The sequence below is a fragment of the Tachyglossus aculeatus genome, chromosome 18 (assembly GCF_015852505.1).
Source record: "Tachyglossus aculeatus isolate mTacAcu1 chromosome 18, mTacAcu1.pri, whole genome shotgun sequence".
NCBI classification, from domain to species: domain Eukaryota; kingdom Metazoa; phylum Chordata; class Mammalia; order Monotremata; family Tachyglossidae; genus Tachyglossus; species Tachyglossus aculeatus.
The window spans coordinates 22210705-22282793 of record NC_052083.1 but is presented as its reverse complement, the minus strand read 5'-3'; the positions used below and the strand labels follow the sequence as shown (position 1 = coordinate 22282793).

The 72089-nt window shown below is 47.0% G+C and overlaps 2 pseudogenes; one reads left to right on the top strand and one right to left on the bottom strand.

Annotated features, from left to right (window-relative positions):
- The first annotated feature begins 9363 nt into the window (after window positions 1-9363).
- LOC119940053 lies at window positions 9364-10281 on the top strand (annotated as a pseudogene).
- A 31622-nt stretch (window positions 10282-41903) lies between these two features.
- Window positions 41904-57775, bottom strand: LOC119940052 (annotated as a pseudogene).
- Window positions 57776-72089: the final 14314 nt, after the last annotated feature.

The window sequence follows — 72089 nt, the reverse complement described above, 5'->3', positions numbered from 1 at the left end:
AACCCATGACCTCTGACTCCAAAGCCCGGGCTCTTTCCACTGAGCCATGCTGCATCTAGACTGTGAGCCCGTTGTTGAGTAGGGACCATCTCTACATGTTGCCAACTTGTAGTTCCAAAGCGCTTAGTACAGTGCTCTGGACACAATAAGCACTCAATAAATACGACTGAATGAATGAATGAGGTGAGTTCCCAGCACCTCACCCTCCAATCTACCCAGGCCCTGCTGTCCCACAGTGGCCAATTCCAAGGAAACTGGAAGCAGAATGGTCAAGTAGAAACAACTCGGTCCTGGGAGTCAGAGGACCTGGTTTCGAATCCCATCTCCAACACCTGTCTACTTTGTGACCTTGGGCAAGTAATTCCACATCGCTTTGCCTCATCTACAAAATGGGGTTTCAATACCTCTTCTCCCTCCTACATTTGTACATATCTTTAAATAATGAATTAGTTATTTATTCATGTTGTCTGCCTCCCCCTCTAGACTATAAAATCATTATAGGCAGGGAACATGTCTGTTAATCGTGTCATATTGGACTTTCCCAAGCTCTTAGTATAATGTTCTGTGAGCCCCATTTGGGGCAGAGATGATGTCTAACGTGATTAGCTCATATCTGCACCAGCACTTAGAACAGCATTTGAACACATGGAAAATGCTTAACAAATACCATAATAATAATTATCATTATTATCATTTCTTGTACATATTTCTCCTCCTACCTTCCCTCTCTTTGTTTAATCTCTTTCCTTTCTCTTCTTGTGAGGTGTTATACATCTGTTTCTTCTTCTCCACTTCCCTCTCCTCTGCCCTTGTTTTCTTACATCTCTTTGGGGCTTTCTCGCACTCTCTTCATCTCGTCTTTAGTTTTTGTCTTCTTCATCATAATTTTCTCTCCCTCTCTTCCAAATCTCTTTTTCTGGCCTTGTTACAATTTACTTTATTTGTTTTCTACTGTTTTATCTCTTTTCTTTCTCTCCCTCTACGCTTCTCTATATTTCTATTAATTCCACCAGTTCAATCTTATTTACTCTATCTCTTCTCAATCAACCTTCACTTTGCTCTCATTTCTTCTTTTTCAATCCCTTTACCACCAAAGTCCATTCCTAGAACCCAGGTAACTGTGACTCCCAGACTCGATTCCTTCCACTAGGCCATGCTTCTTCTTTAAAATTCTTACTTTCTGCCTCCACTAGTCTGTCCTTCACATGTCTTCTCAAGCAGGACAGGAATCTTGCCTACCAGCTCTATTTTACTGTAATAATAATAATGATAGTATTTGTTAAGCACTTACTATGTGCCAAGTACTGTTCTAAGCGCTGGAGGAGATAGAAGGTAATCAGGTTGTCCCAGGTGGGGCTTACAGTCTTAATCTCCATTTTACAGATGAGGTAACTAAGGCACAGAGAAGTTAAGTGACTTGCCCAGAGTCACACAGCTGACAAGTGGCAGAGTCGGGATTAGAACCCATGACCTCTGCCTCCCACGCCCGTGCTCTTTCCACTAAGCCACACAGCTACTCTAACAAGCATTTAGTACAGTGCTCTGCCCATAGGAAGTGCACAGTAAGTACCATTGATTTATAAGCTCTACTTCATTGTGGGCAGGGAACATGTCTCCCAACACTGTTGTGTTGTTCTCTCCCCACGTGGGACAACCTGATTACCTTGTATCCCCCCAGAGCTTAGAACAGTGCTTTACACATAGTAAGCACATTATTATTATTATTATTATTATTATTATGAACTTCCTGTCGACGTGTTTTCCCTCATTCTCCCCCTTGGTGCTGATCCACAATGATCCCCATTTCCCCCGGTCCCAGTGCGTCTTTTAGATGATGAGATATTTCCATCCTTCAGTGGATCACAAGGATCAACATATCCCCTCCCAAACTCCTTCTCTCCCCAGGCTACCCCAGGAAGATTCAAGTCAATGGACATGAGCAGAAGTCAATGGAAACTCAATCTCTTTTTTTGTTCATTATGGGCAGGGAATATATGTACCAACTCTGTTTGTATTGTACTCTCCCTAATGATAATACTAATGATGATGGTATTTGTTAAGCACTTACTGTGTGTCAAACACTGTTCTAAGAACTTAAGTGGAAACAAAGTAATCAGGTTAACCCACTTGGGTCTCACGGTCTTCATCCCTATTTTACAGATGAGGTAACTGAGGCACAGAGAAGTCAAGTGACTTGCCCAAAGTCACACAGCTGACAAGTGGCAGAGCTAGGATTAGAACCCATGACTTCTGACTCCCAAGTCAGTGCTCTTTCCACTCTGCACACTTTGTGTTCAATAAATGTTATTCATTGATTGGTGTTTTCCTTAAGTGCTTATTACAGTGCTCTGCACACGGTTGGTAGCAGTAAATACCGTAGATTCACTGAATGCTAACTGATTAAATCCTGGTCTTAAGTGAGGCTGGAATTTCTGGAAAAAAGACTGGGGGTGATATTATTGTTATGGTATTGGTTAAAAACTGTACTAATGAGTTAGGAGGTAGCTCACTGTGGGCAGGGAATGCTTCTGTCAACTCTGTTTTATTGTACACACCCCATCAATCAATCAATCTACATATTTATTCGGCACTTATTGTGTTCAGTGCTCTGCACTAAGAACTTGGGAGAATACAATATAACAGAGTTGGTAGATATGCTCCCTGACCACAACAAGCTTCCAGTCTAGAGGGGGAGACAAGCATCAATATAAATAAATAAATTATAGATATGTAACTAAGTGTTGTGAGCTCTGCATATAGGAAGCAGTAAATAAATACCATTGATGATGAGGTAGATAACTTCTAAGATACCACCAAATAGGATGCTTTTCAGAAAAAAACATTGTATTATTGCTATGTCTATGGTTAGCCATTGTTATTTCACTCTGAAGCTCTCCATATTAATGATTGTGACAATGTGTGTGTGTGTGTGTGTGTGTGTGCGTGCGCGCACGCGCGCGCGCGTGTGTGTGTGTGTGTGTGTGTGTGTGTATGATACTTCATTAGCTGGCAGGCAGAAGCTGGGTCTTCAAAATACTTCTCAGGAGGGCTGCTTTAATTTTCAGGACCTGGTACAAGGAACTTTATCTTCACTCTTTCAACAGGGAATTGCTTCAGATACTACCTGTTCCATTAAAACAAGTTGTTGGGGAGAAGTGACATGCCAGGAAAAGAGAAACTCGGATAAGAGATTGGAGTTGACCCTTACTGATTCCTGCGTTTGCAGGCTCTCCTCTGGAGAAGCAGCATGGCGTAGTGAATAGAGAACAGGCCTGGCACTCAGAAGGTCATGGATTCTAATCCATATCTTCCCTTGTCTGCTGTGTGTCCTTTGGCAAGTCAATTGACTTCTCTGTGCCTCAAAAGCCCCCTTTAACAAACGAGGTAACTGAGGCCCAGAGAAGTTCAGTGACTTGCCCAACTTCACAGAGCAGAAATGTACTATCCCCAAGCCTAAAGAAGAAGGGGTGAGGAAGAAAAAGGGCTTCTCCTCTAGACTGTAAGCTTGATTTTGGCAGGGAACAAATTTACAATTATGGTATTGTACTCTCCCAAGCATTTAATACAGTGCTCAGCATACAGAAAGTGCTCAATACATATCACTGATTGATTGATTGAATCTAAACTGTTTCTTTGGGCACAATGATTCTACCAGGAAACTCTTTGAAATGAGACTTTAAATTTAGATTGAAAATTTTTAAAAAGCCATTACCCTCCAACCCCACGGACAACATAACCCAGGACAAGGGGGTGCCTCTCCCCCACCGCAACATATGAGTGTGTTTCATCACGCCAATCCCTTTCCTCCCCCGGACCCCTCCCTCAGTTCCATGTACAGACACCATCCACTGGTAGATTTCATAACAGTTGGAGACATTCCACATACGGTTTGCATTGCCTGGACCCTCCCTTGGTTGAGAACCAGCAAGAAGATAAGGCCTGGAGTCTTGCCTTAGTACAGTGCTCTGCACACAGTAAGCGCTCAATAAATACGATTGAATGAATAAATACGATTGAATGAATGGATGGAGTCTGTAAGATTCCCTTCCAGCTCCAGGATTCTCTGATAATAGCTCTCCCTCGGGGGTACCTAGAGCTCACTTCTCAAGGCTCCTTGATGGCAATTTTGCAGCCAAAGAGTTCAATGATTAATTGCTCACTTCACTCATTAAACAATCTCTGGGACCCGAGAAGGAGGATGATTGGCAATGGGGAAAGCTGGTAGTTCTTCCACGGAGATGTCTCGGACAGACAGTGACTGCCCTGACTCTCTCCCTTTGCTCTACCCCCCTCCCCCCCGCCCACAGCATTTGTGCATATATGTACATATTTATAATTCTATTTATTTATATTAATGATGTGTATATATCTACAATTCTATTTATTTATATTGATGTTTTTGATGCCTCTTTACATATTTTGATGCCTGTCTCCCCCCTTTAGACTGTGAGCCTGTTGTGGGCAAGGATTGTCTCTAATTGTTCCTGAACTATACTTTCCAAGCACTTAGTCTAGTGCTGTGCCCACAGTAAGTGCTCAATAAATATGATTGAATGAATGAATAAATGACATAGCGAATAACACAATAATCATAGTCATGGGGAGATGAGGTCTCATGCCCTCGATCTTATAACTGCTTCCTGGTCTGCTCCTCCAGATTCAGTTAGACCAAGCACTTCACCCTGCAAAAGTCCAGATAAGCTCGGTGAGTGTTAATCAATCAACCAATCAATCATACTTATTGAGCATTTACTGTGTGCAGCATTCTGTAAAAATCAGTAGGGAGAGTTGGCAGACACGTTACTTGCCATTACTAGCCAACGATGAAAAACAACGTCTAAAAGGGGAGACAGACATTAATAAAATATGGTTATGGACATAAGACCTATGGGGCTGAGTGAGGGGTGAAAAAAAGAGAAAATCCAAGTGCAAGGGAGGCCCAGAAGGGAGTGAGAGAAGAGGAAATGAAGGCATATTTAGGGAAGGACTCTTGGAAGGGATGTGCCTTCAGTTAGGCTTTGAAATGAGAGAGAGTAATTGTCTGTCAGATATGAAGAGGTGAGGGTGTTCCAGGCCACAGCAGAATCAGAGAGGCAAGAGGTCAGCGGTAAGCAGTGAGACAGATGCGACTGAGGTACAGTGAGTAGGTTGGCATGTAGAGATGCAAAGTGTAGTGGGCTGGGTTGTAGCAGTGAGATAAGGTAGGAGGGGGCCAGGTGATTGAGCACATTGTTTCCTGATGTCTCAGTCTCTAAGATGGGAGAAGGTGTGACATCTTCTTCCTGAAGAAGGAAGTTTATCAGAATCGAAAGGTAAGGGCGTGGATATGAGTTGATGCTTTGGGAAAGCTTCTAATATGGAGCTTGTGTGAGCAGTTAGAATTCCCAGCACTTTTCCCTCCTCTGCACCAAAATCCTGCATGAAACCATAGGTCTGCTTGGAGGGAATCTGGCAGAGGGAGAGTTCAAAGGAGCAGAGCTTTGTGTTCTCAGTGTGTAACTATTGACTAGAAATTGTCCATCAAACATCCTACCATCCCTTTCTCATCTCTTGGGGTTGTGGGTCGCTTCTCCAAAGAGTCGTCTCCATTTCCATAAATCAGTGATGTGATCCAGTAGCACTTCATCATCATCATCATCAATCATATTTATTGAGTGCTTACTGTGTGCAGAGCACTGTACTAAACACTTAAGATATCCCCATCCCATTTACTCTTGATAATTTAAAAACGCTTCACATCTGCAGTCTTATGTTGTCTTACTACTAATAATGATCATACTTGTTAAGTGCTTACTATGTGCCAAGCACTGTTCTAAACGCTGAGTTAGATACAAGTTAATCAGGTTGGACATAATCCTGTCTTCCATGGGGCTCACAGTCTTCATCCCCATTTTAAAAATGAGGTACCTGAGGCCCAGAGAAGTGAGGTGCCCACAGCAGATATGTGCAGACACAGCAGACACATGCAACTCTGTCCAGGAAGGGCAGGTTTGCTCACAAGGGAGTCGAATGCAACAATGTCAGAGATGAGCGGTGGTTACCGTCAGCAGGTTCTTAGTCAAGATCACTTAAATTAGATCATTTCACCACTTTATGTCTCCGAAAGCAAGTATGTCAGCTTCAAAGCGTGGGCCCAGGGAGTCAGAAGGACCTGGGTTCTAATACCAGCTCTTCCACTCACCTGCTGTGTTATCTTGGGCAAGTCACTTCACTTCTCTTTGTCTCAATTCCATCTTCTGTAAAATGGAGATGACTGCGAGCCCTATGTGGGACATGGATTGTGACCAATCTAATTAGCTTGCCTCTACCCCAGCACTTAGAACAGTGCCTGGCACGTAGTAAGCGCTTAACGAATAACAGGACTGTGCTTTTTAAGTTAGGCCAAATGCAAAGAGTTAAAAAGGAACATTCCTCATTCCGTAAATTCTCACTCAGCAAGGGGCCCGGGTAGATAATCTAATCCATTCCTCTGCCTCCGGGGGTAATTTGATTCAAACAATCCACAAACCTCCCCCAATCTCCACAGTACTTAACCTTTCTCAATGAAATGGACCCTATCCCCTCCTTTAACTAAATTTTCCAGTTAGTCTCAAAATGCAAACTTTAAATATTTAACCGGTCCTCTACTGCCCCAATTTAATCCCGAGTTGCCCTCCGTGAAATCGGGGAGAGTCAGGTATCATCCACCACATTCGCTGTCCAACAGGAACGTTCTTCGCAAGTCAGTCAATTAATGGTATTTATTGAATGCTTACTGTGTGCAGAGCACTGTACAATGTGCTTTGCCTCGTTTTGTTCTGCTTTACTGGTACTAAGCAAATGATTCATATATTGCTTTTTTACTCGTTTCCTTCCATTTCACTCTCCTTGATTTTCCCGAGCTCAACTTCTAATCACCCCTCACTCTCAACTCCCCCGCCTCTGTCTCCTTGCTCATGCTGTTCCCCATTAAATCCACCAGACCACAGTTCTCTCCATGTTCAAAGATCTCCTTTAACAAGACTTCCCCAATTAACTCCAAACGCCCCGAGTTACATCAATCTAATAGTCATCAGTGTGCCTGTTATATTGTTATATTGTACTCTCCCAAGTGCTTAGTATAGTGCACTGCACATAGTCAGCACTCAATAAATATGACTGACTGTCTCCAGCACTTGGGTATTTGTTTATGCTCTTCATCAAACATGAGAAGCGGCGTGGCTTAATGGAAAGAGAACATGCTTGGGAGTCAGAGGGCATGAGTTCTAAACCCACTCCACTATTTTCTTTGTGGCCTTGGGCAAGCCACTTAATTTCTCTGTGCCACAGTTACCTCATCTGTAAAATGGTGATTGAGACTGTTAACCCCACGTGGGACAACCTGATTACCTTGTCTCTACCGCAGCGCTTAGACTAGTGATTGGCACATAGTAAGTGCTTAACAACTACTATCATCATCATAAATCCAATTGTACATTCAAGGAATTTTAGCATGGACTAGTTGAATGAATATGGGCTTAAGAGTCAGAGGACCTGCCTACTAATCCCAGCCATGTTACTTACCTGCTATACGACTTGGGCAAGTCACTTCACTTCTTTGTGATTCAGTTTTCCCATCTCTAAAATGGAGATTCAATCTTACTTCCTGTAACTTAGACTATTGAGCCCTATCTGAGACAGGTTAAGTACTGTGGAGATCGGGAGAGGCTTGTGGGTTGTTTCAATCAGGTTCACCCTGTTGGCAAAGGGATGGATTAGATGACCTATCCAGGTCCCTTACTGACTGAGAATTTAAGGAATCAGGAACGTCCCCATTTAACCCTTTGTGCTTAGCCTAATGTAAAAAACACATCTGAGACCTGATAACCTTATATCTATCCCAGCACTTGGAACAGTGCTTGACACATATTAAGCACTTAACAAATACCATAATTAGTATTACCATCTAGCTTAGTGCAATCACCACTGTGGGGATGGAAGCAGGTGAGGGGAAGGGATGGGGAGACCAATCAGTCAATCAATAGCAATTGTTGAGCACTTACCCTATGCAGAGGTCTATATTTAGATCTTGGGAGAGTACAATAGAGTTAGTAGACGAGATCCTAGACCTTGAGGAGTTTACAATCTAGTCTTGGAGACAGAAACTATGGGCTGGATATGTCATCCAAACTAGGATGTAGTTTGGTCACAAAAGAACATACACGTTCTCCTGGTCATTTGGTGTTCTCTCCACCTTCAGCCCTACACCATTTATGTGCATATCTATAAAGCATGCATTATAAATCACTTATTTACATTAATGTCTGTCTCCCCCTCTAGACATAAGTTTATTTTGGGCAGGGAATGTGTCTACTAACTTTGTTGTACTGTACTCTCCCAAGTGCTAAGTACAGTGCTCTGCACATAGTAAGCCCTCAATAAATACCACTGAATGATTGATTAAATCTGACTTTCTTATCATCATCTTTATCAGCTCCATTCAATTGAGCATGCAATAGAAACTCGGGAATATGTGGGGAGTGTGCTGGAGTATGTGCAGAAAGATACATATTAGTGTTGGAAAACATTCTTCAGGTGAAAAGGGAGGAATGAAGGATCCTGTCCTGGTACATTCCCCCCTTAAAGGATTAAGATTGAAAAGAGATGGAAAACTTCAATTAATCGATCAATCAATGATATTTATTTGGGTGTTTACAATATAGTACATACTATAATAATTATAAAATGATTCATTTATTCATTCAATCGTATTTATAATAGCATGATAATTGGGATATACTATGATAATACGGTGATTTAAAAGAAACAAATATAATATTTATAGCGACAAAAATAGGAATTACATGTAAATATTCATTTCTTCTCACTTCCAAGATGGAGACGATTACCATTTAACTAACTCGGTTTTCAGAATACAGGTGAAACCAACTTTCCTATCTCCTTTGATATATAATAATAGTAGTAGTACTTAATAAGCACTTACTATTTGCCAAACACTGTACTAAGCACTGGGGTAGATACAATATACTCAGATTTGAAACAGTCCCAGTCCTCCAGTCCTACTTGGAACTCACATCGTAAGTAGGAATGAGTAGGATTTAATCTCCATTTTACAGATGAGGTAACTGAGGCACAGATAATTTAAGTGACTTGTCCAAGGCCACACAGCAGGCATGTGGCAGAGTTGAGATTGGAAGCCAGGTCCTCTGACGCTGACTCACCAAGGATCCACCACAGAAATTTTCCTATGCTCTTGCACAGGGATAGGCCAACCTTGTCCTCTGTTTCCCAAGTTCAAGCTTCTCATAATTTGTCATTCGACAATCCGTCCAGATTTTTTATGTTGAATTATCAGGATTCTGCATTTCTAAGGAAATGGCAACAATGCTTTCATGTGACCAGATTATAGGAATTTACTTTCTCTCTCAGACTGTGGTTGGCATGCTGGGGAACTCAGTGATGTTCTTGATGTACGTCCACATCTTCGTGGCTCAGCCCCAGAAGAAGAAGCCCATGAACCTGACCCTCACCTGCTTGACCATGACCAACATGGTGACCCTTCTCACACGGGGCGTTTCAAAGACGATGGTGGCCTTCAGGATGAAGAATATCCTGGATGACATTGGGTGCAAAATGCTAGTGTATATGAGGTGAGTGTCCCGGGGCCTGTCTATCTGCCCCACCTGTCTCCTGAATGCGTTCCAGGCTATCACCATCAGTCCCAGCACCTTCTGGTGGTCCCAGTTCAAATCCAGAACCCCCATTACAACCTCCCCTCCTTCCCCTTCTTCTGGAACCTCAATTTGTTGGTCTGCATCAGCTTAATCACTATGGCTTAAAACACCAAAAATGTCACTACCACAGGACACACTTAGATTTCGAAGTATTGTTCTACCATCCCCAAGACTAATGAATTCAATGTGGTGGTAACTCTTTCCACCACGACCCTCCAAGATCTCCTGCTTGTGTGTCTCATGAGCTGGGCCAGAGGCTACATGGTGATCATGTTACACCAACACCAGATACAAATCCAGCACATACAAAACACGGGCCTCTCCCCCAAACGCTCTGGGGAGACCAAGAGGATTCAAACGATCCTGTTCCTTGTCAGCAGCTTCATTTGCACTTACTGGACTGACTAGCATCAGCCTCTATATGAGTTATATAAAGGGGTATGATAGTGAGCTGCAGAGCACCATAGCCTTTCTGTTAGCCTGCTACCCATGCATCTGCTCCTTCATGCTGATCACCAGAGATCCTCATTTCTCTCTGTATGCCCGAGTGTCTCTTCTGGAATGGTAATCACTTTTCATTTCCCGCAGAGCATTACGGTGAGCATGCCACCACTCCAGCTTCTTCTCTTCCAGAGGTTCTCCATGAGAACTCAAGGGTATGTGAATGAGCAGGTTGCGGGAAAGTTTCTCCCTATTGATTTTTCCCTCCTAATCTTGAGGGAAGCTATTGCAACTGCACCTTGGGACCTGGAAAAAGTAGGAGTCACTATATGCTTGGAAAATTTCTGGCCTTCTCTCCCTCTCTCTAGGTTCGGGGTAGTCTAGCTTGACCATTTCAGCCCTGCCTTTGAATGTAAGGGTCAATATTCACAGAAACCTAAATGGTAAAAGCATAAGCATTTAATGCAAGTTGTTATGCAACACTTCAATGTGTTTACATTTTCTTTGGAGCACTTGGTTCACTTATTATTCTGCTACTTTTCCATTACCGTGTATTTACTCCCAATGCTTAGTACAGTGCTTTGCACATAGTATTATCAGTCATCATCATCAGTGGTATTCAGTGAGCACTTGCTGTGTGCAAAGCAGTGAATTAAACACGTTTAACAAATACAAGTAGCATTTTATTCATTCATTTATTTATTAATGTTGTTGTTGTTTTTGTTGTTATTTCACTGCTTTCTGTTGCTAACAAGATCCTAGTCAAAGCTGTCCTGGACCAGGGTGTTGTTGACCTCCCCGATTCCCAGATTCTTTTCCCAGAATTCCACTGTAGATTCACATCACAGTGTAGTACAGTAGGGTTCCTCAGGAGATGAGCAGAAAAAGCACTCAGAATTCTGTAGTTTTTCATCAACCTGAAAAACATATTTAACATCGTCAGTAATTCAAGGGTCTGGCAATCACTTGGGAGATTTGGTTGAGAATGCTCCTGTGGGCATTTTAATTCATTCAATAGTATTCATTAAACACCTACTGTGTGCAAAAAGCACTGTGTTGGACATTGCAGGAGATAAAAATGAAGGATGAATGAGACTTTGTCACTAGTCTCAAGGGGGCTCACAATGCAAGAAGGAACCTCTAGAAAGTTGACAATGGACACACGAGGGAAGATTTAATATGTAAAAACATAAGAATGCAAGGGTAATGATAAAAACAATAAAAATGCAAGATATTTAGGATTAAAGGAGCCATTTTCAGGATACCTAGGCAGGGCTGTCCAGAGTACAACTGTCTTAGCAGCCACAACCAAGTTCTTCCCAATGTTCATATAATTTGTGAATTCAAAAATGAAATCTATGTCTATTCTGTTTTACGCCTAAAACAGAATTCCTTATCTTCCCACCCAGACCCTATCCTCCCCCTGACTTGCCCATCACTATCCTTCCCATCTAACAAGCCCATAACCTTCGTGTTATTCTTGAATGCCCCCTCTCAGAATTAGTAGAGTGACAGGGATGGTTGGTATTCCATGTTGGGGTGATAGAAGAGCAGGTAAGTCATGGACAAAACCCGACCTCAGCTTCCAATGTCCTTGATTGTCTCCACCTTCATTCAATCAATAAATCAGTGGTATTTATTTAACAGTATTATAGGCAGAGGACTGTACTAACTGTTTGGGAGAATACAATGCAACAGAGTTGGTAGACACATTCCCTCCCAAAAAGGAGCTTACAGTCTCGAGGGGGAGGAAGACATTAATATAAATAAAATAAGGCTACATGCATAAGTGTTCTGGGACTGAGGAAAGAATGAATACTGAATTCTTCCCACAAAGTAAGTGCAAACTGCAAGTCACTGGGCAAATGGCTGAATACCTTTTCGGGTTGTCCAACTCGGTATGTTGGAAAGTGATCTTCAAATGGGTTGGAAAATCCACTGTGGACAACTGGCAAGCCATGGGGTAGGGGAAAACTCCAAATCCTTTCACGAAAACCCCTTTTTTAATAAAGCATTTACAATGTGCCAAGCACTGTACTAAATACTAGGAAAGACTAAACTAATCAGGCTGAACATAATCCATGTCCCACAATGGGCTCGCCATCTTGAACCTCGTTTTGCAGATGAGGGAACTGAGACACAGAGAGGTTAAGTGACTTGCCCAAGGTCACATAGCAGACAAGTGATGGAGCCAGGATTACAACTCAATTCCTTCTGACTCCCATACTGTGTTCTATCCACTAGGCCATGCTGCCTCCTTTGTGAGTTTAATGGGATATGTACCATGTTGACAAGTCTTGGAGGCCGAGCTGGGGACAGATTGAGTTTAATAAAATGATATCCTAGGGTGGGGTTTCATCTTGAGGGTCCTGAGTTTGTGTAGCTGCCTTCTCAGCGATCCAGACATACAATGCTGCAAACTGTGGGAGGTAAATGGGGAAACACCGAACCACAGAATGGAAGCAGTGTGATCTAGTATAAAGAACACAGGCCTGGGAGTTAGAAAATCTGGGTTCTAATCACTCATTCATTAATTTATTCATTCAATTATATTTAGTGAGTACTCACTGTGTGCAGAGCACTGTACTAAGAGCTTGAGATCATACAACAATAAACAGACACATTCCCTGCCCACAACGAATTTAGAGTCTTGATGTGGGAGACAGACATCAATACAAATAAATAAATTACAGATAAGCACATAAGTGTTATAGGGCTTGGGGTGGGGGAAGAAAAAAGGGAGCAAGTCATGGTGACGTGGAAGGGATTGGGAGAAGAGGAAAGGGTGGGGGCTAGTCTGGGAAGGCCTCTTAGGAGATGTGCCCTCAATAAAGCTTTGAAAGGGGCGAGGAGAGAGTAATTGTCTGTCAGATTTGAGGAGGGAGGGCGTGCCAGGCCAGAGGCAGGATGTGGGCTAAGGGCCGGTGGTGAGATAGGTGATATCGAAGCACAGTGAGAAGATTAGAGCTAGGGGAGCAAAATGTGAGGGATGGGTTGTAGAAAGAGAGTAATGAGATGAGACGGGAGCGGGCAAAGTGGTGGAGTGCTTTATAGCTAATGGTGAGGAGTTTTGTTTGATGCAGAGGTGGATGGGTAATCACCGGAGTTTTTTGAGGAGCAGGGTAACATGTCCTGAGCCCTTTTGTAGAAAAATGGTCCAGGCAGTAGAGTTAAATATGGACTAGATTCGGGAGAGATGGGAGACTGGGAGGTCAGCAGAGAGACTAATGCAGTAATCCAGGCAGGTTAGGATGAGTGATTATATTAATGTGGTAGCAGTTTGAATGGAGAGGGAAAGGAAGATTTTAACAATGTGGTGAAGGTGGATCCAAAAGGATTTAGTGATGGTTTAACTATGTGAATATTGAGTATCTAATCCCAGCTCCTCCACTTGTCTGCCGTGTAAACTTGGGCAAGTCACTTAACCTCTCTGGGCCTCAGTTCCCTCATCTGCAATATGAGGAGTAAGACAGTGAGCCCCACGTGGGGCATGGATTATGTCCAACCTGATCATTTTATGTCACAATACCACAATTATTATTGTTATTACTTCAACTGTCTTCAACTATCATATCTATGCAGACAACACCCAAAACTACATCTACTCCCCTATTCTCTTTCCCTCACTACAGGCTCGTATCTCTTCCTGCCTTCAGGACATATCCACATGGATTTTCGCCCACTACCTAAAACTCAACATGTCCAAAACTGAGATCCTTATCATTCCTCCCAACCCCTGTCCTCTCGCTGACTTTCCTGTCACTGTGGACAGCACTACCATTCTTCCCATCTCACAAGCCCGCAACCTGGGTGTCATCCTTGACCCCGCTCTCTCATTCACCCCTCACATACAATCCATTACCAAAACCTGCCGGTCGCACCTTCACAACATCACGAAGATTCGCCCTTTCCTCTCCATCCAAACCACCACTTTGTTGGTTCAATCTCTCCTCCTATCCCGACTGGATTACTGCATCGGCCTCCTTTCTGAACTCCCATTCATTCATTCATTCAATTGTATTTATTGAGCGCTTACTGTGTGCAGAGAACTGTACTAAGCGCTTGGGAAGTACAAGTTGGCAACATATAGGGACGGTCCCTACCCCCCAACAGTGGGATCACAGTCTAGAAGAATCCTTCTGTCTTTCCCCGCTTCAGCCTATTCTTCACTCTACTGCCGGGATTATCTTTGTACAGAAACACTCTGGGCACGTCACTCTCCTCCTCATATATCTCCAGTGGTTGCCTATCAACCTACGCATGAACAAAAACTCCTCACTATTGGCTTCAAAGTTCTCCATCATCTTGACCCCTCCTACCTAGCCTCCCTTCTCTCCTTCTACAGCCCAGCCCACACACTCCATTCCTCTGTCACCAACCTCCTCACTGTATGTCGTTCTCACCTGTCCTGCCATCAACTGCTTGCCCACGCCCTACCCCTAGCCTGGAATGCCCTCCCTCCACACACCTGTCAAACTAGCTCTCTTCTTCCCTTCAAAGCCCTACTGAGAGATCATCTCCTCCAAGAGGCCTTCCCAGACTGAGCCCCCCACCCCATTTCCTCTGCGCCTCGTCTCCCCCATCATTCATTCAATCGTATTTATTGAGCACTTACTGTGTGCAGAGCACTGTACTAAGCGCTTGGGAAGTACAAGTTGGCAACATACAGAGACGGTCCCTACCCTATAACGGGCTCACAGTCTAGAAAGGGGAGACAGACAACAAAACAAAACATGTAGACAGGTGTCAAGTCGTTAGAACAAATAGAATTAAAGCTAAATAATAATAACAATAATGATGGTATTTGTTAAGCGCTTACTATGTGCAAAGCACTGTTCTAAACCCTGGGGGGATACAAGGTGATCAGATTGTCCCACGTGGGACTCACAATCTTAATCCAGATGAGGGATTGTGGGGAACAGCAGGGCCAAGTAAACAAGGAACCGAGTGGAGAGCTGTGGCCAAAAGGCTGGTCTCTGTTATCACAGCCTTGTACAGTCAAGAGTTATTACTTATTATCGGCCCTACGACCTTGCATAGACGGGTGTTACTTGTTACTGGCCTTGAAGGTTACAGAATTTCTGTGTTAGCTATAAACACAGGAACATGGAAAAATACAGAATGTGACTGAAAGATATAAAAGTCTTGCTGCTTAACCCAATAAACGATTTCGTGCTTACCCTAGCCAGAGTCCGTGCCTTCACACACCACAAATGGCACCGAATCGGGAACACAGATCTGAACTTATGATCCTGTGGTGTACTCGCGGTTGGACGGAGGATATGAATTCATAAAAGATTCGGCCGACTACAAGGACATCACCATCCACAGGACGGACAGGTGAGCAGCCGCGGAAGTATTGACAGCATGGGGCAGTCAGCTACGAGAGAGCAGAAGTTGCAGCTTGAGATTTTGCAACGTATTTTAAAGGAGCAAGTGTTTAAAGTGCAACCCATACCACTGGTCCCGTTATTAGTATGGATTTGGGATCATTGTACATGGTTCCCTGAAGGTGGTTCTTATGATCTTACCTTATGGCAAAAGGTGGGACAGAAGCTACAGACTCGTGAAAGCTTGTCCCAGCCCCTACCCAAAGGGGTACTGATTACATGGAGAACTGTTTTTATGGCGCTGCGGGTGCTGCATCCCGCTGAACGGGTGTTGCAGGGGGCACCGGCGGCGCGCGACTTGGGGGCAGGGAGTGATCAGGGGGACACCCTGTCCTTTGAGGTTTTGTCACCAACAGAAGAATTGGAGCTGGTGTACGCTGCTGTTCCGGATCCCGAGGACTTGTATCGGGACCAGGATCATAATGACTCTGGCGATCCTTCTCACTCTGGGACTGCAGACCCGAAGTAGGGATCTGATTTATACCCGCCTTTGGCCCCTGTTACAACGACGGCTGCTGCCGCGCCCACAGCAAAGGACCTTTTGCAGACGCAGCACCTGCAGTGGGTATCCCGTTCGTCGATCGTTCACCCTCCCCACCTTGCTCCCCCTTTGTCTGCTGCGCCGCTGTATGTATATGCTGTGCCTGCTACGGCTCAGCCTGCCTATACCGGGGTCCTTTCGGGCTGCCGGCGGGAGGCATTGCGCCTAGGGGATGTACAGCTACTGCAAGCGATGCCAGTGGTGTATCTTCCCGGGTGGCCGGCTCAGTATGACTCTCTCCCTTATGAGTTGATTAAGGAGTTGCGGAAAAGTGTTGGCGATTATGGGTTACAGTCGTCCTATACAATGAATCTAATAGTGGCTGTCTCTGAATCGTATGTGATGACACCCCATGATTGGCGTACTTTGCTGCGTTTGTTACTTAGCCCGGCACAGTACTCTGTGTGGGACTCTGAATATCGGGAAGCTGTAACCCTGCACGTTATGGATAATCTTGCTAACAATATCAATCTTGGGATGGATGAGTTAGTAGGGCAAGGGCAGTTTGCCACGCCCCAAGCACAGGTTCAATTAAACCGGGTGGCCTTTACCCAGGCTGCCTCCTTAACCATGAAAGACGGTAGTCGTCTGGAAAGGTGCCTCGGACGCTTGGGAATCAGACGTTTTCCAAGTACAGGGATCAACCCAGATTGTGGAATTGGCCGCCGCTGTGCGCACCTTTAAATTATTTGCATCAGAAGCTCTGAATCTGATAGTAGACTTGCGTACGTCTCGGGTATAGTCCAACGCCTGGAAGGGGCCTTTATTAAGGATGTGGAGAATCGCCTCTTATTTCAATTGCTTTTGCGATTATCGCTCCTGTTATCACAAAGGTCTCACCCGTATTTTGTCGTCCATATCAGATCACATACGGTACTGCTTGACCTGCTGACCGAGGGCAATGCTCTAGCGGATGCTTTAACAATGCATGTAGTACGGCCAAATCTGTTCATTCAGGCGCGGCTTTCACACGAGTTTTTTTGCCAGAATGTGCGGTCTCTGCGCAAACAATTTTCGCTGACTATTCAACAAGCGCGGGATATTGTTCGCGCTTGTCCTGATTGTCAGCAACTGTCCTCAGTACCTATTCCTACGGGGGTAAATCCCCGCAGCCTTCGATCCAATGACATTTGGCAATCCGATGTCACTCATGTGGCCGTATTTGGTAGAATGCGTTATGTTCATGTTACTGTTGATTCCTTTTTGCATCTTGTTGTGGCCACTGCCCGTGCAGGTGAAAAGGCTCGTGATGTGGTTCGACATTGGTTGCACTCTTTCGCCGTCATGGGAGTCCCGGTTACTGTTAAAACTGATAATGGTCCCGCCTATGTCTCTCATAGGGTACAACTCTTTCTCCAGGATTGGGGGGGTGCGCCATGTTACTGGTATTCCTTACTCTCCTACTGGGCAAGCCATTGTGGAACGGATGCACCACATGCTTAAAGCTCTGTTGTTTAAACAAAAGAGGGGGAATCCCACGGGGATGACTCCCCAGGAACGGTTATACAAGGCTACATACGTTTCAAATTTTTTAACCTTGTCTGACTTGTCCCTTACGGCAGCACAGCGCCACTTAGGACGAGACAACTACGTGGCCCGAACGGCCCCGTGTGTACTATAGGACTCTTGGGTCGGAACAGTGGCAAGGACCTGTACCTTTAATCACCTGGGGCCATGGGTATGCCTGTGCTTCTCTGCCCTCCGGCCCCTACTGGCTGCCGGCACGTTGTGTTAAGCCCTTCAAGACAGATATACCACAATCTGCGGAGGACCACCAGGATGGCGAAGGCGCGGGTGGCGCCCCGTGATGCGGGGCTGAATACAATAATAACAACAGCGACATCGGCTGTATTCTGGTGTCGCCTCTGCAACACCTGATAGTGACGGACAAACGTGGAGCAAAGAATTACACTTTAATAAGTATCCCGGGTGTGTCTGGAGCATCGTCTTTCCACAACCTGACGGAAGTGGGGATATATACCCCCGACTTGCCCCGTTGTACGAAGGACCCACTCGCAAACAACGCACGGATAAACTGGCAGCCGTGTCGCGGGCTCGGTCCTGATCCTGTTAGCGTCAACGGAACTACGGGAACTATTTTGGACCGGGGCCCTCATGGGGTTTTGTGGGACCCGGCGAGCAACCACTCTGGTGGGTTCGGCATCCATAAGCATAGTGTATCCTGGCATGGCGGTGGGTTGGCTGGGCCTCTTTTACAGTTTTATATGCCCATCAACTACACTGCCTCCCCATCGCATACGGGAATTTGGCATTTAGGCTTCGCGTTTATTAATCATACCTTATGGAATCTTACCTTGTCTAATCATACTGCTAACGCTATTCAATTATGATTTGCTCTTCACATCCCTACGTCATTGCAATGGCACAAGCGGCTACCATAAACCATTGCAACCACACTTACCGTATTAAACTGACCAATGTATGATATGGGAATTGTTTCTCTTCTTTAGATGCACTACGTAACAATCCTACCTTTATATTTCCCTAGCGTTGCTCATTAATGGTATAGTTATAAACAAAGGAGGGGAAGATGTGGGGAACAGTAGGGCCAAGTAAACAAGGAACCGAGAAGAGAGCTGTGGCCAAAAGGCTGGTCTCTGTTATCACAGCCTTGTATAGTCAAGAGTTGCTTGTTATAGGCCCTACGAGCTTGCATAGACGGGTGTTACTTGTTACTGGCCTTGAAGGTTACAGAATTTCCGTGTTAGCTATAAACACGGGAACATGGAAAAATACAGAATGTGACTGAAAGATATAAACGTCTTGCTGCTTAACCCAATAACCGATTTTGTGCTTACCCTAGCCGGAGTCCGTGCCTTCATACAGCACAAGGGATTAATCTTAATCTTTTCCAGATGGTGGAACTGAGGCGCAGAGAAGTTAAGTGACTTGCCCAAAGTCACACAGCTCACACTTGGCAGATCCGGGATTTGAACCCATGATCTCTGACTCCAAGTCCCGTGCTCTTTCCACTGAACAACGCTGCTTCTCTGTAATGTGTAGACAAGTAGACAGGTGTCAATACCATCACTTCACTTCTCTGGACCTCAGTTACCTCATCTATACAATGGGGGTTAAGACTGGGAGCCCCCCATGGAACACCCTGCTCACCTTGTATTCCCCCAGCGCTTAGAGCTGTGCTTTGCACATAGTAAGCGCTTAATAAATGCCATTATTATCATTATTGTTATCAGAATGAATAGAATTGTAGCTATATAAACATCATTAACAAAATAAATGGAATAATAAATATGTACAAGTAAAATAGAGTGATAAATCTGTAGAAACATATATGCAGGTGCTGTTGGGAGGGGAAGGAGGTAGGGCGGGATAGGGAGGAGGAGAGGAAAAAGGGGGCACAGTCTGGGAAGGCCTCTTGGAGGAGGTGAGCTCCTTCCTCTGCCCTATCCCCTTCCCCTCCCCACAGCACTTGTGGAGATTTGTACATATTTATTACTCTATTTTATGAATGATGTGTATATAGCTATAATTCTAGTTATTCTGATGATATTAGCACCTGTCTACTTGTTTTGTTTTCTTATCTGTCTCCCCCTTCCAGACTGTGACCCCGTTGTTGGGTAGGGACCATCTCTATATGTTGCCGATTTGTACTTCCCAAGTGCTTAGTACAGTGCTCTGCACACGGTAAGCACTCAATAAATACAATTGAATGAATGAATGAATACATGAATATTACTTAGGGCCCAATTTCACCCACCCAGATTTGTCAAATGGGTCTGAAGCATATTCTCACTGCCTGTCTTGAAACCAGACGGTGTCACCCAATATTGCCTGTAGGGTGCAGAACTAAGCTCCAGCCCTCTTTTTGATTTATTTTATGGTAAATTTATTGTGTACTTACTCCGGGCACTGTATTAAGAACTGTGGTAGATGCAAGCTAATCAGGATGGACACAGTCCCTGTCCCACATGGGACACACAGTCTTTAAATCTCATTTTGCAGACGAGATAACTGAGGCACAGATGAGTGAACTGAGTTGCCCAAGGTCAGACACCTGACAGGTGGTGGAGGCCGGATTAGAAAACAGGTCCATTTGACTCCCAGGCCCGTGCTTTATCCACTGCTTCTCTTAAGACTTCACCCATTATAACTCATTGTTCACCATTTTTTGTCTTTAATGGCATTTCATAAAAACTTACTATACGCCAGGCATTATAGTAACTTCTGGAGAAATACAAGCTTTTGGGCAGGGAACGTATATACCAACTCTATTGTATTCTACTCTCCCAAACATATAGTACAGTGTTCTGCACTCAGTAAGCACTTAATAAATATCTTTAATATGATGAATGTGATAATCACAGTTGTAGCGCAGTATTTGGCATATAGTAATAGCTTAACAAATACCAGAATAATTATATATCACTACATGATAAACATAATAATCATAATAATAGTAAGCAGATAACTCCACCTTATCAAAGAATCAACTGAACCCAAAATAGTTCTTCCTTCTCCAGGAGTCACTTCTCTCCACTGGGAGAAAGATAATTCAACTGATGATTCACACCTTTCATTATGGAAAGTCAGGGAGAGAAAAATCCACGTTTTTTGGTATAAGTGCTGAATGGGATGGAGAGAGAGGCTAAAGCATTGTATTTTGTCTGGCTACCAGAAGTTCCAGCTATTTTTACTCCTTCAGAACCAGAAATGGAATGCCAATGGAAGGGGTTATTCCCAGATTGTATTGAATCCAACTACAAGTCTTCATGTGGAAAATTGGGGAAGGAAGAGACTTGGCCAATAGTACTAATAGTATTTGTTAGGTGTTTACTATGTTCCGAGAACTGCTGCGAGCGCTGGGGTAGATACAAGGTGATCAGTTTGTCCTATGTGGGGCTCACAGTGTTAATTCCCATTTTACAGATGAGGTAACTAAGGCACAGAGAAAATAATTCGTTCATCCTTGGGGTCCATGACAGGTACGAGTATTATGATCTTTCCAAGGACACACTGAATCCTCAGTACCTGGGGATCCGTACTGATCAGCACATAGGGGGAAACTAAAGGAAAACACCTCGAGAGAAAGGCTATTGTGCTCTGCAGCTAGCTAGCGACTTTCGGCACAAAAGTCAAATAAAGGGTGATGGTGCAGTCGTTCCAATAGAAGCAAATGACCAGGAGCAGGATGGTGTGAATGGCTCTGGTCTCAGCGGAGGATTTAGGAGAGTGACTAGTGCTGTGGATGTGTGCTGGACTTGTCTCTGCTGTCGGTGTAACACGACCACCATGAAGCCACTGGCCCAACTCATGAACAACACAAGGACAAGATCTCGCAGAGTCTTAACTGCTACGACTCTGCGAGATCTTGTCCTGTGTTGCTCATGAGTCGGGCCAGTGGCTTCATGGTAGCAGTTAAGGTTTCCATAACGTTAGTACCATTACTCTTGGGAATAATATAGCAGTGAAGGTGCCATTAGGGGTACCGCCATCACATCGCGCGGCCCTGCTGCTCCCGGTAGTATCCTCTCCTCAGAGCGCATCCAGGAGCGCTGCCATAGGTGCCCGGGATTCCGATCCCGAGAGGCCTGAGAGGCCGGCCCGCCATCACACCGCGCGGCCCTGCTGCTCCCGGAAGGATCCTCTCCTCCGGACGCCGCGGCGAGGGACGGAGCTCCCCCACCCTCCGTCCGCCCGTCCGTCCGTCTCTAAGCAGCCTGGTATGGGGTGACCATGCCCCGCAGCTGGGCTCCTGGCCATCCCCCGCCCGGACATCTGCATCCCCACCCGAGGGCACTGAGGCCTCTGGGCTGGGACCCCAGCCCCCGTCATCACTACACTCACCCCTCGAAGCCATCTCCACTCTGTCCAAGTAGCCAACTGGGATCGTGGGACATTGTGTCCTCCTGCTTGATCGTCAAACATTGTGTCCCCTGCTTCCATCCCACTAACCCCTTAAGCGACCTTCTTTGAAGAGCCCCCCACCCACTCTCCCCTTCCCGCTCTGGACTTGGCTGATATCCCCTCTCCCCGCTCCCCTCCCCCGGGAAAAAGGCCCTTGTTATCACCGAGTTACTTTAATAACAACCTCATTCGCACCTAGTCAGCCCACCCATGCTATTTGGCTGTTCACTCCTCTCCCCAGGCATCTCCGCTCCCATGATCCCCCTTACCAGTTCCGCCCTACTCGAGAACTGCCATCCATAGGACTCCATCTTCTACCACCCCAGAGAAATTTTTGCTGAGAGCCCCTGGACTCTGCTTGCCATTTAACCTGTTTGATTTGATTTGACTGCCCTATGGACAATTCATCCTTCTGCTCTGAGCGTCATCTGCCTATTTTATGGTCGCTTCTGCATGTTAATTGTTAACTGCTGTCTGTGATGTCATCTGCTCAGTTCATTATACCCATCGAATGTTAATTGTTAACATCTCTCGATGATGTCATTGGCTGCTTATTTTACTTCCATCGCTTGTTAGCTATTAAGTGCTCTCTGTGATGTCATCATCTGCTCATTTTTTGCCATCACACATTAATTGTTATCTGATCTCCTTGATATCATCTGCGCATTTTATTATTGCCATAGCCTGTTAATTGTTACCTATTCTCTACGATGCCATCACCTACTTATTCTATTATTTCTACTGCACGTTAATTGTTAACTTCCCACTGTGCAGTCATTTATCTTGCTGACCTCACCATGAACTATCAATTCCTCTGCTCCCAACTGCCCTTCCCACTCCTCAACTTCGCCTTCCCCTCTCCCACCCAGCTCTTTCACTCCCTTTCCCCGATCCCACACCTCCTCCTCACCCACTCACCAGAATCCCTCTGTACCAGCACCAACCCTCAACTCCTCCCTTCCAACACCTCCCTCCCCTCCTACCCGCCCCCCCATCCCAGTTCTCCTTTCTCATCGCCACCCCCTTCCCCCTCTTCCCGCCCAGGCCCCCGCCAACTCATCCCAGTCCAAACCCTCCCGACCCCTCGCACCCTTCCCCCTCCCTCCCCTCCCTCCACAGCTGCTACCAGGAACCCCCGTCTTTGGAACCCCAGCTCCATTTTAGGTAAGCTCCCTTTCATCCTGGACCCATTCCTTTCGAGCTCCATACTCCTCCTCGTCCTAACCGAAACATGGCTCTCTCCGAATGACACGGTCTCTTCTGTTGCTCTCTGCAGTGGAGGCGTCTTCCTTTCACACTCCCTCAGACTCCCCGGAAAAGGAGTAGGTGTCGGCTTCCTTCTCATTCATTCATTCATTCATTCATTCAATCGTGTTTATTGAGCGCTTACTGTGTGTAGAGCACTGTACTAAGCGCTTAGGAAGTACAAGTTTGCAACATATAGAGACGGTCCCTACCCAACAGCGAGCTCAAAGACTAGAAGGGGGAGACAGACAACAAAACAAAACATATAAAGCAAATAAAATAAATAGAATAAATATGTACAAGTAAAATTAATAGAGTAATAAATATATACAAACGTATATACATATGTACAGGTGCTGTGGGGAGGGGAAGGAGGTAAAGCGAGAGGTATGGGGAGGGGGAGTAGGGGGAGAGGAAGGAGGGGGCTCAGTCTGGGAAGGCCTCCTGGAGGAGGTGAGCTCTCAGTAAGGCTTTGAAGGGAGGAAGGGAGCTAGCTTGGCGGATGTGCGGAGGGAGGGCATTCCAGGCCAGGGGGAGGACGTGGGCCGGGGGTCGACGGTGGGACAGGCGAGAAAGGGGCACAGTGAGGAGATTAGCAGCAGAGGAGCTGGGGGTGCGGGTTGGGCTGTAGGAGAGAAGGGAGGTGAGGTAGGAGGGGGCGAGGTGATGGAGAGCGTTAAAGCCGAGGGTGAGGAGTTCTCGCACCCCATTGTCGTTTTGTACTATCCCTCCTCTCCCTTCCCTTTACTTCCCCTCCTTTGAAGCCAACATTTTTCGCCTCTACAACCCCCTCCAGATTCTTGTAGCCGTCATCTACCGCCCCACCCCTGGCCCCACCTCCAATTTATCTAAAGATTTTGACTCCTTTCTAACCTTCCTTCTCTCCTTTTCCATGCCCACTCTGATCCTCGGAGACTTCAACATCCACATGGTTGTCCCTGGAAAGTCCTCTGCCATCCACATTCTATCTCTCCTTGACGCTGTCAACCTCCTGCTCCACCCCACCTCGCCCACTCACCAACTTGGTCACACCCTAGACCTCATCATCTCTTACCACTGCACTATCTCCACCCTCACCAACTCTGAAATGCCTCTCTCTGATCAAAACCTTCTCACCTGCCTCCTAACTCACACTCCTCTCCCCGTAAAACTATATTACTACCTCACAGAAACCTCCACTCTCTCGACCCCATCCATCTTTCTCAGCGCATTACACCCCACCTCCCCTCCCTTTCCTCTCTACCCAATATTGATGACCAGATTACTGCTCTCAACTCTACCCTCTCTACGCAACTCAACTCGCTCTCTCCCCTTTCCCTTCGCCGCTCTCGTACCACTAACCCAGAGCCTTGGATCACTGCCACTGTCCGCCTCCTTCGCTCTTATGCTCGAGCTGTTGAATCCTGTTGGCGAAAGTCTAAACACCAAGCCAACCTTGTTTACTTCAAATTTATCCTTTCCTGCCTTAACTCTGCCCTCTCCTCTGCCAGGCAAAACTATTTCTCCTCCCTTATGGACACCCATGCCCATCATCCCCGTCAACTTTCCGTACAGTTAACTCCTTTCTCAGGCCCCCTGTTCCTCCCCCTCCTCCATCCCTCACCCCCAACGATCTGACTTGCGACTTCATTAGTAAAATTATATCCATTAGGTCTGAGCTCCACAAAGTCACTCCTCCCCCTTCTCCAACCCCCTGTTCTCAACCCTCTTTGCTACTCTCCCATCCCTCCCAGCAATATCTTCAGATGAGATCTCCTTCCTCCTCTCAAGTGCTACTCCATCCACTTGTGCTTCAGACCCTATTCCTTCTCATCTTATGAAATCTCTCGCCTCTTCCCCCCTCCCCTCCTTAGCTTCCATCTTCAACCGCTCACTCTCCACTGGTTCCTTCCCATCTGCCCTCAAACATTCCCACGTCTCCCCCATTAACAAAACCCTCTCTTGACCCCACCTCCCTATCTCCCTCCTGTCATTCTTTCCAAACTCCTAGAAGGAGTCCTCTACACCCTCTGCCTCGAATTCCTCAATGCCAACTCTCTCATTGACTCCCTCCAATCCGGCTTCCATCCCCTACACTCTACCGGAACTGCCCTCTCAAAGGTCACCAATGACATCCTTCATGCCAAATCCAACGGCTCCTACTCTATCCTAATCCTCCTGGCCAGGGATCAGATTTACCAGTTCTGTTGTACTGTACTCTCCCAAGAGCTTAATGCAGTGGTCTGTATGTTAGTACTCAATAAATTCCACTGATTGATTGATGCCTTGTTCACTTCAAGTTTATCCTTTCCTGTCTTAACTCTGTCCGCTCCTCTGCCAGACAAAACTATTTCTCCTCCCTTATTGACATCCATGCCCATCATCCCTGTCAGCTCTTCTGTACATTTAACTCCCTTCTCGGGCCCCCTGTTCCTCCCCCTCCTCCATCCCTTACCCCCAACGATCTGGCCTCCTAATTCATTAGTAAAATTAACTCCATCAGGCCTGAGCTCTCCAAAGTCACTCCTCCCCCTTCTCCAACCCCCCTGCTCTCAGCCCTCTCCACTACTCTTCCATCCTTCACAGCAGTATCTTCAGATGAGATCTCCTCCCTCCTCTCAGGTGCTACTCTGGCCACCTGTGTTGCTGACTCCATTCCCTCTCATCTTATTAAATCTCTCACCTCGTTCCTCCTCCCCTCCTTAACTAACATCTTCAACCGCTCACTGTACACTGATTTCTTCCCCTCTGCCTTCAAACATGCCCACGTCTCCCTCATCCTAAAAAAAACCCTCTCTTGAACCCACCTCCCCTTCTAGTTATCGCCCTATCTCCCTCCTACCATTCCTTTCCAAACTCCTTGAAGGAATCGTCTATACCCGTTGCCTCGAATTCCTCAATGCCAACTCTCTCCTCGACCCCTTCCAATCTGGCTTCCGTCCATAGACTCCACCGAAACTGCCCTCTCAAAGGTCACCAATGACCTCCTGCTTGCCAGATCCAACGGCTCCTACTCTATCCTAATCCTCCTCGACCTCTCAGCTGCCTTCAATACTGTGGACCACCCCCTTCTCCTCAATACGCTATCCAATCTTGGCTTCACAGACTCGTTCTCTCCTCGTTCTCCTCTTATCTCTCTGGCCGTTAATTCTCAGTTCCTTTGAGGGACAGGGACCCGCACCCCCTTACTGTAGGGGTTCTTCAAAGGTCAGTTCTTGGTTCCCTTCTGTTCTCTATCTACACTCACTCCCTTGATGAACTCATTCGCTCCCACGGCTTCAACTATCATCTCTACACTTATGACATCCAAATCTATATCTCTGCCCCTGCTTTCGCTCCCTCTCTTCAGGCTCGGGTCTCCTCCTGCCTTCAGGACATCTCCATCTGGATGTCTGCCCGTCATCTAAAACTCAATATGTCCAAGATTGAACTCCTTATCTTCCCTCCCAAATCCTGCCCTCTCCCTCACTTTCCCTTCACTGTAGACAGCACTACCATCCTTCCCGTCTCACAAGCCCGCAATCTTGGTGCCATCCTCGACTCTGCTCTCTCGTTCATCCCACACATCCAATCCGTCACCCAAACCTGCCGGTCTCACCTCCACAACATCGCCAAGATCCGTCCTTTTCTCTCTGTCCAAACCTGCTACCTTGCTGGTTCAATCTCTCATCCTATCCTGACTGGATTACTGCATCAGCCTCCTTTCTGATCTCCCATCCTCCTGTGTCTCCCCACTTCAACCTATACTTCACGCTGCTGCCCGGATCATCTTTGTGCCGAAACGCTCTGGGCATGATACTCCCCTCCTCAAAAATCTCCAGTGACTGCCTGTCAACCTACGCATCAGGCAAAAACTCTTCACTCTCGGCTTCAAGGCTCTCCATCACCTCGCCCCCTCCTACCTCACCCACCTTCTCTCCTTCTACAGCCCAGCCCACACCCTCAGCTCCTCTGCCGCTAGCCTCCTCACTGTACCTCGTTCTCGCCTGTCGTGCCTTCGACCTCCGGCCCACATCCTCCCGGTGGCCTGGAATGCCCTCCCTCCGCACACCTGCCAAAGTAGCTCTCTTCCTCCATTTAAAGCCTTACTGAGAGCTCACATCCCCCAAGAGGCTTTCCCAGACTGAGCCCCCTTTTTCCTCTCCTTCTCCCCATCCCCCACCTTACCTCCTTCCCCTCCATATAGAAGTTGTATATATGTTTGCACAGATTTATTACTCTATTTATTTTGCTTGAACTTATTTACTATTCTATTTATTTTGTTAATGATGTGCATCTTTCTCTATTTCCATTTATTCTGATGACTTGACATCTATCCACATGTTTTGTTTTGTTGTCTGTCTCCCCCTTGTAGACCGTGGGCCTGTTGTTGGATAGGGACTGTCTCTATATGTCTCCAAGTTGTACTTCCCAAGCGCTTAGTACAGTGTTTTGCACACAGTAAGCGCTCAATAAATGCGATTGAATGAATGAATGAATGAATGAACACATGAGATTTTAGGAGAGCTTTGGGAATGGAAGAGCTGTGAGCTGATGCTTTAGAAGAAGGAGTTAAGAAGCAGCATTGCCTAGGAGATAGAGCTCAGACCTGGTAGTCTGAAGGACCTTGGTTCTAATCCTGGCTCCACCCCATGTCTGTTTTGTGACCTTGGACAAGTCATCTATTTTTTCTGCACCTCAGTTACCTCATCTGTAAAATGCGGCTGTGAACCCCAAGGGGAATAGGGACTGTGTCCAACCTGATAAGTTTATAACTACCCTCAGGATTTACTACAGTGTATGGCACATAGTAAGCACTTAATAAATACCTTTTTTTTTTTAAAAAAAGGAGTTCCCACAGGGGAACAGCGCGAGTGAGAAGATTGAGGTGTTAGTGAAGCACGATGGTCTAGTGGATAGAGCTCAAGCCTAGGAGTCAGAAAGACCTGAGTTCTAATCCCAGCTCCACCACTTGTCTACTGTGTGACCCTGGGCAAGTCACTTCACTGCGCCTCAGTTACCCAAACTGTAAAATAAGGATTATGTCTTTGAACCCCATGTGGGACAGGGACCATCCAACTTGATTAGCTTGCAACTACCGCTGCACTTAGAACAGTGCTTGACAATCCCATCATTATTATCAGAGTCAAGGGAAAATTTCAGTCAGTAAGTTGGTGTGGGAGGAATAAGGAGTGTGAGCTGTGGAGTAACAAACGAAGAAAGCAGACGTGTAAAGTGCACAGAGTTGGTAAATTCACAGCCATCTGCATTTGCAAGTCATTTAAATCCACATAAATATTCCTGCCATATTTACCAGCAAGTAGTTTTGGAGATGTACTCTGTGAGCAGATTGTGCAGTGAAACAACCACATGATGAGACTGGTAAACTCCTTCTGGACAGGAAACATGTCTAACACCTCTCTTGGACTGTACTCTCTCTCAAGCACTTATAGTGCTGAGGCCCCCATAAGCATTCAATAAATACCACTGAAAATGATGATGATTATCGCTGGGCCCCATTGGTCAATATATTGTCAGCTGCCATCCATTATCTACCTAGGGTCTGTGGCTTGGTTGCCATAGTGATGCTGATTGTTATTTGATTTATTTGGCAGTTATACAGACAAAAAGGTTTTTGGTTCTAGAGTTCATTGTGTTAAGTCCATTGCTAATAACGCTAATAATATTTATTAAGTGCTTAGTATGCACTAAACCTTGGAGTAGGTACAAGATAATTAGATGGGGGACAAAGTTCCTGTATTTCACTGGACTCACATTTAAGAGGGGATGAATAGATATTTAATCCCTATCTTTTACAGATGATGAAACTGAGGCACAGAGAAGTTTAGTGACTTTAAAAGGTCACACAGTGACAAGTGCGAATCTTGGGATTAGAACGCAAGTCCTCTGACTCCTTGTCCCATGTTTTTACCCACTCCTCTCTGACTACTCCTCCCACTCCCTTCTGCGTAACCCCGACTTACTTCCTTTATTCAACCTCCCTCCCAGCCCCAAGGAACTTATGTACATATCTATAATTCATTTATTTATTCATTTATATCAATATCTGTCTCTCCCTTTAGATTGTATGCTCAATGTGGGCAGGGAATGTGTCTGTTTACTATTTTATTGGACTCTCCCAAGAGCTTAGTACAATGCTTCGCACACAGTAAGCACTCAATAAATAAGATTGCATGAATGGAGATTGCAATCTTTATTCTTCTCAAGCCAACCTACCCGTTGTGCTTTGTTCTCTCTCTCAGCGTTGATGCATGTCCCATACATATCCCCACTTCCTAAAATAATGATAATTAAAACACTTCAGTGGTTACCTATCTAACTTCACATTACAGAGAAATGCCTCACAACTGGCTGGCTGTCAATTCATTCAATCGTATTTATTGAGTGCTTACTGTGTGCAGAGCACTGTACTAAGCGCTTGGGAAGTACAAGTTGGCAACATATGGAGATGGTCCCTACCCAACAGTGGGCTCACAGTCTAGAAGGGGGAGACAGAGAACAAAACAGAACATATCAACAAAATAAAATAAATAGAATAAATATGTACAAATAAAATAAATAAATGAATAGAGTAATAAATTACATACAAACATATATACATATATACAGGTGCTGTGTGGAGGGGAAGGAGGTAATGTGGGGGGATGAAGAGGGGGAAGGAGGGGGAGAGGAAGGAGGGAGCTCAGTCTGGGAAGGCCTCCTGGAGGAGATGAGCTCTCAGTAGGGCCTTGAAGGGAGGAAGAGAGCTAACTTGGCGGATGTGCGGAGGGAGAGCATTCCAGGCCAGGGGAATGACGTGGGCCGGAGGTCGACGGCGGGACAGGTGAGAACGAGGCACGGTAAGGAGATTAGCGGCAGAGGAGCGGAGGGTGCGGGCTGGGCACAAGCCGGGGAATCGGAGGACTTGGGTCTCTCCTTCCTTCCTATCGTGTTCCTCTCCCACTAAAATCCAACCCACACACTTTGCTCCTCCAACACCAACCTACTCACTGTTCCTTGGTGTCGTCCATCTCACCCCGACCCCCTTGTCTCTGTCTTCCCTCTGACCTGGAATTCTCTCCCACATCATATATTATGGACCACCACTCTCCCCACTTTCAAAGCCTTACTAAATTCGATTCATTCATTCAATCATATTTATGGAGTGCTCACAGTGTGCAGAGCATTGTACTAAGTGCTTGGGAGAGGACAATATAATAATAAACAGAAACGCTTCCTGCCCACAACTCACATCTCTTGCAAGAGGACTTCCCTGATTAAGCCATCTTTTTCCCAACTCCCTCTGCCTTCTAACTCATGTCCATATCCTATTCAATTTCTTCTTCCCACATCAGTTTATTTTAACAACCACCTACCCTGCTAGATTGTAAGCTCCTCGAGGGTGGGAATGTTGTTTTCTAATTCTATTCAGTCTATTCAGTCAAGAAATTAACTAGTGAGACCTTACTCTAAGCAGAGCACTACTAAGCACCTGGGAGAGTACAATATGATGGAGTTGGTAGACACGTTCCCTGCCCACAAAGAAATCAGCTAATTAAGGTAGGAAAAGGAATGCTGATAGAGTACTTTAAAGTTGAGAGTCAGTAGCCTGATGTGGAGGTGGATGGGCAATCACTGAAGTTTCTTGGGGAGTGGGGAGATGTGGACTGAACTATTTTTAGAAAACGATCCAGTCAGCAGAGGGAAGTATGGACTGGAGAGGGGAGAGAAAGGAGGCTTTGGAGGCTTCTGAGGCAGCACTGCCTAGTAGATGGAGTACGGGCCTGGGAGTCAGAAGGACCTGGATTCTAATCCCAGCTCCACCACTTGTCTGGACACTTCTCTCTTCTAAATACATACTGAGCAGCATGGATACTCGGAAAGAGCCCGAGCTTTGGAGTTAGAGGTCATGGGTTCAAATCGTGACTCCACCCCTTGTCAGCTGTGTGACTTTGGGCAAGTCACTTAACTTCTCTTTGCCTCGGTTACCTCATCTGGAAAATGGGGATTAAATGTGAGCTCTCAGTGGGACAACCCGATCACCTTGTAACCTCCCCAGCGCTTAGAACAATGCTTTGCACATAGTAAGTGCCTAATAAATGCATTTATTATTACTATTACTTACTGTGCCTTGATCAAATCTTTCTCTTCTTTTCAGTGGTATTTGTTAAGCACTTAGTGTGTGTCAAACAATGTTCCAAGTATGGGATAGATTCAACTTTATCAGACTGGACACAGTTGCTCTCCCATATGGGGCTCGTAGTCTAACTAGAGGGAGAATAAGTATTTAATTCAACATTTTGAGGTAGAAGAAACTCAGGCCTAGAGAAGTTAAGTGACTTGCCCAAGGTCACACAGCAGGCAGGTGACAGAGCTACAATGGGAACCTTAAGTCCTCTGGCTCTCAGGCCCATGCCTGAGATAAAGGATAAAGATCCACTGGGCCACACTGCTTCCTCTTTTTTGACCCCCTCGCTCACACCCTTCTTCATGCCTAGGATGTCTCATTCCTTCTTGTCTGGCAGAGCACTGCACTTTCCAAATTCAAACCCTTCAAAAATCACTTAGTAATAACTGCAGTTATCTCTTGCAGCAAAATCTTAATATGGAAATAGCCCAAGGAAAAAGGAAAAACAGAGCCAGGTACTGCAAACATTTAATACAGCCTTTAGTCCATAACTACCCACACCTCCTGAACCACCAGTGTCTTCCCATCTGTAGTGGTAATGCTGCAGCCCCGACCCTCTCTTTCATGCTCTGCTTCTTAGTATATGTTCCCAGAATACTGTTTCATCCCTCTGGGCGAGCGGGCCATTTTCCCAGGATGTTTTTCTGATTGGGAACAGTTCCCACTATGCAACCTTGTAGTGTAGCCTTGCTGTGGGCTGATTATACGAAGCCCCCTCATACCGGTTAGCCTTCCCCATGTTCCCAGTATGTAGATATAAACAACGGATAGCGAGCACATACTCTATGGTGGCTATATAAACCCCAACCATAGCGTCGAATGTTTGTGGTGTGCTGCTCGGGGCCCTGCCTCCACCCAGAGCTGGTCTGTGAGTAGACCTCCTCCAAATAAGCCTCTATAATTCAGCAAATGGGCGTGGTCCGCCTCCTTCTTTGGAATTCCTGGGTCATCCCGTTACACAGGGATGGCATCGGGAGGGATTTGCCCGAACACCATCTAACTCCACATCAAACAGAAACTCCTTACAGAGGATTTAAAGCACTCAATCAGCTCACCGACTCCTACCTCACCGATCTCCGACCACATCCCAGCTCACATACCCCTCTCCTCTAGCTCCAGGTTACTCACTGTGCCCTGATCTCATCTATCTCTCCACCTACCCCTTTCCCACAACCTTCCCCTAGCCTGGAACTCCTTCCCACTCCATATATGCCAGAACACCACTCTCTCTGCCTTCAAAGCCTCATTAAGTTCACATCTTCCCCAAGAGGCCTTCTCCAATTAAGCCTTTTCGCTAACTTGCTCTCCCTTCTGCGTCATCTATGCACTTGGATCTGAGACCTTTGGACATTTGATAATCGCCTCACCCCTAAACCCAAAGCACTTAGTTACATATCTTTATAAGTCACTCATTTATATCTAATAATGCCAGATGTAATAATATCTATCTCACCCTTGAGACAGTAAGCTCATTATGAGCAAGGAACTTGTCTGCTAAATTCTGTTGTATTTTACTCTCCCAAGCACTTAATTCAGTGTTTTGCACATAGTAAGCCCTCACCAAGTACCATCGATTACTTGACTGACAACAACGCAACAAAGGATGTCCATTTTGTGTGTCCACTATGGATGTCATCTTGGCCTTTTCAGTCACATACACACTTAAGTGACTTGCCCCCTCTAGACTGTAAGCTTGTTGTGGGCAGGGAATATGTCTGTGTATTGTACTCTCCCAAGCACTTAGTTTCCAAGTGTTTAGTACAGTGCTCTGCATACAATCAGTGCTCAATAAATACGAGTGAATGACTTGCTGACTAAAACTGGGGGTGCTCTAATTCATTTCCCATCGCCAACTGGCCAAAGGAGGCCTACGTAATAGGCTCAACTCCACTGACTTCACTCTTCATGGTCCTGCTAAGGAACTCAACACAGAGAATCTAGATGTTCTGATTATCTTGGAATCTCTTTCCACTCCACAGGCTGCGGGCATTAGTAAAACCCAGATCAGTCAATGGTACTTACTGACTGCACACTGTGTGCACAACACTGTATTAAACTCCTGGTGGAGTACAGTGCAACAGAGTTGGAAGATATGTTCCCTCCCGACAAGGAATGTACAATCTGAAGTCAGTCACACCAAATGGCCCGGATGGGGTCGAAGAAAGCCAGGAGGACACAGAAATTCTTGTATGGATCAGAAAAGGACAACCTTTTTGTGTACTCAATTTGGCTTAGCCTAATTAGTCTAACACGCATTCTTAGATGAGCTTTACCATCAGTGGTGTCTTTTTCAAATACAAAAGACAGCTTTACATATATGTTCATTAGTTGACAGACCAATGAACTCAAACCAATCATTGACCTCATCTCTAACCCTACCCCTTATCTCTAAACCATATTCTAAACCCAGTGGTAGCTATTGAGCATTTTCCATGTGCAGAGCACAGTACTACAGAGTTTGTAGACACGTTCCTTGCCAAATTAATGTAATGTAATCCCGGTGCTAGCTCTCTTCTGAGGTCCACAAGAAACAAACATTTTCCAATCACCACCAAATGTAGAATTCAAGCAGAGTGTGGCCTGGTGGGTAAAGTACGGGCTTGGGAGTCAGAGGATCTGAGTCCTGATCCTGACTTTCCTACTGTCGTCTTGGCTAACAGAGAAGTTAAGTGACTTGCCCAAGGTTATAAAGCAGAAAGTGGTGGCGCCAGGAGTAAAACCCAGGCTATTCCAGGCCCGTGCTCTCTCCATTGGGTCATTCTGATTCTCACATTCTCATTGCCCGGATTCTCTGACAATAAGTAACCTTGAGTTTGAGGACAAGGTTTAGCCACTACACCTTGGGGGTGACTTGGTAACGCCAGAGTTAATTGTTTAATTATTCACTTAGCTCGTTAACTTGTCACTGGGCTCTGACCAGAAGGAGGACTTAGAGCCGGGAGGGAAATTTATTTACTATGGAGGTGGTCTTCTGACTCCCTTTTCCAGAAAGTGTCAAAGCTACCATGAGTGACAAAATAATCGCAACCGTGGGGAGATAAGGTCCTTCACCCTCGACCCTATCACTACTGCCTGGTCAGCCCCTCCAGATTCAAAAGGACCAGGAATTTCCCTCTGTAACCCCACAGTGACATAGGCCAGACTGGGGGAATGTCTTCTTTACATCTCAGGCTCTACATCCAGGAGGAATTGAGACAGAGACTGGCCTCAAGGGTTTCTGATTCCAAGAAATAAAGTGTTGTTCTTAAGTATGTTTCTTTCCCCTTCCCTGGCCTCTTGCTGTACTCCCTTTTGCAGGGCTTTCTGGATTCTTTAGAAAAGAGGTCATCAAAGGGATTCTTAATGCCACCTCTCCCTGCCCTGCTGAGACAGAACCTGGCAGGAACTTTGTTTATTACGATTTCTGGGAAATCTTTTTCATGAGCATCAGACCTCGATGCTCTGATGTTAAAGGGACAAACTTAGCTTCCCTCTGAAGAGAGTCAGAAAATAACCACTCCAGCTCTACTGCACTAAGGGACACCTCTGGTTTTCATTAGTTAATTAATCAATCAGGAAGCAGTGTGGTCTAGTGGAAAGAGCACGGCCTAGAAGTCAAAAGGACAAGAGATCGAATCCCATCTCTGCCACTTGCCTGCTGTGTCACCCTGGGCAAGTTACTTCATTTCTCTGTGCCTCAGTTTCCTCATCTGTAAAATGGGGATTTGGTATCTGTTCTTCCCTGCACTTCGAATTGCATCTAACCTGATTATCCTGTAACTACACTAGTGCTTGGCACATAGTAAGCACTTAAATACTATTAAAAAAAAACTTCCTGAAGCTGTTGTGCCTCCAGCCCCAGACACCCTGAAAGGTGAAGAGTCTAAAACTCTGCTCTTTAGGTCACAAGGCTCTGTAGGTAATCTTGTATTAACTAGAATTCTTGTCTTTTCATCTTTCCCTTTTTATAATTTCATTTTTCCTTCTGTGTCACATACCAATCCTTCCTCTGTCCTTTTTCTTAGATTATTAGCCCCTTCGGGTGACAAAGACCGTGTCTAATTCTCTTTGGTGTATTATATTCCAGAGTTTAATACAGTGTTTTGTATATAGTAGCTGTTCAATGAATACTACAAGGTGAATGAATTACTGAATTAGTTCATTAATTGATTTAATTGATTAATGAGTGAATGAATGTCTAAATATCAATCATTCAACGGTATTTTCTGAACACTTACTGCGTGCAAAGCACCACACAAAGCGTTTGAGAGAGTTCATTGCAATACAGTTGGCAATGACATTCCCTGCCCACAAGGAGCTTGGGTTTGGGCACTTATTGTTGGGCACTTACTACATGCGCAGCACTGTACTATGAGATTTGGAGAGTATAGTTAAGGATTCAAAGGATTCAGCCCATAATTTCTGCTAGGCAGGCCTGTTGAAAATGCCACAGTCAAATTCCAGCATTGCTTCATCATAAAAAACTCCGATAATAATAATAAGAATAATAAGAACTATTAATATTATCCTCATCATTATTAACAGTACTAAGTACTTATTATGTGTCATGAACTGCTCTACATTTTGCTGTGAATCCAAGACAATCAGATCCATCACAATCCCTGTCCCACATGGAGCTCGCAGACTAAGCGGGAGAGAGAATTCATCTTTAACTCCCATTTACAGACAAGAAGACTGAGGCACAGAGAAGTTCAATGACTCTCTGAATGTCATAGAGCAGGCAAGTGGTGGAGCTGGGAGTTTAATCCTAATTTTGTGCTCTTTCCCCTAGGATCCAAAACCTCATGACCCTAAATTCGGTGGTGAAGCCATGTGGTCCTGACTTCCCTATTCCTGATTTCCCTATTTCAAACACCTCCCTCTTCACTCAGATCTGTCAACCACATCCCTGCTCCTACCTTCTCCTTTCTAAACCAATCAATCCATCAGTGGTATTGACAGAGCAGTTACCGCATTCAGAGTACTAGACAAGGCATCTGAGAAAGTACAACAGAGTTGTTGTTAAATGTACTCTCTATCCATAAGAAGCTTGCAGTCTATAGGGGAGGGGCAGACTTTAAAATTCCACATTTGACAAGTGGTAATATCTGTACTAATCTCTACCTTTTTATCATGGCATTCCATTAACTTGTGAATCCTTACCTGTACTCTCCAAATCTCATAGTACAGTGCTCTGCATATAGTAAGTGTCCAACAAAAGCTATTTATGATGTCCCTAGGTTATAAAATCCTTGAGGGCAGGGATGTGTTCACTTACTGTATTGTACTCTCCCCAAACACTTAGTATACGTAGAGTGTGGGCGTGTGTTAATTAATAAGATTTATTGAGAACTTACTATGTGCAGAGCATGACACAACTGAGTTGGATTTGTTGTGAATGTGGAGAAAACAACACCATTTAGGTGTATTTGTCATGGATATAAAGAGAAGTATACCAATGGGGTCAGTAGGTCAATCATATTTATGAAGCTCTCACTATGTGCAGAGCACTGTACTAAGCACTTGGAAGGGTACAATGTAACAGTATTACAGACACATTCTCTGCCCACAATGTGCTTACAGTCTAGAGGGAGAGACGTACATTAATATAAATGGATTCATCCATTCATTCATTCAATCGTATTTATTGAGCGCTTACTGTGTGCAGAGCACTGTACTAAGAGCTTGGGAAGTACAAGTTGGCGACATATAGAGATGGTCCCTCTATATGTGAGTAACGGGTTCACAGTCTAGAAGGGGGAGACAGGCAACAAAACAATACATGTGGACAGGTGTCAAGTCATCAGAATAAATAGAAATAAAGCTAGATGCACAGCGTTAACAAAATGAATAGAATAGTAAATATGTACAAAAAAAGTAGAGTAACAAATCTATACAAACATATATATAGGTGTTATGAGGAGGGGAAGGTGGTAGGGCCTGGGGATGGGAAAGAGGAGAGTAAAAAGGGGGCTCAGTCTGAGAAGGCCTCCTGGATCAGGAGAGTTCTCAGTAGGGCTTTGAAGGGAGGAAGAGAGCTACCTTGGAGGATGTGCGGAGGGAGGGCATTCCAGGCCAGGGGGAGGACGTCGGCTGGGGGTCGACGGCGGGACAGGTGAGAACGAGGTACAGTGAGGAAGCTAGCGTCAGAGGAGCGGAGGGGATGGACTGGGTTGTAGAAGGAGAGAAGGGAGGTGAGGTAGGAGGGGGCGAGATGATGGAGAGCCTTAAAGCCGAGGATGAGGAGTTTTTGCCTGATGAGTAGGTTGACTGGTAGCCACTGGAGATTTTTGAGGAGGGGAGTAACATGCCCAGAGCGTTTCTGCACAAAGATGATTCGGGCAGCAGCATGAAGTACAGACTGAATTGGGGAGAGACAGGAGGATGGGAGGTCATAGAGGAGGCTGATGGAGTAATGCAGTCAGGATAGGATGAGAGATTGAACCAGCAAGGTTGCAGTTTGGATGGAGAGGAAAGGATGGATCTTGGCGATGTTGCGGAGGTGAGACTGGCAGGTTTTGGAGACGGATTGGATGTGAGGGGTGACCGAGAGAGAAGAGTCGAGGATGACACCAAGGTTGCGGGCTTGTGAGATGGGAAGGATGGTAGTGTGGTCTACAGTGATGGGAAAGTCAGGGAGAGGGGAGGGTTTGGGAGGGAAGATAAGGAGTTCAGTCTTGGATATATTGAGTTTTAGATGGCGGGAAGACATCCAGATGGAGATGTCTTGAAGGCATGAGGCAACACGAGCATGAAGGGAGGGAGGGAGTGCAGGGGTAGAGATGTAGATTTGGGTATCATCAGCGTAGAGATGATAGTTGAAGCCGTGGGAGCGAATGAGTTCACCAAGGGAGTGAGTGTAGATAGAGAACAGAAGGGGACCAAGAACTGACCCTTGAGGAACTCCTACAGTAAGGGGATGGGAGGGGGAAGAGGAGCCCGCAAAGGAGATTGAGAATGAATGGCCAGAGAGATAAGAGGAGAACCAGGAGAGGACGGAGTCTGTGAAGCCAAGGTTGGATAGCGTGTTGAGAAGAAGGGGGTGGTCCACAGTGTCGAAGGCAGCTGAGAGGTCTGGAAGGATTAGGATAGAGTAGGAGCCATTGGATTTGTCAAGCAGGAGGTCATTGGTGAGCTTTGAAAGGGAAGTGTCGTTGGACTGTGGGGCACAGAAGTCAGATTGGAGGGGATCGAGGAGAGAGTTGGCTTTGAGGAATTCGAGGCAGCACGTGTAGACGACTCATTCAAGGAGTTTGGAAAGAAATGGTAGGAGGGAGATAGGGCGATAACTAGAAGGGGCGGTGGTGTCAAGAGAGGGTTTTTTAGGATGGGTGAGACGTGGGCATGTTTGAAGGTAGACGGGAAGGAACCAGTGGAGAGTGAGCGGTTGAGGATGGAAGTTAAGGAGGAGAGAAGGGACGGAGCGAGAGATTACATAAGATGAGAGGGAATGGGGTCAGAAGCTCAGGTGGCCGGAGTAGCACTTGAGGGGAGGGAGGAGATCTCATCTGAGGATACTGCTGGGAAGGATGCGAGAGTAGCGGAGAGGGTTGAGAGCCGGGGGGTGGAGAAGGGGGAGGAGTGGCTTTGGTGAGCTCAGACATGATGGATTTAATTTGATTAATGAAGTAGGAGGCCAGATCGTTGGGGATGAGGTAAGGAGGAGTGGGAGGAACAGGGGTCCTGAGAAGAGAGTTAAATGCACGGAAGAGCTGAAGGGGATGATGGGCATGGGTGTCAATAAGGGAGGAGAAATAGTTTTGTCTGGCAGAGGAGAGGGCAGAGTTAAGGCAAGAAAGGATAAACTTGAAGTCGACGATGTTGGCATGGTGTTTAGACTTTCTCCAGCAGCATTCAGCACTTCGAGGATAAGAGCGAAAGAGGCAAACAGTGGCAGTGATCCAGGGCTGTGGGCTAGTGGTACGAGTGCGGTGAAGGGAAAGGGGAGAGAGGGAGTCGAGCTGAGTAGAGAGGGTACAGTTGAGAGCAGTAATCTGATCATCAAGATTGGGTAGAGAGGAAAGGGAGGAGAGGTGGGGTGTGAAGGGCTCAAAACGATGGATGGGGTCGAGAAAGCGCATGTCTCTGTGACGTAGTAATATAGATTTACAGGGGAGAGGAGTTTCAGTGAGGAGGCAGATGAGAAGGTCATGATCAGAGAGAGGGATTTCAGAGTTGGTGAGGGTGGAGACAATGCAGCGGTAGGAGATGATGAGGTCGAGGGTGTGACCAAGTTGGTGAGTGGGCGAGGTGGGGTGGAGCAAGAGGTCGGCAACGTCAAGGAGAGATACAAGGCAGAAGAGTCACCAGGGATATCCATGCGGATGTTGAAGTCTCCGAGGATCAGAGTGGGGATGGAAAAGGAGAGAAAGAAGGTGAGGAAGGGGTCAAAACCGTTTAAGAAGTTGGAGGTGGGGCCGTGGGGGTGGTAGATGATGGCTACAAGAATCTGGAGGAGTTGGCAGAGGCGAATAATGTGGACTTCAAAGGAAGGTAAAGAAAAGGAAGGGGGAGGAGGGATAGTGCGAAAGCGACATTGGGGTGCGAGAAGGAAACCGACACCTCCTCCTTTTCCGGTGAGTCTGGAGGAGTGGGAGAAGAAGAGGTCTCCACTGGAGAGAGCAGCAGAAGAGACCGTGTCGTCCGGAGACAGCCATGTTTCAGTCGGGCGAAGAGGAGTAGAGAGCTGGAAATGAATAGGTCCAGGGTGAAAGGGAGCTTACCTATAACGGAGCGGCGGTTGCAGAGGCCACATTTGGCAGCTGCTGTGGAGGGAGGGGAGGGAGGGGGAAGGGTGAAAGGGGTGGGGAGGGTTTGGATTGGGATGAGTTGGCTTCCCTCAGATGATGAGAATAGAGGGCAAGAGGGTGTCTGAACCAGGTACAGACACTGAAGCTGCTGAGGTGTTTCTCCCTCCAGCCTATAAAAGAGCTCTCCCAGGCCCCTTCCTCAGTTATACCCCTGCTAGCCCCAGGGTTCCCCTCCATGGGGACATAGGGAGGAGCTGATGGGAAGATAATTGCTCATCCCGCCCCTGCATCTCCTAGGAAACGCCGAGCTAGGGCTGTTCCAAGAATATTACTGGGGGTAAGGTGGAGGCAGGGGAGAGCCAGGGCCTGAGGAGCAGGGACCTTACACAGTCAGAAAACTTGCTGAACTGCTAGCTGGATCAGATGGATCATTCCCCCCCCGCCCCGCTGCTCCTAGGTCTTGGTCTCTGCTGCTACTGCTAATGATGTTGCCCTGTGAGCCCTGTCCTTTTTTCTTTGATGGTACTGAATGATTATGGTCCTTTTCAAGCTCTTACTACGTGCCAAGGACTGTACTAAGCTCTGGGGTAGATACAAGTTAATCAAGTTGGACACAGTCCCTTTTCCATAAGGGGCTTACACTTATCTCCAATTTCCAGATGAGGTAACTGAGGCACAGAGAAATTAAGTGACTTTTCCAAAGTCACACAGGAGACATGTGCCATTCTGGGATTAGCACCCATGTCCTCTGACTTCCAGGACCCTGATGTATCCACTAAGCCATGCTGTGTGTCAGAAACTATACTAAGCACTGGGGTAGATACAGGTTGATCAGGTTGGACAAAGTCCACGTCCCACATTGGGCTCACAGTCTTCATTCCTATTTTATAGATGAGGTAACTGAGGCACAGAGAAATCAACTGACTTGCACAAGTCACAAGCGGAAGAGGCAGGATTAGAATCCATATCCCTCTGACTTTCAGGCACCTGCTGTGCCCACTAGACTACGCCTCTTCTTCCTGAGCCCTATCAACCTTTGCAGGGCCAGGGAGGGGAGGAATCTGGCTCTACAACGATCTGGCTCTGGAATCTGTACTCTACCAAGGGCTTAGTAAGCTCGCTATTGATACGACTGACTGACTGACTGACTGACTGACCTATTTGTTGGTTCCAATCTCAGAGGAAGGTTAGGGTAGGACCCATTTTACTGAAGGGATTCCTTGGGTGACTTGGGTGGCCCGTTTTGTTTCAGATGTGGAGGAGAAGTGGAGTGAGAGTGGGTATGGGGGGTGGGGTCACCCAATGATGGGAACCTCCACTAACCCTGCTGGATGAATCCAGAAAGGATATCTGGAAGAGGTGAATTTGAATGGGAGAGTACAGAAGTAGCGTGATTAGGCCAGAGAAAGATTTAGCGTCCAGAATCCAAGTGGTTGGCCAGAGTTGTGAGGGGCAGAGGAGGAAGGAGGAGGATGAGGAAGGGAAGGTGGAAGGGAGGTTAGCAGGAGATAGTTGGATTTGCTCTCTTTATTCATCCTTCCCTCAGCTCCACAGCACTTATGTCCATATCCCTAATTTATTTATTTACATTAATGTCTGTCCCCCCGTCGAGGAGTGAAGCTCGTTGTGGAGGGAATTTGTCAACCAATTGTGTTATATTGTACTCTCACAAGCACTTAATACAATGCTCTGCATTCAGCAAGGACCCAATAAATACTATTGACTGATTGAAGGGTGGAAGCTAAAATCTAGAGAGTCACTTTCTGCAGCTTTTTCTTTATAGGGGACTGCCCCATCCCTCCCTGCCTCCTCTCATTTCCTGGAGGAAAACTGAATCCAGCGCACCAGGTCCCTGAGGACCTGCTTGACCAGATTAATTCGCAGGGTGTAGATGAAGGGATTCGGCATTGGGGCCATGGACATGTTGAGCAAGGCCACCCCCTTGTTGAAGGCGACCCCTGCCTTGGGAAATGTGTTGATGTATATGAAGAGTCAACTGCCTTAGAAGATGGAGACACGACTATGTGGGAGGAGCAGTTGGAAAAGGTCTTTCTCCTCTGCTGGGTGGAGGGCAGTCTCAGGATGTCACGGATGACAGCCGTGTAGCACGCGGTCACTAGTGACAGGGTGACCAGGAGTGTCCCCGAGGTTAAGAGGAAAAGCATCTGTTCCACTAATTTCGTGTCGGAGCAGGAGAGCTGCAACAGGGGCCCGCAGTCGCAGCTGAAATGGTCAGTGATGTTAGGTCCACAGAAGTCGAGCCGGCTGGTCAGCATGGTCGTGGGGAAGATGAACAGGAAACTGACCAACCAGGAACAGAGGACCAGAAGGACGCAGATGCCCCGGCTCATGATGGTCGTGTAGTGCAGCGGCCGGCAGACGACGACATAGAGGTCGTAGGACATGGCCCGTCAGGTGGAAATACTCCATCACCTCCAAAAAGATGACGAGGAAGGGCTGGGTCGTACAGCCCTCGAAGCTGGCGGTCCTGCCACCTGTGGCGATGGGGGCCAGGAAGCTAGGAATGCAAGCGGACGTGACGGAGAGCTCCAGGAATAGGAAATTTTTAAGGAAGAAATAAATGGGGGTGTGGAGGCAGGAGTCCAACAGGGTGAGGGTGAAGATTGTCAGGTTCCCGGTGATGCTCAGCACATAGGTGACAAACAGAAAGAAGAAAACCACTGCTTGCCACTTAGGGGGCCCCATCAGCCCCAGGAAGATGAACTCAGTCACTCTGGTCTGGTGGCAGAGGTCCTACTTCCTGGGGCAATGATAATATGATTGAGGGATATGTAAAGCACTTACTATGTGCCAAGCATTGTCCTATGCACTGGTGTGGATATAAGACTATCGTGTTGGACCCAATCCCTGCTCTTCCCGGGGCTCCCAGTCTAAAAGTGGGAGGGAGAGAGGCATCGAATCTCTGTTTAACATATTAGGAAATTTAGCCACAGAGAAGTGAAAGTAACTTGCGCAAGATTACACAGCAGTGAAATGGCAGAACTGCGATTTGAAGCCAGGTCTCCTGACGCTCAAGCCCAGGTCCTTTCCCTAGGTCGTGCTGTTTCTCTACAGGGTTCACGACCCAGGCTCTTGGCACATTCCCCTCCGGCTAAGGTCCCTGATATCCTTGAAACTACAGCCACAACCACCTCCTCAGTTCCAGGGGCACTCAGGAATTCGGGGCTCTTTCCAGGATTTCTCGAAGGATGGCCATATCCAGACATTCGTAGAGCACAGGGTGGGACTCCAGAGAGATGGGACGGTTGGAGAAGGTGAATAGTTGCTTCCCTGGTGTACCCATCCTGAGCTCACCCAGTGTGAATAGGGAAATGTACTCTCAACTGGAGGTGGTCATAATAAAGAGTGAGTCCTCCACTGGCCTGAAAGCAGTCCATCTGTTCTCTTCCCTCCTACCTATAATAATTAACAATAATAATTATGGTAATAATAATAATGTTTTTTGTTAAGTGCTTACTATGTGCTAAGCATTTTTCTAAGCACTGCGGTAGATACAGGGTAATCGGGTTGTCCCAACTGAGGCTCATGTGGTAGTTGTTAGGCACTTACTATGTGCGGTCCACAATGCTAAGTGCTGTAACCATGCCCCCTCTTCCCCCTCTATATGCCACCACACGTGCTTCACTGCACTGAAGGCTCCCTACTCACTGGGCATTGCTCTCATCTCTTCTGCCATTGACCTCTTGTCTGGGGCTCCCTTCTTCTTCACACCAGCAGATCATTAATAATAATAACAACAATAACAATAATAACAATATATGGTATTTGTTAAGTACTTACTATACGCCAGAAATTGTACTAAGCACTGGGAAAGATACAAGGTAATTGGGTTGCACAAAGGCCCTGTCCTACAGGGAGCTCACAGTTTTAATCCTCATTTTATACATGAGGTAACTAAGGCACAGGGATGTTAAGCGACTTGCGCAAGATCACACAACAGACAAGTGGTGGAGTCTGGATTAGAAGCCAGGGCCTTCTGACTCCCAGGCCAGTGCTCTATCCACTAGGTCATGCTACTTCACGCTGTTTTACTTAGCTCTCCTCTTCTTCAAAGCCCTTCTGAAATCACATCTCCTCTAAGAAGATTCCCAGATTCATCGTTCATCTCTCCATCCCAGTTCCTCACTACTTCCTCTTCAGTACACTCACAACCTCTAAGCACTTAGGTAAGATATATTCCACTCGTAATACTTATAGAGAGATCACTGAACTCCATCGCTGCCTCATGCCTGGACATTGTCTCACTTTCTGCCTCCCCAGCCAGACTATAAGCACCTCAAGTGCAGAAATCATATCTACTAAATCTGTGGTACTCTCCCTAGCATTACTACTGTGTGCTGTGCCCACAGTAAGTGCTAAGTGCCATTAGGTTACTGATTCACTAGAGAGTAAACAACTTAAGTGCAAAGGTTATGCCTACTAATTCTGTTGTATTCTCCCAAATACTTGGTCCGTCCTGTGCTTTGATCCTACCAGGGTCTCAATCCATACTGTTGTTGGATCGATTGATTGATTGGTGAAATGGAATACTTGTCAATAATAATAATTATGGTCTTTGTTAAGCACTTACTATGTGCCAAGCACTGTTCTAAGCACTGGGGTAGATACAAGGTAATCAGGTTATCCCACATGGGCCTCGTGGTCTTAATCTGCATTTTACAGATGAGGTAACGGAGGCACAGAGAAGTTAAGAGGTTTGCCCAAGGTCACACAGCGGACAGGTTGCCATCATCCCTACTATCATCTCCATCACCTCCGTTGTTCATCACCCATTATCAATCCTTGCTATCACATTATCCTTACAATCATCATCATTATTCAGTAACCTCACCATCAGCCCCGCTATCCCCACCTTCATCCCCACTATTTCCAACCCATCTCCCCTCTCCCTCATCTCACCAGCACCTGGTCATCATCACCACTTCTTGGGCTCTGTGATCCGTGGATTACATCCAGTTTGGGGCCCAACCCTGGACCCTTTCTCTATTGAAGGCTCCACGGATCTGCCTGAGGGCCAGGAGCTACTTCAATCCCTGCTTCCCGTCTTCTGGTACTCCAGGAAAAGACAAATCTCCTAACCTTCCCTCTTCCGCCCTCAGCTCCTCCTCCTAGGGGGTGATTCACCACAAGATTCTGACCGGATCGACGGGGGTGACAGGGATGACAAAGAGGAGGTACTCACCTTTCGAACTGTCCAGAACATGGGTCGTGGGGTGGGACTCTGATTTGTTCACCGGGGGTCGGAAGACGTGACTAAAGGAAGCTATTCTGACCATCCTCAGTATCCTGGTTGCTATTAGAAGCTGAGGAGCCAGAAGCCAGACCCCAGCTTGCTCTCCCTAACCGGCTCCAGAGCCGGCCTCTTCCTAAGACTAGGTCTGGACCCGAGGCGCTGAGCAAGCCCGCCTGCCTATATCCAGATGCACATTTGTGGGAGAGAAGGAACTGGACTCAAAGTGGCTCTGGGCTCTCTGGAGAGGCGATGCAGGGGAGAGATGACCTCTCGGCAGATCCTTCCCTAAGTCAGCGTGGGATTCTCTCTCTTGATCTCCATGGAAACCCATGGAGCAGTGGACCCCACTAGGGGCCCAGGGAACCGTTCTCTGTGGGCGGCCGCTGATGTATCTTTAACACAGTCGGCTTTGGTAGAAATTTTGGTGGCGTCCCCAGCGAGAAGGCAGAGATTGATGCAGCATTTCTGGAAGGCCCAAAGATGACGATTGAGACCAGAACCAATCCTGGCTCCAAAATAGAGCGATGTCAATCGCTTTTGCTCTCCAATCCTACCCTGGGGAGCCCATCTGGGTAAGCAACTGGTCTTGGGGCATGCCTCTGGCCCTGAGGCAAGAGAGATGAGATTGGTTAGACCTCTCCCATATTTCCCATCTCTCCTGGCCCTATCTGCCTCCAGCTAACCCCTCCAGATAGCCTACCTGCACATTTCCATCTATCCCACTCAACCCTTCTACCCCAAACACTCCACACATTTTTTTCCAAATGTGAAAGCATATTCAGGTTAGCAATAGTAGGAACAGTGATAGTAGTAGTAGTAGTAGTAGTAATAGTGTTTATTTAGCACCTAGAGTAATGCTCTCTGCTAAGCACAATAATAGCAAAGGGGCATGCCCATAAGAGGCTTACACTCAAAGATGGAAGGCAGACAACAGAAAAAAGCCTGGTGTTATCTTTAATCCGCCTCAATCAATCAATCAACAGTATTGTTTGAGCTCTTATTGCTTATAAAACAGTGTTCTGAGCGCTTTGGGGAGTACAGCCCTACCCTCCCACTCTCCATCTCAGACTGAGCAGTGGGGGGGAGAATATGGGAAATGAGGATGAACGAGACGTGGAGAAGGGGTGGGGGGAAGGGGGAGAAGAAAGAATAAAAGAATGGAATTGGAGTAGATTAGCCTAATATATCTTCTGTTTTTCTTCTGTACTCCCCAGCACCTAGGACCCAGCTCTAGACATCCAGTAAGTACTCAAAATTGCAGATTGTAACAAAAAGATTGAAAGGTAATTTTATGATAAATTTATTGTGTCGACTGAATGCTAAGAACTGGGCAAAGCGCTTAGGCAGGTAATCATGTCCTTCACAGTTCCTGCCCTAGCACAGTGCTCACAATGTGAGAAGTAGAAAGAACAGGGATATAATCCATTTTACATATGACGAAAGTGAAGTCTAGAGAGGTCAAGTGATGACTCAGGGCAAGGAGAACTGGGACTAGAACTCGGGTCTTTTGAAGTCCAGTCCTGTGCTTTCTCCATTGGACTAGTGGTTGTTTCTCTACATAGGTATATATCTGCTACTTGTCTGCTGGCTGACGTTGGGCAAGTAACTTAACTTCTCTGTGCCTCAGTAACCTCATCTGTAAAAAAATGGTGATAAGACTGTGAGCTCCATGTGGGACAGGGATTATGTCCAACCGGATTAATTTGTATCTACCCCAGAATTTAGAACAGTGCTTGGCACATAGTAAGCACTTAACAAGTACCATTATTATTATGATGATTATTGTAATATCTCTATGATGTGTACAGGGGGAAGATGGAGGACAGATGTTGGTTGCCCCAGGGGTTGAAGGTCAGCTCTGAGGGGCGATGAGGACTGTTACCTGGATTTGTCCAGGGAGAAGGTCAGGGACTGTGTCTGATCAGATTCTCTTGTATGTCCACCAGTGTTGAGACCATAGTAATTGCTCAATTTATTATTATTATTATTATTGATGATAATAATAATAATAATATGAGATGCAAGAGTGTGAGTTCCTGGCCTTCTTCTTTCTTGAAGCCAATGAGCAGGGAGAGTCAGCGTCCCAGGGAGAATTCCTGACGAAGTAGGGGGTCGTAAGAAGGGGGGTCGTGGGTTGGGTGGAGGTTATTGTTTGGTTTATTGATTGAAATAGGGTAGGCCTGTCTCCTGGGGATTGCCCCTCCGGACTTTCCTAGTGGCCCGGGACAACTCGCCAGTAACGGTCCCAACTTGGCAGTAACGCTCACAATCGGGAAGGAGGGTAAAGGAAATGGGACCAGGGAAGGAGGGGTATAATGAAACTCTCAGCTCCAGTTACAAAATGCTGTTAGGACTTGGAGAGAAGGAGAATGAGCTTCACTGATCCTACAGTGAGGATGGGCCAGGGAGGACGCTATTTCCACAGTTAATGACCTTGGGGACCGGCTCAGCGGGGGCTGCAGTCAGGGGATGCAACTAACGAGCTGGTAGCACAGCACTCCAGGGAATGCCAATGCAGATCGGGTGACTAGAGGTACAGGGAGTAGAGGCCCGGGAGAATGCTAATGAGCAAACAATCCCCAGACTAGGATCTGCAGTAGGGCAGAGCAAAGCACGGGAGGGTAAAGCTCCCAGGACTGCCAGCCTGGCCCTGGTTCTGGGGTGGATGTAAGCAGATCGGGTTGGACACAGTTCCTGTCCCTCATAGGACTTACAGTAACAATCCCCGTTTTACAGACAGGTAACTGAGGTACAGAGAAGTCAAGTGACTTGTCCAAGGGCATATAGCAGGCAAATGGAATATCATAACCCATGGTCTTCTGACTCTCAGTCTTGTGCCCTAGCCACTACGCCATGCTGCTTCCCCATTACTGGCAACCCAGGACACTGCTCTCGTTCTCTGCAAACCTTCCCTGATTAATTTCCAACACCCTAGTCGTCTTCCTGAGCATGTACGTACTCTGTGTCATACCCCGGCCCACAGCACATTAGCACAGATGGATTTATTAATTCACCGATCTCTCAGCAACATCCTGCTTCTGGTCTGGAACACCCTTCGTCTTCATATTCGACAGATGATCATTCTCCTCACCTTCAAAGCTTTATTGATAGCACGTCTCCTCCAAGAAGCCTTCCCTGACTAAGTTCTCAATTCCTTTTCTCCCTCTCCCTTCTGCGTCACACTTGCACATTTACTTGCACCCGTTTTCCACCTATCCCTCTTCACTTGGAAACATTTCCCGGAATGACAAGGATGGCAGACCAGGTGCTAATAATGGCATTTAATAATGGTATTTGTTGAGCACTTACTATGTGCCAGGCACTGTACTAAACAATGGGGTGGATACAAGCAAATCAGGTTGGACGCAATCCCTGTTCCACATGGGGCTCACAGCCTCAATCCCCATTTTACAGTTGAGGTAACTGAGGCACAGAGAAGATAAGTGACTTGCCCAAGGTTACACAGCATACAAATGACAGAGTCGGGATTAGGACACCAGAAGGGTGGTACTCGATCCCCTACACCATGCTGCTTCTACCAGCTGGTCGTCCCGTACTGTTTCTTAATCTCAGTGCTCCCTGCGGCTCACCATGAAAACTCATCCCATTCCTGGAACCTCTGATTTTATAATAACATATTTCTTCCCAAACCAAATGGGATTCCAGGCCCCTCAATCAATCAATAAATCAATGTCACTCCCTTAGACAGTTATTGGTTTTTTGAGCACCTACTGAGTGCAAAGTAATCCATAAATTGATCTCAGTGTAATTTTTGAAAGCCTATTGAGTGCAGTCATCCATGTTGAGCACCTGATGAGTTCAAAACAATCCATTAATCAATTAGATGGCATTTATTGAGGGCATACTGAGTATTAAGAAACCCATCAATCAATCCAATGGAATCTATTGACTGCCTATTGAGTCCGAGGCACTATAGTAAGTGCTTGGGAGAACACAACTGATGATACCTTCCCATCATTCAGAAGGTTCCAATCGAATGTGGTAGACAGTTAGAGAAGCAGCGTGGCTCAGTGGAAAGAGCACGAGCTTTGGAGTCAGAGATCATGGGTTCAAATCCCCACTCTGCCGATTGTCAGCGGTGTAACTTTGGGCAGTCACTTAACTTCTCTGTGCCTCAGTTACCTCATCTGTAAAATGGGAATTAAGACTGTGAGCCCCTCCGTGGGACGACCTGATCACCTTGTAACCTCCCCAGCGCTTAGAACAGTGTTTTGCACATAGTAAGTGCTTAATAAATTTCATTATTATTATTTTTCCAATGAGTAGGAGCAGGAGTAACAAAAGATATCAGTTAGGGAGTCAAATGAATAGGACAGGTTGGTATGTCTGCCCAGATTAAATTAAATCAGTACAATGACAGTACAATAGACACATATAATGATAATAATAATAATAACGGTATTTGTATAACGCTTCCTGTGGGAGGCCAAGGATAAGAGAGGAAAGATGACCAGTAACCCGGTTAGCCAGGGGCAGAGGACCAGTAGGGTGCAGACATTCTGGCTCATGAAGGTCGTGTAGTGCAGCGGCCGACATATGGCGACATAGAGGTTGTAGAATCGTATGTCGAGACCTTGGGCATGTCAGCGTCAGGACCCAGTCCTTGAGATGACTTCATGGATTTATGGCGGACACCTCCCCGTGGGAAAACGGATGCCAAATGGTCCCAGCTGCGATCCTTAAATTCAGGACAGACAACGGTGGAGTAGAGATGATATTTACTGAGAACCCTGGGTGAATAATAAATGTGTTTTCATCAAGCCCTCACAATGTGCCAAGCACTGTACTAAGCTATGGGATGGATATAGGATACTTAGGTCCCACTTGGGACTCGCAGTCTAAGTGGGAGGGAGACCAAAAATTGAATCCCCATTTTGTAGATGAGGGAACTGATGCACAGACAACGTAAGCAACTAGCCCAAGGTAGCACAGCAGGTAGGTGTTGGAGTAGGGAGTAGAACTCGTGTCCTCTAACTCTCAGGCCATGCTTTTTCCACCAAGCGAAACTACCTCTGAAGATTCGAAGATTTGGATAAAGTGCGGAGGTGGGGTGCTGAAGTCTTAGCAGCTATAGTGTAGCCTTCTTGGATCAAAGGAGATAGAGCACGAGAATGACAGGTCAGAAAGACCTGGATTCTAATCCCAGCTCGGCCACCGTCTGCTGTGTGACCTTCGGCAAGTCTCTTAACTTCTCAGAGCTTCAGTAACCTCTTTTGCAATATGGGGATTAAGATTATGAGCTCTACATCGGGACTGGATTGATTGCGTTGTATCCCCCCAGCGCTTAGTACAGTGCCTGGAACATAGTACATGCTTAACAACTACCACAATTGTTATTATTCATAATATTTATTATTGGGACCCTGCTCGGTACAATAAGGATAATAGAGTGAAATGAGGATACAGTGCTGGGCTGTGTGTGTGTGTGTGTGTGTGTGTGTGTGTGTGTGTGTGTGTGTGTGTGTTTGTGTGTGTATTTGTCTCTCACAAAGGTCTTTCTGAATGAAGCCCTCTTTTCCCCTACTCCCTCTCCTTTCTGCTTCACTTAAACGCTTGGATCTTTACCTTCTAAGCACTTGCTATTCACCCAACCTTCAGCGCTACAGCACTTACAACTATATCCGCCATATATTTATGTATTTATATTTATATCTGCCTCCCCCTTTATACTGTTTGATTCTTGTGGTCAGATAACGTGTCTACCAACTCTGTTGTCCTCTCCCAAATGTTTTATAAATCAATCAATCAATCAATCGTATTTATTGAGCGCTTACTGTGTGCACAGCACTGTACTAAGCGCTTGGGAAGCACAAGTTGGCAACATATAGAGACAATCCCTACCCAATAGTGGGCTCACAGTCTAAAAGTCTAAAAGCACTTATAAAGTGCTTTGAGCACATTAAGCCCTCAATAAACACCCTTGATTGATTATTGTCGGATAATTACCAGTTATGAAGTGAGGGCTCCAGGAAAAGGTCACGGGTTCCTAGAGTCCAGGGGTCGAGGGAAGGTAGATGCAGTCGTCCACAGATTGAGGTTCTGATATTCACAACGGGAAAGGAACAGGCCAAGGTGACCCTGAGAGATCCTCCCTTCCCTAGCCTCTGCCCTAATTCCGGGGGTTGACCCAGGCCCGGGGCAGCGGCAAAGAGATAACTTCATGCCTTGGTAGAATTTCCCACCTGTTCAGCTGCTCCAGGCTTACATGCACCTCTCCAGATCCTGCTCGCTTCATCTCCCTCCCATCACCATTGGATACATGACTCCATTTACGCCCAACGAGGTCAGAATTTTGGGATCCTCTGGTAAAGGGGAAAGAAGGAAGGCATCAGGACTTTTCTCAGCTCGTAACAGGTGAGTCAGTCTTGACACCCTGGACAGGAGATGGGCCTTTCTACCTGAGGCAGGACCAAGAGTGGGGGTTTTATACCATTTGGTTTCAGATGGAAACCAGGGAACCAATTGTGAGAACAGGGAAAGCCTCCGGCGGGGCAAGTCAGGAGACATTAACGAATGAATGATTCTTTGATGGCTCTGGCTGTGAAAATTTAATCACCGGATTGGGGACATGTCCAGAGGGTTGGAGGATGGGGCCCACCTCAGCCATTCCAAGCCGTCAATTCCCAGTCCAGGTAACCAAGAGGAGAGCAAGGGAGATAGAGTAATAGGGATCTTCCTTCTACAAATGGTGTTTAAGCCTAGGGGTGGTGAAGTATTGGACTCTTTTGGAAATGGAACGTACTTTTAATCAGTCGTATTTCCTGAGTTCCAACTGGGGGTCCAGCACTGTGCTGAGAGCTTGGGAGAAGACAATGGAATCAGTAGCTGGGAAGCATAGTGGCCTAGAGGAAAGGAAAGAAACACGGATCTGGGAGTCAGAGAAACAGTGTATTAAAATCTTAACTCTGCCATTTGACTGCTGTGTGAAAATGAGCATGTCAGTTAACTTCTCTGTGCCTCAGTTCTCCTGTACTTCCTCCTACTCAGACTGCGACCCCCCAGACGAGTCAGAGACTCTGACCAACTTAAGTAATATTTAAATACTTCAAATCTTAAAACAGTTTGACACTTGGTAAGGCACTTAACAAATACTATAAAAAATTTGGATTCATTCATTCACTCTATCGAATTGATTGAGCGCTTACTGTGTGCAGAGCACTGTACTAATCACTGGGAAAGTACAATTTGGCAATAGATAGGGACAATCCCTACCCAGCATCGGGCTCACAGCCAAGAAGGGGGAAACAGACAGCAAAATAAAACACGTAGACAGGCCTCAATAGCATCAAAATTGATAAATAGAATTATATACACATCATTAATAAAATGAATAGAATAATGAATATGTACAAATATACCCAAGTGCTGTGGGGCAGAGAAGCAGGTAGAGCAGAGGGAGGGAGTACGGATGATGGGGATGGAAGGAGGAGCAGAGGGAAAGGGTCTCAGTCTGGGAAGTCCTCCTCGTGGAGGATGTGAGCTCTCAGTAGGGCTTGAAGTGGGGAAGAGAGTTAGTATGGTGGATGTGAGGTGGGAGGGCATTCCAGGCAAGCAGCTTGAATCCTAGACCTTCCTACTTAGATTGTGTTCACCATCTGCGGCTTGGACGGTGTCCATCCTGATTATATTGTATCTACCCCAATCCTTAATACAGTACTTGTCACATAGTAGGCAAATATCATATAAAAAGAGATGACACCTGCCTTCAACGAGCTTACCGCCCTTAGGAGGATTTCCTGCTTTGTGCCTCAGGGTCCTGCCTCTCTTCTTATCCTAGTGTTGTACTAGTACTGTCTTCCCTAGAATATGGGAGAACGTTATTCGCCTTTCCTGGAGCCCCTATCAGTACACTCAACCGTGCCTAAAGAGGAGATGTACATTCAATAAGGCTTCGAAGGTGGTTGGGATGCTGGAGCGGGGGCAGGGGTAATCGACTGTCGGATATGAAGAGGGAGGACATTCCAAGCCGAAGGCAGGACGTGGGCAAGAGGTCAGTGGCAATTGATCTCCATCTCGTTGCCCGGTCCACCATGCTAGAGCCCCAAATAACAAGGCGTTAGGGAAACACAGTGCACTAGGGGTCAATCCCAAAGTGCGATGGGGCGGGGGTTGGAGTTATCCTGCAAGCTGCGCTCCAGGGCAGGAGCTGGCGGACAAGCCAGAGCACCTAGGGTTAGGGCGTGTGTGCTTGTGAGTGGGGCTGCTGGAGCCAGTCCGACAGTGGAGCCTGGACCTGAGACCGGGCTTGGGGGTTTCCGGGAGACGGGTGCAGGCACTGAGCTTCCTGCACACAGGGGTGAGGCTCCAAAGCAGTGGCAGCGCCGACTCTCTGGATGGGAAGCCTGGGAGAAGGGGTGAGCGGGGATGGAAGGGGCGGTGAGAGGTCCACTGAGGTGTCAGCTCGGAACCCCCTCTCCGCGCATCAGGTCCCACACCCCAGGCCACAGGGGTGACGACGAAGCTTGGATTTCCCTTCCCACGCGGTGGACCTCAACCCATGCCACGATTTGAAGTGGGGAAAAAAAGAACATGGCAGCCCGAGACGTCCCCCGGCAGCAGAGGCTCCATGCATGGAACATCCTTGTGGAAGTACCCCGGGGCTCACCTCTCTGACACGGAGCCAGAGCCTGAGGAATGCGACAAAACGAAAGGACGAAGGAGATACCGCCTACCAATCAGTCAATCAAGGGTATTTACTGAAAGCCACCGTGAACGGTACAGTGCACTCAGTGCTTTGGAAAGAACTAGGAGATGCAATCTGTCATCTTTATCATTCCCTATCTCCCTGCCTCTCTCTCCTCACGGTTAAGTAAACACACTCCGGGGACTTCGTGGGTGAGGAGGACCAGGTAAAATGAAGAGACTGGCAGTGGGAGGAAGGGATAGGACAACGGGTGAAGGCGCTGATCGGTGCTTCTGGAAAGGGAAATGACTTTCTCCCACCTTCTAAGGGAGGACAGTGTTTGCGATGAGTTCCATATAGACAGGAGGAGTATCAGGACGCTGGGGATCAACGTAGGTGATATAGACGAGATGGAGGGCACAGTGAGAAGGTTGGCATTTAGAGAAGAGAAACGTGCGATCTGGGTTGTAGTTGGAGACTAGCAAGGTGAAGTAGGAGGGGTCAAGGCGATAGAGAGCTTTAAAGCCAATAATAATAGCCTTTTGTTGGATGCGGAGGTGGATTGTGAAACCACTGGATTTTTTTTGACGACTAGGGAGACATCTCCTGAACGTTTTTTGTAGAAAAATGATCCAGGCAGCAGAATGAAGCATGGACTAGAGTGGGGAGAGCCAGAGGCTGGGAGGTCAGCAAGACGGTCTGATGCAGTAATCCAAGCAGGATAAAATGAGTGATTGCATTGACTTGGTAACAGTTTGGAAGAAGAGGGAAAGGGTGGGAATTTAGCGATGTTGTGACGTGGGGACCGACTGATTTAGTGATGTGTTAAAATCCTACCCATGTCAACTGCTCATTGCTCAGTACCTGTATAGGCGGCCATGGGCTGAGACCTCCTTGGAATGTGTGGGATTAAAGGTCCCTGAGTAGGAGCTAACGGTAGACTCTGTTTCTCTATGTTACACTTCTCTGGGAGAAGTAGCATCCGTCAGTTCCTTTCTCCTTCCCTCCCTCCCGTCCTTCCCCAGTGGGTCCTCCCTCGTGTACAGGAGCGAAGCTCTCCCTTCCCCAGCCCTCGGGCTGTTCTCTTTTCCTCCATTCTCCCTTCTCCAACTTCTCTGTTCTTCCCTCTTGTTTGAGAAGGAAACAGAAAGAAGCCAGAGTATTTCTGTCCACCGTGGGAATAGAAGTGAGGTACCTTTTCTCTCTGCCCTGTGCAGGACAGAACACTGCAGACAACTGTGATGCTAATGATAGCTGGAGTGTCCTGGCCCAAAATGGGGAAGACTGTAACTCAGGACAGCTCTAGCTCTGATCATTCCACTTGCCAGGGAAGCTGCCGTCCGAGCAGAACGTGGGTGAGTTTTCCAGCATAAATCCCTGTCCCTTTGGCCCCTCTGACACTCTGCTGCCACATCCTTCTCGTCCGCGGTGTCCGCAGGTCCCCCTGCTATCAGGTCAGGGCTGAAACAGGGGTAGGCCGACCGAGAGATCCAGACCCACTCCTCTCCTGTCATCGGGACTCTCCCAGAAGGACGACTCCGTGCCACGTCCCACCCAGATTGCCTGATCAGTGGGTTGAAGATTAGAGATAATGACAGGCCCATTTATTCAGCCCTTCCAGAAGCTCAGAATGATGAGGCTCATCGGAGAGTCGCCTCGGAGTTTGCTAAAGTCCTGCCCACCGCAGCAGCTCGTGTGACAATATGTGTTCCCCCACGGGGACACAGATTGACACTTAGTTCTGTGTCTGGCTGAATCCACGCGGCCACTCTGAGCTGTCCTTTCCAGCATGATTCCACTGACATGGGCTGACCCGGCAGTTATATCAATCAATGAATCAACACATCAATCAATCTAGGCGCCTCTATGTAGGTACCTTCCGAAAATGCCCGTACTCCATTGTCTAGGGCTCGGGTGAGCAGGGAGAGAAAGGGCTGGGATCTGTTTCTCCACTTGGTAACGTTTCCGGGAACGACAACAAGAATCACAGATCAGGTGCTAACCAGATTCTCCCTACCTTTCATTCTGTGCTGTTTCCCTGATCCCAGTGCTCCCTGCGGCTGTCCCCCAAATCTCAGCCCCCTTCTAGGTCTTATTATCTTCGATCAGTATGCCCTTCCCCTAACCCTCACTGAACCTCATATGAACTGGGATTCCAGGTGTATACATTATTCAATCCATTAGTCAGTCAATCCATCACCCCTTAAAACCATCTGGTATTTACTTCACACCTTCAGAGTGCAACTCAATTCATCAGTTTATATCGCGGTATCTTTTTAGAGCATACTAAGTGCAAAGCAATCCATCAATCAATGTAATGGCATTTGTTGATCACTTACAGAGTGCTGATAGCATATTTTGAGGGCGTTCTGAGTATTAAGCATTCCATCCATCAAACAAATGGAAACTATTGACTGTCTACAGAGTCTTAGGCACTATACTACTACTTTCCAGCAGTTTCCAATCAAATGGAGGAAATAGATGGAGATGATTTTCAAAGACAGGGAGCCAGAATAAAAACAAGGATTAGCTAGTGAGCAGAACAAATAGGACAGATTGGAATGTCTGCCCAAATTAGATGAAATCAGTGCCACATAGTATAATGGAAACAATGCATATATGCCGAGGGTACATGTGAGAGAGGGTGTGAAAGGGTGGGAATTAGCTGGGAAGTGAGGGGGTGGGAGTGGGAGAGAACAGAGAGGGTGGCAGTAAGAGAGGGGAGTGAAAGGATGGCAGTAAAAGGTGGTGAGCCTTTGGCTTCCCGTCCCTGTTGAGGTCGCTCTTCATTCACTCATTCATTCATTCATTCAATCTCATTTCTTGAAAGTTTACTGTGTTCAGAGCACTGTACTAAGCGCTTGGGGAAAGCATAATACAGCAATAAAGAGATACAACCCCATCCACGACGAGTGCACAGTCTAGAGGGGGGGGAGACAGGCATCAATACAAGTAAACAGACATCAGTGTAAATAAATACAATTACAGATAAATACGTAAGTGCTGCAAGGGTGGGGGGGCGGGGTGCAAAAGCAAAGGGAGCAAGTCAGGGCTAAAGGGCGTCTTGCTAAAAGGCTCTCTTAGCTCGGATAAGATGGAGATTTCCAAAAAAACACATTGATCCTGGAGGTTTCTATTGGCTTCCTGCACAGACCCGCTGAAACAATTCTCAGAACGTCTCTCACGTGAAGTGAAAAGGCTTGACGTCCCCCCTGAGTGGATGAGGATAAAGTGCTGAGGCAACCGGGGACTTGACCAGGGGAGGGATTTCCAGCAGAGCTGGTGCAGGGGTGCACAGAGGGATGGAGAACCGTCAGGTCCTGGTTCTTAGACATCAGGTGAAGCATTACGCTAATGTACTGGTCCCGAGTCTCTGTCGTCGACCTTCTGCATCCCCTGCAGATTTTCCTGTGGGATCTCGTCGCTGAACAATCCTCACCCCTTGGTGATAAATTCAACTCCGTGCACCTCCCTTATGGCCTGCTTGACCTGCTGGTTCCGCAGAGTGTAGATGAAGGGGTTCAGCCTCAGAACTACGGAAGTATAGAGCACGGCCACCCCCTTGTTTAAGTCCACTCTGTCCTTGGAAGACGGTTTGTTGTACATAAAGATGCAGCTCCTGTATGTGATGGAGAAAACGACCATGTGGAAGGAGCAGGTGGCAAAGGCCTTTTTCCTCTGCTGAGCGGAGGCCAGTCTCAGGATGGTGTGGGTGATGGCCGTGTAGGACACGACCACTAACTCCAAGGTGACCAGTTGTGTCTCCATGGCCAAGACGAAAGCCATCAGCTCCAGGAACCCGATGTCCGAGCAGGAGAGCAGGAGCAGAGGGGAGATGTTTCAGAAGGAATGGTCAATGGCTCCCGGGCCACAGAGGTCCAGTTGGAGGCCAAGGATAAGAGTTGTAAAGATGAACAGGAACCAGGTTAACCAAGAGCAGAGGACCAGTAGGGTGCAGACATTCTCATGACGGTCGTGTAGTGCAGAGGCTGGCAGATGGCGACATAGCGGTCGTGGGACATGGCGGCGAGGAGGAAGAATTCGGTTCCCCCAGCAGAAAAAAGAATAGCTGAGTTGCACAACAGTTGTAGGAAATGGTTCTGTCCCCTGTGATTATGGTAGCGAAGAATCTGGGAATGTAGGCGGAGGTGATGCATATCTCCAGGAAGGAGAAGCATGCAGGAAGGAGTACATAGGGATGTGGAGGTGGGAGTCCAGCAGGGTGAGGGTGACGATGATCAGGTTGTCGGTGACACTCAGTTCGTAGGAGGCAAATATGTAGAGGAAAATTACCGCTTGCAAATCCGGGTCGTCCGTGAGCCTTAGGAGGATGAACTCAGTCAATTGCATGTGACTCTCCATGGCCGAAATGTGACTCCTGTTATCCAACGCCAGAGGACTGTTAATCCAGCTCACTGGAGGGGGACAGAGTGCTGTGACTCCTCTCCAACTAGACGAGCTGGGCAGGAACAGCTCCGGCTGCGAGACACGTCTGGCATTGCAGGGTCACAACCCAGTCCTTGAGACAACTTCACGAGTTGATCGTATTTATTGAGCACTTACTGTGTGCAAAGCACTGTACTAAGCGCTTGTAACTAATACGATTGAATGAATTGATGGCTAGACACCTTCTCGCGGGACAATAGTAGCGTGGTTGTTCCAGCTATGACCCCTAGGACTTCATCTCCAAAAACCTGCGTGATGGTTGCAGTAGGGATTACCTTTACTGAGCACCCATTTCCGTGGGTCCTGCCCTAATAGCACAGGGAAGTACACCGCAACTATTCCTTGCCCACAAGGAGCTTCCATTCGTATGGGGTGGCAAACATAAACATACTTACCAATAGCATGGTCAAAATGAGAATTCGAATAGCATATATACTATTGTTGAGAATGAGTACAGATTGCCTCGTGGAGCATGGGCCCGTAAATGCTTTGTGTACATGTGATAAAGGGGAATATTGATCTTTGCCCAAGCCCATGAATGTCAAGGTTTCACCTGAATACATAATAATAATAATAATAATAATAATAGTACTACTAGTAGTAGTAGTATTTGTTAAGCACTTACTATGTGCAGAGAACTGTTCTAAGCGCTGGGGGGGATGCAAAGTGATCAGGTTGTCCCACGTGGGGGCTCACAGACTTAGTCTCCATTTTACAGATGAGGGAACTGAGGCATAGAGAAATAAAGTGACTTGCCCAAAGTCACACAGCTGACAAGTGATGGAGTCGGTATTAGAACCCATGACCTCTGACTCCCAAGCCCGTACTCTTTCCACTGAGTCACGACATACCCCCAAACCATCAACTGTCAACAGCTAGACAACTGAGATTGTCAGGAACCTTGAGGGAGGAAATAGTGTTTGTGATCATGAGCACAAGAACCAGTGAGTGATAAGGAGCTCATGGCCCAGTCATTCCCTGGAGATGCTGCCAGAAAAGGGAGAAGGCCCACAGAGGACAAGTCCCGGATGTCTGCCGTGGATGAATAATAAACAAGGTAATCAGGTCTCACTCTAGGATCACAACCTAAGTAGGAGAGGGACCAATAATTGAATTCCCATTTTGAAGATGAGGGAACTGAAGCGTGGAGAAATTAAATGACTGGTCGAAGATCACCTAGCAGGTACGTGGCAGAGCATGGATTAGAACCAGGTCCTCTGACATCCAGGACGTTCCTTTTCCACTAGACACCCCTGCTTCTGAAGATTAGAGGCTCTGGATACATGGTGCAGGTGAGGTACTCAGATACTAACCAGCCAGCAGGGAACGTCCCTGGATCAAGGGGACCCTGCTTGGAACAATATGGATGACAAAGATCAGATTGGGCATTGAGTTCATGTGTGTGTGTGTGTGTGTGTGTGTGTGTGTGTGTGTGTGTGTGTGTGTGTGTGAGTGAGTGTGTGAGTGTGTGTGTGTGCATTCGTCTCTTCCAGAGGTGTTTCCGGATGAAGCCCTCTTTTCCTTTAATAATTGTTATGGAATTGGTTAACCACTTACTTTGTGCCAAGCACTGTACTAAGCGCTGGGGTAGATACAAGGTATTCATGTTGTCTCAGGTGGGGAGCACAGTCTTAATCCCCATTTTTACAGAAGAGGTAACTGAGGCCCAGAGAAGTTAAATCGGTTGCCTAAGGTCACAAAGGAGACAAGTGGCGGAGTCAGGATTAGAACCCACTGAATTCTGACTCCCAGGTCCATGTTCTTGCCACCAGGCTATGCTGCTTCTCTACTCTCTCTCCCTTCTGTAAAGCTTATATCAATCAATCAATCAATCATATTTATTGAGCGCTTACTATGTGCAGAGCACTGTACTAAGCGCTTGGGAAGTACAAATTGGCAACATATAGAGACAGTCCCTACCCAACACTGGGCTCACAGTCTAAAAGGGGGAGACAGAGAAAAAAAAAAACCAAACATACTAACAAAATAAAATAGAATAGATATGTACAAGTAAAATAAATAAATAAATAGAGTAATAAATACGTACAAACATATATACATATATACAGGTGCTGTGGGGAAGGGAAGGAGGTAAGATGGGGGGGACGGAGAGGGGGGACGAGGGGGGAGAGGAAGGAAGGGGCTCAGTCTGGGAAGGCCTCCTGGAGGAGGTGAGCTCTCTCAGTAGGGGCCTTGAAGGGAGGAAGAGAGCTAGCTTGGCGGAGGGGCAGAGGGAGGGCATTCCAGGCCCGGGGGATGACGTGGGCAGGGGGTCGATGGCGGGACAGGCGAGAACGAGGTACGGTGAGGAGATTAGCGGCGGAGGAGTGGAGGGTGCGGGCTGAGCTGTAGAAGGAGAGAAGGGAGGTGAGGTAGGAGGGGGCGAGGTGATGGACAGCCTTGAAGCCCAGGATGAGGAGTTTCTACCTGATGCGCAGATTGATTGGTAGCCACTGGAGATTATTGAGGAGGGGAGTAATATGCCCAGAGTGTTTCTGGACAAAGATAATTCGGGCAGCAGCATGAAGTATGGATTGAAGTGGAGAGAGACACGAGGATGGGAGATCAGAGAGAAGGTTGATGCAGTAGTCCAGACGGGATAGGATGAGAGCTTGAACGAGCAGGGTTAGCGTATGGATGGAGAGGAAAGGGCGGATTTGGCAATGTTGTGGAGCTGAGACCGGCAGATTTTGGTGACGGCTTGGATGTGAGGGGTGAATGAGAGAGCGGAGTCGAGGATGACGCCAAGGTTGCGGACTTGTGAGACGGGAAGGATGGTAGTGCCATCAACAGAGATGGGAAAATCAGGGAGAGGGCAAGGTTTGGGGAGGGAAGACAAGGAGTTCAGTCTTCGACATGTTGAGATTTAGGTGGCGGGCAGACATCCAGATGGAGATGTCCTGAAGGCAGGAGGAGATGCGAGCCTGGAGGGAGGGGGAGAGAGCAGGGGCAGAGATGTAGATCTGGGTGTCATCAGCGTAGAGATGATAATGGAAGCCGTGGGAGCGAATGAGGTCACCAAGGGAGTGCGTGTAGATCGAGAACAGAAGGGGACCAAGTAAGTGGATGGGAGGGGGAGGAGGAGCCTGCAAAACAGACTGAGAAAGAGCGATCGGAGAGATAAGAGGAGAACCAGGAGAGGACGGAGTCTGTGAAGCTAAGGTCAGATAGCGTGGTTGAGGAGAAGGGGGGTGGTCCACAGTGTCGAAGGCAGCTGAGAGGTCGAGGAGGATTAGGGACAGAGTATGAGCCATTGGATTTGACAAGCAGGAGGTCATTGGTGACCTTTGAGAGGGCAGTTTCTGTGGAATGTAGGGGGACGGAAGCCAGACTGGAGGGGGGTCGAGGAGAGAGTTGGTGTTGAGGAATTCTAGGCAGCGCGTGTAGACAACTCGTTCAAGGAGTTTGGAAAGGAATGGTAGGAGGGATAGAAGACAAGCAAGTTATACACTTGGATGTTTACCTTTTAAGTACTTGCTATTCACCCCACCTTCAACATTATAGCAGTTAAATATATATATATATTTATATATATATTTATATATATTACAGATATATATATATATATCTGTAATTTGCTTATCGATTTATATTTATGTATCTCACTTCCTCTGTACTGGAAGGTCACTGTGAACAGGGGGAAACAGTCTACCAACTCTATTATACTCTCCCAAGCGCTTCACGAAGTGCTCGGTGCACAATAAGTTTCAAACACTATTGACTGATTGATGTACTGACTGATAATTACCAGTTCTGAACGGGGACTCCACAACAGGGATCACAGGTTCTTGGAGCCCGGGTCTGGAGGGAAAGGTGGATGTAGTCATCCATAGACTGAGGCTCTGAAATCCACAGTTGAAAGAGAAACGGGCCAAAGTGAACCTGAGAGGTCATTGCTCCCCTAGCACTGCGCCCTGATTCCCATGCCCATCTTGCAGTTGGCAGGGAAGAAAAGCTGAGATAATACCATGCCTGTGTAGAATTTCTCACCTGTTCCCCTGTTCCGGGCTTTCACGCATCTCTCCAAACGATGCTCACTTTTGCCATCCCATCATCACTGGACACGTGACCCCATCAAATCAACACGAGGACAAAGTAGGTGGGAAGGAAGACATCAGGATTTTTTCTCTGCTCATAGGCAGGAGAGGTCAGTCTGGAACCTTTGAGCTAGAGATGGCTACTCTACATAATGCAGGAGAAAGACTGTGGGTTTCATTCTTTTTGGTTCCTAGTGGGCACAAGGGGACCAATTGTGAGAAAAATGAAAGTCTCCCCAGGGTTAGTCGGGAGACACTAATGGATGGTAAATGCTTTGGTGGCTCTGTGAACTTTTAATACCCGGATTGGGGCCCCATTCAGAGGGTCTGGGGGGAAGGGTGGGGCCAAGCATCAACCATTGCAAGCCATTAATTCCCAGTCCACGTGAACAAGTCTGTCAGTCGGTGAATCATTTAATTGAGTGCTTACTGTGTGCACAACACTGTATTAAGCGCTTGGGAGTGTCTAATGTAACAATATAACAGACACATTCCCTGCTCACAATGAACTTACAAGTCTAGAGATGGAAACAGATAACAATATAAATAAATAAAATTATAGATATGTACGAAAGTGCTGTATGGCTGCGAGGGGGATAAATAAAGGGAATAAATCAAAGTGACACAGTAGGGAGAGGGAGAAGCGTAAATGAGGGCAAACCAAGAGAAGAGTAAGCAAGATGGAACAATGGGGATCCTCCTTCTTCAAATGGTGGCTGGGCCCACAAGTAGTTGATGTATAGGATTATTTGGGAATGGAACCTACTCTCAATTAATCCATCAATCATATTTCTTGGCTTCCCTTCGGGGACCAGCCCTGTATTGAGAGCTTGGGAGATGACAATGAAAACAACAGCTGGGAAGCAGCAGGGCCTAGTGAAAAGGTACCTGGGCCTGGGAGTCGAGAACCTGGGTACTAACCTTCGTTCTGCCACATGACTGCTGCGTGACCATGGACAAGCCACTTAACCTCTCTGTGCCTCAGTTCTCCTGTACTCTCTGCTGCACCAGGAGGGACAGAGATTGTGTCCAAACTAATTTGTATCTACTACAGCACTTAGAACAGTGACGCATAGCAAGCGCTAAAGAAATACCATTAGAAATTTGGATTGAATCCTTCACTCTCTTACTTAGATGTGTGATCTCCAGGTGGAACAGGAACTATGCCTATCCTGATTATCTTGTATCTTCCCCAACGGTTAGTACAGTGCTTGGCACGTAGTAGGCAAGTACCATAGTCCTGATCCCTGCCTTTAAAGAGCTTTAGCATCTGTCGGGGGATTTACTCCTTTATCCCCAGTATCCTGCCTCTCATTTTGTCTCGATGGAACTCATCACTAGCACTGTCCTTCCTTAGAAGGTAGGAGAAAATTATTTCCCTGTCCAAGAGCCCCTATCACTGCATTTTACCCGTCGTCCTGTTCCTTCCTCCCACTGCCAGTCTTTCATTCCAACAGATCCTCCTCACCCACGTGGTCACCCGAGTCTGTCTACGTAACCATGAGGAGAGGGAGGAGGGAGATAGAGAATGACAGATGCCTGATAGATCGTTTCTCCTAGGTCTTTTGAGCTCTCGGAAGCACTCGGTATGCTGTTCTACGCGTTCAGTAAATACCACTGATTGACAGACTGGTAGGCGGTAGCTCCTTCTTCCCTTCGATTTGTCAGTTTCCTCAGGCTTTAGCTCCGTGGAAGAGAGGTCAGCCCCAGCGTGCTTCCACAATGGAGTCCCACGCGCAGAGCCTCTGTTGCTGTGATGCGTTTCCGGGCTTCCGTGACCTTTTCTTCCTAGCTCCGAACCGTGGTCTGGGTCGGGCTCTGCCATGTGGGGAGGGAGATTCTCCCCTTGTCGCCCCTGCAGGATGGGTTGTGGGTATGGAGTGCCGAGCGCAAAGAAATCCATCTCTCAATCCATAAGTATTTATTGAGGGCTTACTGAGTTTTGGGAAATCCATCAACCCATCAAATGACATCCTAATGAGTGTCTACTGAGTCCTAGGTACTATACTAAAAGCTTGAAAGAGCACAGCTGATGAAAGTAATAATAATAATAATAATAATGACATTTAGTAAGCGCTTACTATGTGTAAAGCACTGTTCTAAGAGCTGGGGGATACAAGGTGATCAGGTTTTCCCACGGGGGGCTCACAGTGAATCCCCATCTTACATAAGAGGTAATGGAGGCCCAGAGAAGTGAAGTGACTGGCCCAAAGTCACACACCTGACAATTGCCGGAGCCGGGATTTGAACCCACGACCAGTGACTCCAAAGCCCGGACTCTTTCCAATGAGACACGCTGCTTCTCATGGTTCCTGCCATCCAATAGTTTCCATTTGAATGGAGGAGGTAGGGATGATTTCCAAAGAGTGGTAGCCAGAGTCAAAAACGGATCAGCTAGGGAGCAGAACAAATAGGACATATGGGAATGTCTACCCAAATCAGACTGAATCAGTGAATTGACAGTATAATGGACACATATGCAAATATACTAAGGAATGTTGTGACATGGGGAGTGAAAGGCTGGAGGTGAGTTGGGTATTGGGAGGTTGGGACTAAGAGAGGGAAGTGAGAGGGTGGAATTGAGAGAGAGGAGTGAGAGCGTGGGAGTAAAAAGTGGTGAACCTTTGGCTTCCCCCTTCCCGTAATGACCAATGACGTCACTCCTCCAGCTGCGGGGCCTCTGGTGAATACGGTAACGAGATTTTGCAATAAACATTGTGAACCTGGGGATTTCTATTGGCTTAGGCACGGACCCCCCTTAACAAACCTCGGAATGTCCCTCTCGTGCAGCATTAAAAGGTTCGACTCCTCCCTGAGGTGGATGAGGACAGAAGGGTCTGAGGTAGCACGGGGATCTGGCCAGGGAGGGATTTCTGGAAGGGCAGGTGTGGGGACACACAGAGGGATGGAGAAACCAGTGCAGATCAGGTGAAGCATTAGGCTAATGTCCAGGGACCGAGTCTCTGCGGTTGAGCCTTTTTATCTCCTGCACATTTTCCTGATGGATTTTTTGTCACCGAGGAGCCCTAACCTCCTGAAGGAAAATCGAACGCAGTGCACCAGGTCCCCTGATAGCCCGATTGACCTGCTTGTTTCTCAGGGTGTAGATGAAAGAGTTCAACATTGGGGGCCAGGGAAGTGTTCAGCACGGCCACCCCATTGGTCAGGTTCCACCCTGTCCTTGGTGGACGGTTTGATGTGCATAAAGATGCAGCTGCCATATGCGATGGAGACCACGACCATGTGGGAGGAACAGGTGGAAAAGGCTTTTTTCCTCTCCTGAGCAGAGGACAGTCTCAGGATAATGCGGGCAATGGCAATGTAGGACATGACCACTAAGGCCAAGGTGAACAGGAGTGTCCCCACTGTCAATACGAAAGCCATCAGCTCCAGGAGCCCGGTGTCCGAGCACAAGAGCATGAGCAGAGGGGAGATGTCATAGAAGAAATGGTCAATGTCTACCAGGCCACAGAAGTCCAGTTGGAGGCCAAGGATAATAGAAGGAAAGATGATCAGGAAACCCGGTTAGCCAGGAGCAGAGGGCCAGTAGGGTGCAGACACACTGGCTGATGACGGTCGTTGTAGTGCAGCGGCCGGCAGATGGCGACATAGCAGTCCGTGGACATAGTGACCATGAGGAAGAACTCGGTCACTTCCCAAGTGGATGACGAAGAATAGCTGAGTGCAGCAGTTGGAAAAGGAAATGTTTCTGGTCTCCAGTGGAGATGGAGACCTAGGAATCTGGGAATATGCAGGAGGAGGTGAGAGCAGATCTCCAGGAAAGGGGAGAGCAGTGCAGGAAGAAGTTACATGGGGTGTGGAGGCGGAAGTCCAACAGAGTGGAGGGTGAAGATGTTAGGTTCCCGGTGATGCTCACATATGGGGTGACAAGCAGTAGAGAAGAAAATCACCGCCTGCCAACTTAGGGACCGCCCGGTCATCCCCAGGAGGATGAACCCAGACACTCTGGTCTGGTTTCCCATCAGGGACTTGGCTTAATCTGAGAAGGAGAAAGTAAAGAAATCAGTGTGCAGAGGGAAAAGATGGGAGCTGGGTAGTGGATCAGGAAGGAGGAGGAGAGGAAGGATGGGGTGGGGGAGCCTGGGAAAGGAGGAGGGGGAGGGAGAAGCATAACAAATACCCACAATTATTTTCATTATTATTATTATTATTAATTATTAGTTCCTGTGTGGAGAGAGAAAGAGAGAGAGAGAGGAGAGAGAGAGAGAGGAGAGAGAGAGAGAGAGAGAGAGAGAGATCCTGGAGTGCCTCTCTTTACTCTGAAGCTTGGGTTAAGAAGTCCTCAGAAATGGACCTAAACACCCAAGGTGGCAGACGTCCTACTACCTGGGAAGATGATAATATGATTATTAGATATGTAAAGCGTTTACTATGTGCCAAGCACTGTATTAAGCATTGTTGTGGATACAAGATAAACTGATAGGACCCAGTCCCTGCCCTTCCCGGGGTTCCAGGCTAAAAATGGGAGGGAGACGAGACATCGAATCCTTATTTTACAGATGAGGAAATTTAGGCACAGAGAAGTGAAGTAACCTGACCAAGATTGCACAGCAGAGAAAGGGCCAGAACTGGGATTTCAAATCCAGGTCTCCTGACTCCTCAAGCCCAGGTTCTTTCCCTAGGTCATGCTGTTTCTCTTCAGCGTTCACGGCCCCAGGGCTCTTGGTCACATTCCACCTCTGGCTCAGCTCCTGGATATCCTTGAGGGTAACAGCCACAACCACCTCCTAGGTTCCAGGGCACCTCAGGATTTCGAGGCACTTTCAAGGATTTCTCGAAGGATGGCCTCCATCTCCAGACTTTCGTTGAAGCCCCGGGGATGGGACTCAGACAGATGGGGACCATTGGATGTCAGTATTTGATCCCGTGGTGCACCCACCCTGAGCTCACCCAATGTGAATAGGGAAATGTCCTCTCAACAGGAGGTGGCCCATATAAAGAATGAGTCCTCCACTGGCCTGAAGGCAGGTCCATCAGTTCTCTGCCCTCCTACCTATAATAATTAACAATAATATTGTGGGTAACAATAATAATAATAATAATGACAATGGTTTTTGTAAAGTGCTTGCTATGAGCCAAGCACTGTTTCAGGCGCTGGGGTAGATACAAGGTAATCAGGTTTGTCCCACGTGAGGCTCACGTGGTAGTTGTTAGGGCACTTACTATGTGCCCGTGCTCAGTGCTAAGTGCTGTAACTAACCCCTCTCTTTTTTCCTCTACAACGCCAGCTCATGTGCTTCCGCTGCACTGAAGCCTCCCTACTCACTGGCCGACTTGCTCTTATCTTTCTGCCACTGACCTCTTATCTCGGGACTCCCTTTCTTCTTCACACCCAGCAGATAATAATAACGACAATTATAATATAATAATAATATATGGTATTTGTTAAGTACTTACTGTGTGTCAGAAACTGTAGGAGAAGCAGGCGTGGCTCAATGGAAAGGAGCACGGGTTTTGGAGTCAGAAGAGGTTCATGGGGTTCCAAAATCCCGGCTCTGCAAATTTCAGCTGTGTGGACTTAGGGCAAGTCATTTAACATCTCTGTGCCCTCATTTACCTCATCTGTAAATGGGGATTAAGACTGTGAGCCCCCCGTGGGGACAACCTGATACCATTGTAACCTCCCACCAGCGCTGAGAACAGTGTTTTGCACATCGTAAGCCACTTAATAAATACTATTATCATCATTATTATTATTATTATTATTTATTACTAATTACTACTGTATCTCTACAAGGTAATGGGGTTGCACACAGGCCCTGTCCTACAGGGGGCTCACAGTTTTAATCCTCATTTTATACATGAGTTAACTAAGGCACAGAGATGTTAAGCGACTTGCACAAGATCACACAACAGACAAGTGGTGGAGCCTGGATTAGAAGCCAGGGCCTTCTGACTCCCAGGCCAGTGCTCTATCCACTAGGCCATGCTACTTCACGCTGCTTCACCTAGCTCTCCTCTTCTTCAAAGCCCTTCTGAAATCACATCTCCTCTAAGAAGATTCCCAGATTCATCGTTCATCTCTCCATCCCAGTTCCTCACTACTTCCTCTTCAGTACACTCACAACCTCTAAGTACTTAGGTAAGATATATTCCACCCGTAATACGTATTGTGAGATCACTGAACTCCATCGCTGCCTCATGCCTGGACATTGTCTCACTTTCTGCCTCACCAGCCAGACTATAAGCACCTCAAGTGAAGAAATCATGTCTAATAACTCTGTGGTACTCTCCCTAGCATTAGTACAGTGCTCTGCACTCAGTAAGTGCTGACTGAGTGCCATTGAGTTATTGATCCACTAGAGTGTAAACAATTGAGTGCAGATATTATGCCTACTAATTCTGTTGTATTTTCCCATATACTTTGTACATCCTGTGCTTTGAACCTAGTGGGGGCTCAATCCATACTTTTGTTGGATCGATTGATCGATCGATTGATTGGTGAAATGGAATACTTGTCAATAATAATTATGGTCTTTTTTAAGCACGTACTATGTACCAAGCACTGTTCTAAGCCCTGGAGTAGATACAAGGTAATCAGGTTGTCCCACATGGGGCTCACGGTCTTGATCCCCATTTTACAGATGAAGTAACGGAGGCACAGAGAAGTTAAGAGGTTTGTCCAAGGTCACACAAGAGGTAGGTTTCCTTGACGGGATTAGAACCCACGACCGCTGCCTCCCAATGCCGGGCTCTTTCCATTGAACCACGCTGCTTCCCAGGCCACAGTAAGCCTTAGAAGAAAAATGAAGTTTCCCCGAGCTGGGCTGTGCTTACTCAAAGATACGGACGAAGTGCAGAAAGGAGTACCAAAGGCCTGGGTCGGCTTTAGCCAGGGATATGACTGTCCTCTGTTAGCCAAGAGGGATATCCAACATCCATGAGCCCATCATTCTTTATCCTCATTGTCACAATTATCTTCATCACCATCCTTCTCATCTTCTCCTTCATCCCCACTATCATCTATCTCCCTTCTTATTCCCATCATCCCCACCCTCTTCCTCACCATCCTCACCTTGCCATCAGACGCAGCATGGCCTAGTGGATGGAGCACGGTTCTGGGGGTCTGGAGATAGTGCATTCTAATCCCTGCTCCTTCACCTGTCTGTTGTGTGTCTTTGGGCAAGTCACTTTTCTTCTCTCTGTCTCAGTTACTTCATCTGTAAAATGGAGATTCAAGACTGTAAGCTCCATCTAGGAAAGGGACTGTGTTCAGCCAAATTTGCTTGTATTCATCCCAGTGAACCTCTTCAACATTGTAAGCGCTTAACAAATAAATTTCTTTTAACATTCCAAATCAACTCGAACATCCCTACTGTCATCCCCATCATCCCCATTATCATCTCCATCCCATCCCCATCATCCCTCCCACCATCTCCATTATCTCCATTGTTCATCACACATTATCAATACTTGCTATCGCATTATCCTTACCATCATCATCATTATTCAATAACCTCACCATCAGCCCCGTTATTCACACCTTCATCCCCTCTATTCCCACCTTCATCCCCTCTATCCCCACCCCATCACCCCCTTCTCCCTCATCTCACCAGCACCTGCTCATCATCACCATTTCTTGGGCTCTGTGATCCGGGGACTGCATCCAGTTTGGGGGGGTCAGCTCTGGACCCTTTCTCTAGTGAGGGCTCCACGGATCTGCCTATGGGCCAGGAGCTATTTCAATACTTGCTGCCTGTCTCCTGGCACTCCGGGAAAAGACAAGTCTCCTAACCTTCCTTCTTCTTCCCTCAGCTCCTCCTTCTAGGGGGAGATTCACCCCAAGATCGTGACTGGATCGACGAGGAAGACAGAGGTGACAAAGAGGAGGTGCTTACGCTTCTAACTGTTCAGAACATGGGTAGTGGAGTGGGACTCATATTGGTTCACCGGGGGTCTGGAAGCGTGACTAAAGGAAGCTATTCCGACTATCCTGACTCTCCTGGTTACTATTAGAAGCCGAGAAGCCGGAAGCCAGACCCCAGCTTACTCTCCCCAACCGGGTCCAGAGCCGGCCCCTTCCTGATTGGGTCTGGACCCGAGGAGCTGAGCAAGCCCGCTTGCCTATATCCAGACGCACATTTGTGGGAGAGAAGGAATTGGACCCAAGGTGGCTCTGGGATCTATGGAGAGGCAATGTAGGGGAGAGATGGCCTCTCGGCAGATCCTTCCCTAGGTCAGCGCGGGATTCTCTCTCTTGATCTCCATGGAAACCCAGGGAGCAATAGACCACACCAGGGGCCCAGGGAGCTGGTCTCTGTAGACGGCCGCTGATGTCTCTCTAATGCACTCGGCTTTGGTAGGAAATTTGGTGGCGTCCCTAGAGAGAAGGCAGAGATTGATGCAACATTGCAGGATGGCCCAAAGACGCCGAACAGGGCCATAGCCAATCCTGGCTCCAGAACAGAGCGATTCCAATCCCTGTTGCTCCCCACCCCTACCCTGGGGAGTCCATCCGGGAAAGCGACTAGTTTGGGGGCAGGTCTCTGGCCCTGAGGCAGGAGAGATGAGCTTGGGTAGACCTCTCCCACACCTCCCATCTCTCTGGCCCTACCTGTCTCCAGGTAACCCCTCCAGCTAACCTACCCTTTCCACCTATTCCACTCAACGCTTCTGCCCCAAACGCTCCACCTATTTTTTCCAAATGTGAAAGCATATTCAGGTCAGCATTAGTAGGAATAGTGATAGTATTATTATTAGTAGTAATAGTATTTATTTGTCACCCACAGTAATGCTCTCTACTAAGCACTTGGGGAAGTACAATAACAGCACAGGAACATGTCCATAAGATGCATACACTCTGAAAGGGAAGGCAGACAACAGACAAATATCTAATGTTATCTTTCATCCACCTCAGCCAGTCAATCAGCAGTATTGTATGAGCTCCTACAGCTTGTAAAACACTGTACTGAGTGCTTTGGGGAGTACAGCCTTACCTTCCCTCTCTCTATCTCAGATAATGAGCACTAGGACGGGGGCATATGGCAAATGAGGATGAACGAGACATGGAGAAGGGGGGAAGGGAGAGAAGAAAGGATAGAAGAATTGAATTGGAGTTGATTCGCCTAAAACACCTTCTATTTGTATCCTGTGCTCCCCAGCACCCAGAACCAAGCCCTAGGCATCAGATAAGTTCCCAGAAATGCAGATTGTGACAAAAGTATTGAAGGTAATTATTATGATAATATTATTAAGTGCAGACTGAATGCTAAAGACTGGGTAATCGCTGAGGTAGATAATCATGTCAAACAGAGATCCTGCTAGGGCAGGATCCAGCACAGGGCTCACATTGAAAGAGGTAGAGGGAACAGGAATCTGATCCATTTTACTTAGGAAGAAAGTGAAGTCCAGAGAGGTCAAGTGATGGATCTAAGGCAAGGAGAACTGGGACTAGAACTCGGGTCTTTTGAAGTCTCTCACCTGCCTCATCACTCACACTCTTCTCCCCTGTAAATCTATATTACTACCTCACAGAGACCTCCGTTCTCTCGACCCCATCAATATTTCTGAGAGACTCACACCCCACCCCATTTCCCTTTCCTCTGTACCCAATCTTGATGATCAGATTACTACTCTCAACCCTACACTCTCTACTC